This window comes from Andrographis paniculata, unplaced genomic scaffold (genome assembly GCF_009805555.1).
Source record: "Andrographis paniculata isolate CXL003 unplaced genomic scaffold, ASM980555v1 Contig12END, whole genome shotgun sequence".
Taxonomy (NCBI): domain Eukaryota; kingdom Viridiplantae; phylum Streptophyta; class Magnoliopsida; order Lamiales; family Acanthaceae; genus Andrographis; species Andrographis paniculata.
In genome coordinates this window covers 2,476,424-2,548,512 of record NW_026137402.1, presented here as the reverse complement: position 1 = coordinate 2,548,512, position 72,089 = coordinate 2,476,424, and the positions used below count along the sequence as shown (strand labels likewise).

The window sequence follows — 72,089 nt, the reverse complement described above, 5'->3', positions numbered from 1 at the left end:
TGTTGATATCTAGTTACAAATCTCTTGTTTTGAAAATTATTTAATTATATGTTGTGTTGCTACTTTGGGTTATTCTGATTTTGTACAAAAAATATGTTATAGGTTAAAATTAGAAATTGAAAAAAATTTGTTAGTTGAGCTGAATTCCAAGATCCAATCACACTTATATGGTTGTGTGATGTGGGATATTTGTGGAGAAAACTCTGAGACGAGGATTGTGTATGACAATCTAAGCATTAACATTTGAGTCACTTCTAGAAGAATAACATTAAACACTGCAGAAATGTAGTTGGTCCCATAAGTAACATATACTTGCATTATAATTTTCTGCGATTGATTCATGTATGTAAATGTATGGAATAAAAGAGTCATTGGAGTTGTGCCGATCTCACCATGCCTCACCTTGAAGTCTTCACTACTTCTAAATGGAAGTATTTATCCTTGCTAATATTATAATATGATACCATATTTTTTTCAAATAATGTATCTTATATTAATAAATCACTGCGGGACTAGATTATTGCAGGCGAATGTTTTATAGCCACTTAAAGACATTGAAACCATAAATGCCAACAAAATTGTACTACACCTCGGAGAATTGCTCTTATGAACGAATTGGATAAAATGCTCTGGCACAGTTGTTTATCTTATCAGTTTAGTTTTAAAATTTTTGTTGATATTCAATAATTGTTGCATTAATCCTTGGTGAAAGTTAATTGGAGGATGAGTTGATGAGCAATGAACAACTTTTTTTTTGGCTTTTCTCAGGCTCTTCGGAAGTTCCCAAAAGAAACTGGTGAGTGCTGAATGTAAATAATAGGGAAAAGACTTTCTATGTCCCCTATGATTCACTCTGATAAAGTACTCTCGACACTTTTGCTTTAAGCAAAAGAAAGTTAATAATGGAGTTTTGGCCTTTGATAATTCCAGAAAGAGACGAATCTTGATTAAACTACCTTAGATGCTTTACCATTATTTTCAAAGGTACATCAATGTAATATTTTTTGGTCTGTGTTGTATGTTTTCTTTGTATTCTTGAATTTCGGTTTAGATAACATTAATGTGATAGAAAGCGGCTGAAAATTTGCAATGCTTGATAAATTCATTTATTTGATATTCCTTGAACTATATATTGGCAACTAAGAGTAGACTATGCTAGCCCTAACAAATGACATGTGGCTTACTTTGGTTGATGTTGGAATTAGCTTTAGCTCTACTCATGTGCTGATTTTTTTTTCTCCCTGTTAAATAGCCTTATGGCTGATTTTTTTTTTTCTCTCTATTAATTGTAGCTTCTCCTCCGTGTCAACCGCAATTGTTCGAAGGCAAAAAAATATGCAAGTATGAGGATTTAGTAGATCAGCCCCTCCCCTCAGCCCCCTTCAAAATTCTGCACCACGAAAAATTCTGCAATCAGGGAAGTTTTTCTTGGCTTTGAATATTGATAATATATAAGTTTGCTTCTTGATTGTTTGTTTGTATATGTCTTGATTGTTGTAGGTTAGATTAGATTGGTTTAGGTTGTTTAATTTCTGTCTAGTTCCTTAACCTTGTTGTTGCAGTAGGATAATTTGTGTTGTTCTGTTTCTTGAATTTCCTTGGCTAAGATGAGCTGCTCCTTTAATTAACTTAGATTGGTATTGTTGTAAATCTAAGTTAGTTTTGTGTTTATTTAGTTGTTTAGGTTTAGAACTTGTTAATTAAGCTTGGATTCAATTTTAGTCGATGTTTAATATAATTGTTATTTACTAGTAGGTTTGCACTTCATTGTGAAGTTCTAATGAATCAGAGATTCTCATCAGCATTGAATAGAAGGTGGGAGTCCATGTCCACACTTATGGAAGCGTGTTTCGTGATTTTATCATTTTCAAATCATTATTCCTTTGGTCGGATAATTTATCCTTGGGAACAACCTGAAGATTATTTCTCTTGCTGATGATGAATTTCTGAGTAGCTTTTAGCTCTGAATGATGCTGAGAATCTAGAGGATCTGTTTGATGGTATTATATAACAATCGAGGTTCTCCATTTGTTTGACTATGTGTGAAGCAACATGAAAATATCAAATTGCACTGATGCTTTTTTAGATACAACATTGTTGTAGCAAGTGAAGCATTTTTGTATCATTTATTTTGATTAATGTGTTGCAGAGTAGCATATTCAAGGGTCAGCCTATTTTATTAGTGCTTTTCGAGTTTATTTGTTACTATACTTGTATTTAAGATAAGGTCCCTTGATTAAGCTAAAACGTAAGTTTTATTTTATTATATTCATCCATATTGTTTACAGAGGCAGACCTTTCTTGTAACTAGCGCTCGTTTAACCTATTTATATAGGTGATACCCTAGCCATTGTTAAGGTGTATGTTACAGCTGTAATAGTCCCGGAGACCGCACTTATCCTTCCAACTAATGCTAGAGCAAAAATTCTCGTTGATGTATCCTTCCAACTAATGCTAGAGCAAAAATTCTTGTTGATGTATTCGACGGAGATAATATCGAGTAGATTTATCAGGATGTACATATTTTTTTTATTTACTTTATTCCTTTGGAAATTAAATTACTTCAATTTTTATATTAAATGCTTATATATTATTAAAAACACATTGCAGTTGGTTCGCCGTCCGTGATTGCATACTCCATGATTCTGCACTCGACGAGCTGGGTCATTCATAGTTGTATTTATGAGTTGCCCTTAAGATCGTACTTACGTATGATATCAGATTTATCTATTTACGTATTACTTTTTGGTTTTGCGTATCGTTATTTAGTAGGTTGTTATGTTGGTGTACGGATTGGTGTTTTTTTGGGATGTTTTGTTAGCACCGTTGACGACTAATATTTTATTTTTGGCTGGACTATGAACATCGTTGTATTGATGACCATGTGTAGTATTACCATGGATTTGGAAAAAATTATGATAAGATTAGGTTTTAAATTATTTGTCTCACAGATTAATAATTGCTTTAGTCTCTGTTTGTGGTGACATAAATCTCTCCCTACAACTCATGAATTAAGAATTCTAATACAGACAAATGAAATTTATTTATGGCGATAAAACTACTATGCCACACAGGGGCGTCCTTGGTAGCGTATTTTTAGTTACGGACAGTGGCCGGTACAAATGGTAATGTATGGTTGCCTGACTTGTCATGACTTTTTGTTGCGGACTAATTTTGTAACAAACAACTTATTTGTTATGGGGCAGTCCTTTTGTAATGTATTGTTATTACGGACAAATTTTGTAACAAGAAGTTTTCTGACAAGATTAGACATTTGTAACGCATTTGTTGATTCGGACATATGTCGTAACAAATATTTCTCTGACATTATTCAACTTTTGTTCCGCATTATTTGTGTCGGATATTTGTCGATTCAAAAACATGATTGATGTTTTCGTTACATACCAAAAAAGTAACAAATATAATTTACACGTGCTTATTTTGAGAGTTGACCACCAAATATTTATTACGGATTTTGTTGCAACACGGACTTTTTGTACCGCGATTTTTCGTAGCGGTCAAAATCCGCAACAAAGTCGACACAAAAAGCTATTTTGCACGAAAAATGGGTTTAGTTACGAATATTTGACCGTTACAAAAAGACCTTTTTTTGGTAGCACCACCAGGCCATCCCTTACGGGACTACAAGTACGTTGTTTTTATATGTATAATATGTTGTTCAAAGAGTTCATATATGATGTAAAATAAATTCACCACTACGATACTTTCGCAATAAAGGAAAACAATAAAATAAAATTAGTGTGTTCACGATATTTTTGAATTTTATCTTCTTCCAAGTTCCAAGTTTACTAGTATATTTTATCGGTTCAATCGATATCGGCGGAGAGTTGACAATTTTCAATTTTCTTTTTCATTTTTTTGAGCCTGAAAAAAACAATCTAGCTTTTATTTATGATCACCATCATAATAAAGAAATGTTATAACTATATATGTCATTCTTAAATTATGCATAAATTTATGATTGTCTTAATTATTACATAATGTAAATTACATATCCAACATCGTAATAATCATGACCGTCCATCTTGCATTCCATCCCACAGCTATGATAGAATCATGATGGTCGAGATTATGTGGTTCAAGACCGTAGCAGAACCGTGTATATATATATATATTCATTTCATCTATCCAAATACAAAATATGAGAGATATATTTTTAGTTTTACTAAATAAGACATAAAATTTGACTACACTAAACTCATAATCTCACGGTGATGAATTCACCCCACACCACTAGACCATTCATTATATTTTCAATTCATAATTATATTTTTGCAAAATTTACAATATATTTCTCTATTTTTGCAGGCATACTACAATAATTCATCTTCAATTATACTTTTTTATTTTTAGAGGATCAAATAATATTTTATATATATTTTGTTTTATATATTGTTATATATAAATTTTAAGATTTACAAATAATATTAAGCATTTTATATATTTATTTCTTATATCTTTTATAATAAAACTTTTTATTAATAAATACTACGTCCGTTCAGCCACAAAGTACACAGTGACTTTTTTGTGTTGATATTTGAATATTAATTATTATATCAAAACGTAATATAAATAAAGAGAAAATGACAAAAATACATCTATTAGTCTCTTATAACACAAATATAATCATATTTTTGGAGTAAACTATACAAATATAATAATATTTTTAATATTAAATACAATTGTGCAAAAATATATGACTACTTCCTGGCTGGACCGAGGTAGTATTATACAAAATTAATAAATACTAACTAATATATACAAATTTATCATAATTATATATAATAAAAAAATATCAATAAAAAATCCTTGCATCAATAAATATATAATTTATTATAAATATCTATAAAATGCAAAAATAATTATTTTATAAATAATAAAATAAAAATATAATTTACCAATAGTTAAAATTATTTTATAATTAATTTTTTTAAAAAAAACAAATACAACAAAAAAATGCAGGGTGGCTGGGAGAGTTAAACTACAAAATTGTACGTTCAATTGGAGAACATATATAGAGATTAATAAGTTGAGTTAGAGATGGTATTAAAAGCAAGTACAATGATTAATTCCAAAAAAAAAAAAAAGACCTCTATATTTGATCTCTTCAAGCTCAAATAGAATTTCATCTTTTGGATTCTCAATTTATCCGCAATAGTTAAAAAAATCAAACTCATTTCTAACACTCACTCAGGCCCGTTCTTGATATTTATTAGGCCCGGGGTAAAATTAGAATATTGGGCCCTTAAAGGTGTGTTTGTTTGAGGGATTGAATTTTTTTTTCACTATTCATCCAATTTTTTTCCCCCAAAACCATCAAATCAAACACCTATTTTTCATTTTTATATTATACTAAAAATCAATTTTACATTCAAAATATCACATCAACACCTATTTATATCACATCATACAACTATTCAAATTCAAATTTTTTATGCAAATCCCAACTCAAAATCCAAACCTCCAAACAAACACACCCTAAATATATTTCTTATATAATAATAATAATAATAATATAATATATATTTTTTAATATAAATGTATTATTAAAATATTTTTTATATATTAAAAGATCAAAATATAAATATAAAATTACTGTGACATATTTAGTATAACATAAAAAATTAAAAAAATATATTTGATTAATATTTTTTAAAGAATATTTTTATAAACAATCAAAAGTCTTTAAAAGAAAATTTTCAAACAAAAATATTTACTAAGGGTTTGTTTCTTTTGATTGGTTTAGGGAAAATTTTGGTTTGAATTTAATATTAAGATAATGTTTGATGAAATGTTTGTGAGAGAGAAATTGCATAATCCTAATAGTAAAAATTAGAAAGTTTAGATTAAATAAACAAACTCAATGTTTATATAATACACAAATTTTTAAAACTACTACTAAAAAATATAATATAATATACAAATTTAAACATATAAATATAAAAATAAAAATAATAAGAATACAAAAATCTTACTCTATCATATCCTTTTAATTTTACATAATTCACAAAAAATATAAAATCATACCATTAAAATAAACATATTAAAACATACAAATAAATAATTTAAAAATTAATGTAAAAATCATTTATTTAAAAAATAATTATAAAATAAATTTTTTATTTAAATTTTATTTTATACATACTAAAAAATATATATATATTAATATATAGGAGTATATGTATATATATATTATTGAGCCCCTTATGGGCCCCTAGAGGGAATGGGCCCTGGCCAGGGCCGGGCCTGCACTGACGGACAAAAAACCCTTTACGGGTGATTGATCGGTTTCTAGGATAGCAAAAATTTTGAGTTTTCTCCCTACACTTTTTATTTCCAAACAAAATACATGACTTGACCAATATACTAAGAATTCTTTTTCTTCTTCAATTTGATTTTTATTATTTAGGTTCTCAAACTAGAGTAAGATGAACGAAAAATATTACAATAAAAAAAAATTAGAGAAAATGAAGGTGGTGCATCAATTGAGGAGAGAGCAAGCTATGGTTGTGATGAAAGAAAAATAACAACAGGAAAAAGTCGGGCGGTGAAAAAAAATTTAAATTGGGGAGGCGGTGTATGAAAGGAAAAGGAGGGAAGGATGAAGAAAGCTGAAAAAGGCCTCTACTTTTCAGCCCGGATAAATAAAGATTATTGTGTAATTATTTTTATTTTATTTTATTTATTTTTGGGATATGACAAAAAAAATATCTCTATGATCATCCAGAACATTGATAAGAGGTTAAGTGTATATCTTTTGAGGGATGAAAAAAAAAATATTTTGTATTCAATTTAAAATATGATATAAATTTTATGAAACTTAGATTCATAATTTGCATTAATTGATATTCACACATTCTTTTGTTTTGAAAGCATTGTTTGAGTCCATACAAAGATTTTTACAATTTGATGGAATATGATTCTTTTGGCTTTGATTTGAATGATACAGGTATGTTGAATCCTTCTGAGATTTTCATATAGACATTATTGTCTAAGAAGCCGCAAAGATAGGCAGTAACCACATCCATTAATCGCATATTAAGATTTTTGCGTACTGCTAGACTCACAAAATACCTTAATGTTATTCCATCCATGACGGGTGGATATGTTTCTTCAAAATCAATATCCAATCTTTGGGAAAAACCCTGGGCTACAAGTCTTGCGTTATATCTTGTGATATCTTTATTTTCATTTCTTTTTCTCAAAAACACCCATATGTAACCAATAGGTTTCACATTTTCAGGTGTTTGGACTATAGGGCCGAATACTTGCCGTTTTATTCAATGAGTCCAATTCACATTGAATTGTGTTTTTCCATTTTGCCCAATCATCTCTTTTTAGACATTCATCAACTGATTTTGGTTCATAATTCTCGTAATTTTTCATTATATCGAGTGTTACAAAATATACAAATGCATTATCAATATTTGTTTTCTTTATGTTCCAATATTTTCCACTGGTGGTATAGTTAACAAAAGTTTCAATAACTTCATCATCACTTTCATCAGAATTTTTAGTATCAACCTCTTCAGGGGTTGTACTGACCTTTTCAGGTATCTGATCATTGTTGATCTATTTACCAGTATTTACAATTTTCTTCTTTCGTGGATTCTTATCCTTGGAACCCAACTGTCTACCATGTTTTACGCGGACAGTATGTTCATTAGCACTCGACACCTTCTCTTCCGGGTTATTTATTTTAGCTAGTGCAATTGCTACTGCAATATATAATTTTGTAATTATGGTAGCATCATTAAAAGCATCATACAATTGATTTGCAATTTTCTGCAAATGCATAATTCTTTGAACTTCAAGTTCACTATGTTTCGTACGAGGATCAAATTCAAGTGGTATTTTCCACGAATTTTTTTCTTTTTTAGTTGATTATTGTCTCCCCCTAATGTCGGGAAATGAGATTCATCAAAGTGACAGTCTGCAAACCTTGTAGTAAATAAATCACCCGTTGTTGGTTCAAGATATTTTGCAATCGAAGGTGATTCATACCCGACATATATACCCAACCTTCTTTGAGGTCCCATTTTCGTGCGTTGAGGTGGCGTAATTGAGTAAAGGAATAATAGTGATAACTTGTCGTCTTTATTTTCACGAGGGTTGTTGCATGCAATATGGCATGTCCCCCCAACATGATACGGAAAATTTAGACATCATTAACAATGGTCTAGCAATTAATTGCAATCTTTTGATAAGGAATTCAGCGAGGCCATTTTGTGTATGTACTTGGGGAACATGATGTTCCATAGTAATCTCAATGGACATACAGTAACAATCAAATGTATGTGATGAATACTCTCCAACATTATCTAGACGTATTTTCTTTATCAGGTAATCTGGAAATTGTGCTCGCAATTTAATTATTTGTGCAAGTAGTCTAGCAAAAGCTAGATTGCAAGTGGATAATAAACATACGTCTGACCATCGCGTTGACGCGTCAATTAGTACCACAAATTACTTGAAGGGTCCACACGGTGGATCTATTGGTCTACAAATATCACCCTGAATTCTTTCCAGAAAAGCTAGGGTTTCAAATCCAATCTTTGTTGGAGATGGTCTGATTATTAACTTCTCTTGGGAACATATAGCACAAGAAAATTCATTCGGACTCAAAATATTCTTCTTTTTCAATGGGTGGCCATTTGAATTTTCAACAATTAGCCTCAACATACATTATTATGATACCCAAGTCGATCGTGCTAAGTTTTAAATTTTCTAGTAGTCATTTGGTCTTCTAGGTGATATGTTTCAATGATACTGACTTTTGAATAATACAAGCCGGAAGAAAATGATGACAATTTTTCTTTCACAATTCTTTTGCAATTCACAATCTAAGTTATTAGAAGATATTCATTTTCTGCCTCATTCAATGTTTCAATGTGATACCTATTTTTCGAATATCACTGAAGCTCAGTAAATTCCTTCGAGCTTTGCTCGAGAACAGGGCATTTTCAATTGCCATTTTTTGTCCCTTTAGGGAGAAATACTGTAGTTTTTTCCTGAGCCTTCAATTATTTTCGATGAACCACTGATAGTAACAATAGTGGTCTTTCCCATATTCAGACGGGAGAAATAACTTTTATTTTTCAGAATGTTTTGAGTCGTAGCATTGTCGATAAGGTAGATATTGTCATCAGCTTCAAAATATTTGGCATCCATATCTTTGCAAGAAGGTAGAAATAATAAAAGACATGTATTAGTAATATAATCAAAATGGACTTATATTATAGGGGGTAATACAAAAAGAAGGGAGGCATAAAACATCAAAATAACAAAAAAAATACAACATTTCATCATTTAACATCATCAGCTATGTCAAGCAAATCATCGACATCCAGGTGCGTGATATTTTCATTAATCACATCATCAAATGTGTCATCGTGGGCAGCGTGATTTGTTTCGGGGGCAATTCTTCCCTGCCTTTCTTTTGAGGCCCGATACAGTTCCGCTAAGTGATTGGTTGTGCGACAAACATGGGTCCAATGGCGTTTGATTCTGCACCGGGTGCATTCCTCGTCATTGTTTTTGTTTCTCATGGTGTTGAACCTTTGTTGAGGTCTGTACGGCTTTTTGTCATTATGACGCCGATTTGGCACATATCGGGGCATGTTTTGATAATTATTGTGACTGCATGTCTTTGCCCGACCTCGTCTGCAATTCTAATTCCAATTGTAATCAATTCGCTGATTTCTAACTTGCCCACAACCACGCACCGTATTTTCCGGTTGTATTGTATTTGTCTCGGGAAATGGATTTTCACCTGTCGGCAAAGATTCGTGATTTTTTAACAGCAATTCATTATTTTGTTTGACCAAAAAACTACAGGTGATCAGCTCCGAATATTTCTGAAAGTCTCTTTCGTGAAACTGCTGCAAGACCATGTTAGAGGCATGAAAAGTGGAGAAAGTTTTCTCCATCATATTAGATCCAGATATATTTTCGCCACAGTGGCGCAATTGTGATGTTATTGTAAACATGACAGAATTATATTCTTGGACTTTTTAAAGTCCTGAAGTAGTAGGCTTTGGCATTCGCTTCGTGCCCTTGACAACATAGTTAGCCTCATATGATCGTATCTTTCTTTCAATCTCTCCCACAATTCAAGTGAGAATTCCAACGTATATTAATATATGTAGATATATTTTGCACTTGTATGAGTATACAAAAGTTGTGTGTATATGATTTAAAGAGAGTGATGAGAGAGAGAGTGAGTACAATTAATGAATTAATGGATAAAAAGTATATTTTGTTGTGAAGTATACACAAATAGTACACATATATGTTGAGACAGAGGAAACGTGGACGCTTTTATACACAGTCAAATATTTACCTATATATGTATATAAATGGAGAGAAGGCTTGTAAATGGAATGTATATCATTCTGCACACAACACAATTCACATTCTCAATCTATGTCTGCCTCTTCATTCATATTCATTAATACTATCCTACTTAATAATATAATATAATATATATATAAACGTACACAATACATATATTTATCACTCGCCACACACATTTCTATATATATATATATATCTACTCTATTGACCTGTCGCGCGGTCAATCAAATATTTCACCTACTCCGTGATCACAGTTTAATGTAATATAGGGGAAGGGATCGTCTCCACAGGGATTGTGTGATTCACTCTTTCGTGTTCTAATGCAGTAAATAAAGGGAGATTTTTCTTTTATTATCTAATTAAAATAAAATAACAAAGCAATTAAATTAAAAGGGAACTGACTATCAAGGGGATGTCTGGCTCAAGGGATGATGCAGTTATGGCACTTGTGTTCTATCATTAATTCAATTAAATTAATTCTTATTAAAGTATCAATAAATTGGTTATAGTTATCAACAAGCTCTGACAACCAATTTTTCCTTACGGTGTAGGTAATTAAGGTACGACCGCTAACTACCCCTAATTAAGCAAATAAACCTAGGTGTGCCCATAAGAATATTGCCTAACCGCATTCCAATCTAGAAAAACCCAATTCAAAACAATTACTATCTAAGAGAAGCAATTAGATTTGATTGTCTAACCCCCGGGAAGGAACTATTCAACTCGGTTGTCACCTATTCAAGTGCGAATACAATTACGGATATCCTACTTGAATTGACTTTAGATTATCAGACTAATTTAAATATCGGTACCAAAATATTCAATCAATCTAACAATCACAAACGCTATTCTCAGAATTAGACGAATATTGATAATCAAAAAGAACTTTTATAAAGAAAATCAAGAATCTCCAAAACAAAAGAACCAAAACATTATCACCCCTCAAACCAGAAAAGTATCTACTCCATAATTAAATAACAAAGAACAAAAGAGAAAGATGAAGTCATAGTGGGAGGGGGAAATCTTCTCTGTCGATTTGCTCCTGCGCGATCTATGAATCTGTCAGTCTCCTGCTCCTGTGCGTTTCTGCCCTAGCCGTCCTCCCCACTTTTGAAACGTGTGATCCCTTCTTTTATTTAATATTTGCCCTAATTATTTTGTAGATGGGCTTTTGGGTCTTTAATTTATTTTATTTTATTTTTATTTTATTTTTGCCAATTATGCCAAATTTAATATTTGCCCTCTGCACACAGCAAATAAACAATTCGCATATAAATTAGGTAGAATCCAATCAAAATCACCCAATTATCGCATATGATATGTATATAAATGGAGAGAAGGCTTGTAAATGGAATGTATATCATTCTGCACACAACACAATTCACATTCTCAATCTCTGTCTGCCTCTTCATTCATATTCATTAATACTATCCTACTTAATAATATAATATAATATATATATAAACGTACACAATACATATATTTATCACTCGCCACACACATTTCTATATATATATATATCTACTCTATTGACCTGTCGCGCAGTCAATCAAATATTTCACCTACTCCGTGATCACAGTTTAATGTAATATAGGGGAAGGGATCGTCTCCACAGGGATTGTGTGATTCACTCTTTCGTGTTCTAATGCAGTAAATAAAGGGAGATTTTTCTTTTATTATCTAATTAAAATAAAATGACAAAGCAATTAAATTAAAAGGGAACTGACTATCAAGGGGATGTCTGGCTCAAGGGATGATGCAGTTATGGCACTTGTGTTCTATCATTAATTCAATTAAATTAATTCTTATTAAAGTATCAATAAATTGGTTATAGTTATCAACAAGCTCTGACAACCAATTTTTCCTTACGGTGTAGGTAATTAAGGTACGACCGCTAACTACCCCTAATTAAGCAAATAAACCTAGGTGTGCCCATAAGAATATTGCCTAACCGCATTCCAATCTAGAAAAACCCAATTCAAAACAATTACTATCTAAGAGAAGCAATTAGATTTGATTGTCTAACCCCCGGGAAGGAACTATTCAACTCGGTTGTCACCTATTCAAGTGCGAATACAATTACGGATATCCTACTTGAATTGACTTTAGATTATCAGACTAATTTAAATATCGGTACCAAAATATTCAATCAATCTAACAATCACAAACGCTATTCTCAGAATTAGACGAATATTGATAATCAAAAAGAACTTTTATAAAGAAAATCAAGAATCTCCAAAACAAAAGAACCAAAACATTATCACCCCTCAAACCAGAAAAGTATCTACTCCATAATTAAATAACAAAGAACAAAAGAGAAAGATGAAGTCATAGTGGGAGGGGGAAATCTTCTCTGTCGATTTGCTCCTGCGCGATCTATGAATCTGTCAGTCTCCTGCTCCTGTGCGTTTCTGCCCTAGCCGTCCTCCCCACTTTTGAAACGTGTGATCCCTCCTTTTATTTAATATTTGCCCTAATTATTTTGTAGATGGGCTTTTGGGTCTTTAATTTATTTTATTTTATTTTTATTTTATTTTTGCCAATTATGCCAAATTTAATATTTGCCCTCTGCACACAGCAAATAAACAATTCGCATATAAATTAGGTAGAATCCAATCAAAATCACCCAATTATCGCATATGATATGTATATAAATGGAGAGAAGGCTTGTAAATGGAATGTATATCATTCTGCACACAACACAATTCACATTCTCAATCTCTGTCTGCCTCTTCATTCATATTCATTAATACTATCCTACTTAATAATATAATATAATATATATATAAACGTACACAATACATATATTTATCACTCGCCACACACATTTCTATATATATATATATAGTTACTCTATATATCAGCGATAAAAGTAATTAATATTTCTATTGGTTAATCCTATAATAATATTAAAACACGTTTCAGCACGATTGTGCATTTAAGTTTTCGCAAGGTAATATTTTATATTTTATCTGTTTATTGTGTCTAACCTTGCCAAATAAGAATTTCTTCCTCTCCTCGTTATTTGCCAAAATTATATGGCCTGAGCTCGTGATGTTAAAATGCATCTAGCATTAATGGGCTTGGAAAATACCATTGTTCGGGATAAAAATTCCACGAGTCAAGATCGTGCAAAAGCCATAATTTTTTTGTGCCATCACATCGATGAGACACTGAAAATGCAGTATGTATATGTATATGTATATGTAATATATATTAATATATTATCACATATATTAATATATATCTATAGGAATGTCACGCCTTCTGCAACGACGGACAGAGCGCGCAAGGAAATTGAGAGAGAAAAGAGAAAAAAACAGGTAATTTTTGGCGGTTTTATTTCTTATCCCCTCCTTTCAAGTACAATGTGCTATTTATACTGCAATTACAGACTAAGAAGTGTAATTACATGACTCATGCTTTTATTAATATGACACCCTTCTTTCTCTTTCATGACAATACCTCCCCCTTAAACGCGACTTGTCCTCAAGTTGCAAAACCAGGGAATCGTGACCTGAAGTCTTCGAAAAATTCCCAAGTACCTTCTTCTTCAAGAAGATGTGCCATTGAACTAATAATTGGGTTTCCGGTGAGGATCCTCGCCTGACTAAACGGCGAGCCAAAATTTTGATTGGTTGCAACAAAATCCTCCCATCATCATCAAAAGTAGGCAAGGAAGCACTGACAGCAGACAGATGGCCCACATGTTTCTTCAGAAGGGAGATGGAAAACTGGATAAATACGGGCAGAGGCGGGCAACTCCAAGCGATAGGCAATAGAACCAACACGAGTCAAAATCTTGAATGGACCAGCATATTTGGGGCTCAACTTCCAAACCTCTCTGGAGTGAAGTGAAAGCTGGCGGTACGTCTTCAACTTAAGATAAACCAACTCTCCTTCCTTAAATTCTCATTCATTACGATAAGAATCTGCATAATATTTCATACGAGATTGTGCTGCCAATAGGGCTTGCTTGAGTAGATGCTGAGCTTGTTGACGATTGGCTACCAACTCATGAACCCCTTCCAAATTGGTAGAAGGTATAGGGACAAAGAGCCATGGTGTATGATGAAAACCATATAATGTCTTAAATGGAGTGATGCCCAATGAAGTGTGATAGGAAGTATTGTACCACAATTCCGCCATAGGAAGCCAATTGGACCAATGTTTAGGATTAGAACTACACATGCACCTGAGGTAGGACTCTAAGCACTGATTTACTCTCTTAGTCTGTCCATCAGTCTGTGGATGGTATGCAGTGCTTAGTCTCTGCTCAATCCCCAACACCTTAAATAATTGTTGCCAAAATTGACTAGTAAATACGTTTTCTCTATCAGAAATCACACTGTGGGGCAAATCATGCAGCTTATAGATGGACTGTATGAATACTTAGGCAAGACTTGAAGCTGTAAATGGGTTAGCAATGGCAACAAAGTGAGCATATTTTGTGAATCTGTCAACAATCACCCAGACAATGTCTTTGTTGGTTGATCTAAGTAATTGCTCGACAAAATCCATGGAAATATGAGTCCAAGCTTGTTCTGGAACTGGTAGGGGCTGTAGCAAACCGGGATTTCGTACATTTTCATGCTTACACATTTGGCATACTTGGCAAGAGGCAACAAACGTTTGTACATGCTGTCTTATCCCTGGCCACCAAAACACACTACATACCCTCTGAAATGTAGCATTAATCCCTGAATGACCACCTATACTGGAGTTGTGGAATTGGTGCAGAATCTGATTCCTTAGATTCCCATAACACCCTACTACCAACTTGCCTTTGTGCCTCAATAACCCATCATGATAGTTGTAGAGAGACATATTATAAGGCAAGGTGACCAAATCAGCTATTATGTCCTGGAGGAATAAATCAATACTATAACTACTGATAATCTCACCCATCCACATAGGCTTAAAGACAGTAATAGTTGAACACTCTCACTCCACCAATTCCTCTTCATTTGAAATATGAACTCTAGACAATGCATCAGCCACTTTATTTTCAATTCCCATTTTGTGCTCGATAGTGTAATCAAACCCCAGAAGTTTAGTCAAATACTTATGTTGTAGTGGTGTTGAGATTTTCTGTTCTATCAAGTATTTCAAGCTCTTCTGGTCTGTTCTAATAATGAATTGAGCATAAAGCAAATAAGACCTCCACTTCTCCACAGCCAATGTGATGGCCAAGAATTCCTTCTCATATATTGATAACCCCAAATTCTTAGGACCTAAGGCTTTTCTTAAGAAAGCCAAATGATGCTGGTCTTGCATAAGAACAACCCCCAAACCCTTGTAAGATGCATCGGTCTCCACAACAAAAGGTTTGGTGAAATCAGGTAAGGCTAAAACTGGAGCTGTAACCATTGTATTTTTAAGACGCTGGAAGGCAGCTTCAGCCTCTGAAGACCACACAAACTTGCCCTTTCTTGTTAGATCGGTTAAGGCCCTAGCAATCACTCCATAATGTTGAATAAACTTCTTGTAGTATCCAGTGAGGCCCAAGAATCCTCTTAATGCCTTAACATTAGATGAAGTTGGCCAATCTAACATTGCTTGGATCTTGGATTTATCCATCTGTACTCTCCCACCTCCTATTACGTGCCCCAAGTACTAAACCTCCACATTGCCAAAGCTGCACTTCAATTTTTTGGCAAACAAAGTTTGCTGGGACAGAATATTAAACACCTCTCTTAAGTGTTTCAAATGTTCAGCCATCTTTAAGCTGTAAATGAGTATGTCATCAAAGAAAATCAGGATGAAATCTCTCAAATAAGACTTAAAAATCTGATACATTACTGCTTGAAAGGTGGCTGGTGTATTTGTGAGGCCAAATGGCATCACAATGAACTTATACAGTCCCAAGGAAGTTACAAATGTTGTCTTAAGTATATCCTCCTCGTGCATTCTAATTTGATGATAGCCAGCCCTTAAATATACTTTTGAAAAGATAGTTGCTCCCCCTAGCTCATCCAACAAATCCTCCACCAAGGGGATAGGAAAGCTATCTTTTATTGTAGCTGCATTGAGCTTTCGGTAATCAATACAAAACCTCCATGAGCCATCCTTCTTTTTAACTAGTAGCACAAGTGAGGAATATGGGCTGCTACTAGGTCTAATAATCCTTGTTTGCAACATCTCATTCACCAATTTCTCAATTTCTCTTCTTTGAAGCATAGGATACCTATAAGCATGCTGCTTAATAGGTCCTATATTGGGCTTGGTGGGGATTCTATGATTCATGTTTCTCTTAGGGGGTAAACTAGTGGGAACTTCGAACAGGTGCTGAAACTCCTGAAGTAATGACTCAATTTCTGGATGACAAACAGATGTCTCCTCTTTTGTTTGTCAAGATATAATGCATAAGAAGCCCCCAGTGCCTTCCCTTTCCAACTCTTTACTAAATTGAGTCACAGTTAACATACTTAATGCAATCTCAGGCTGAATTCTTTAAAGTTTAATCATTTTCCCTTTAAAGCAAAATTGAATAGTGTGCTCCGAAAAATCCAAAGTCACCTTTCCAAATTGACTTAGCAAGTCTACCCCAATAACCATATCGCAACCCCCTAACTTCAACAATCTCACAGGGGCACTAAACTTCTTACCCCCCATTTCCCAAGCAAACATAGGGCATTTAGATTTGCATTCAACTTTATTCCCATCTGCAATGGTTATTAACCAAGGATCAGTAAAATCCACTGTACACCTCAACTTTAAAGTTGTTTTTTGGTCCAAAAAATTGTGAGTGCTGCCTGAGTCCAACAAGATGACTAACTCACAGTTATTAGACTTTCCTAACAACTTAATGGTATTGGAAGGAATTTGACCAGCCACAGCATTTAAAGAGATTTGGGGTTCCTCCAACCCTTGCTGGCCTTCTCTCAACTCAAAAGTCCCATTGTCAGCCTCTCCACTTTCTTCTCCTATGATCAAGTATACTCTTCCGCACTTGTGTCCTATATGGAACACCTCATCACAATTGAAGCACAAATTCTTCTCTCTTCTAGCTTTCATTTCTTCAGGAGACAACCTCCTAATAGGAGGTAACTTTGGCTTAGCAACATCATAACCATTCTTAGTTATTGGCACTATTGGTTAAGGGTTGCCGTTTCTGTTCAATCCTCTCTGCCCCTTAGTGAGGAGATTGACTATATTCTCACTTTGGATGGCCAACCGAATAGCATTTCTCAAAGTAATAGGTTTCTGCATAGTCACAAACTTCCAAATCTCTTCCTTCAATCCACCAATAAAACTTTCCATAATATATTTTTCTTTCAAAGCTTTATTATCCTCTTTTAGTAAGGCTCTCATTTCTTCAAACTCTTGAATATAATTCTGCACAGTGGTATTTTGCCTCAATTTATTAAACTGAGCAACTAAACTCCCTCCAGCCGGATTTAGAAACCTTTCCAATACTAATCCAGAGAATTCAGGCCATGACAAATCAATGTTTTCCTCAATATAGTCCACAAACCAACTATCAACTGCTCCTTCTAAATTCATAGCAACGAGGCTGTGTTTATCATAATCGGACACTGGATTATAAGCAAAATACCTAGGGCATTTTCTAAGCCAGAGCCTAGGATTATCTTCATTAAATTTTGGAAACTCCAATCGCAATTTATTATTGTGTAAAGCATGGTTCAACTCGTTCAACCTAGTCATAGGAATAGGAGACAATATTTCCCTTCCTTCTCTAGGCTTAGCACCAGAGTCAAAAGCTATATGTGCAGAAGAAGGATCCAAAGGTTCCTTACCTCTGGTTGAAGGTCCAGCTTGTTGTTCCTTCATGAAATTCACAAATTGAGTCTTCAGCATATCTCCTGGACTCTTCAGCTTCGCATTTATCTTAGATTCAAGCCTAACTTCTATTTGAATTTCGCCTTGGACTATAGCAGTTTGCCCGTCCATAACTTCTGTCACTTGCTGTTCCAACGTAACCAACCGATGTGATTGAGATCGTGTCATCATAGGAGCATCAAAAGAGCAGCGAAGAATACCTGCTTTGATACCAAATTGTCACGCCTTCTGCAACAACGGACAGAGCGCGCAAGGAAATTGAGAGAGAAAAGAAAAAAAGATAGATAATTTTTGGCGATTTTTTTCCTTATCCCCTCCTTTCAAGTACAATGTGCTATTTATACTGCAATTATAGACTAAGAAGTGTAATTACATTACTCACGCTTTAATAAGGAACACATATTATTATATATATATAGATATTGTATTATTATATTTATATTTTGTATATTACATAACAAAATGTTATTTATTTATTATTGTGTTCGAGAATTGTGCTGGTTGGAGATATTTATAAAAATATTGTAGTAGAGTAGTGCCACTTTGCAAGCCAATCAATTAGTGGGCCCACTTCATGCACCAAGTGTTTCATTTTGCTGGCCCAACTTTACAGCTACTTACTTTTGGGCGGGCCGGGCCGGGTCATTACTTTTCAATAATACTACGTATTTTAATTTTAATAATTCCTCCTTTGTTTTAAAATGGGTCTGTAATTTTATAGTAAAATAAAAAATAATAATATTTTATTAGTTAGAGAAAGTGTGTAAGAAGATTTGATATTTTTGCCATATAAAATATAAGTGTATGTGTAGTGGGTATATATGTAATTTTAATAAAAGTTAAATGTATGATTACTTTCATTAAAAAAATTAAATGAATACTTTAAAATGGGACGAACGAAAATGATAAAAAAAAATACTTTAAAATGAGACGGATAGAGTATTTTCTTTGTCTATTTAATAAGCTTATATTTATATTTTGCGTGATTATATTTAGTAGTACTAAAATATTATTATATTTGTATAGTTTTTATACAATATTATTTTATTTGTATTATAAAAATATTAATAACAGTATTTTTATTATTTTTTAATTTTTATTATATTTTAATATAATAATTAATATTAACGTAAAAAAAATATATAAACTTTGTAAATAGCCGGAGGCAATATTATAAATGAATTTACATCTTAAAGGTGATAGGTGTGTTTTTTTGTTAAAAGATTATATACTAATTTTTTTTAAAAAAATAATATATTGTACATATTTATTAATTTTATATTATCTATATAACGTTTTATATTTCATATTAAAAAATATTCATTAAAGTAATTTCACAAAATAAATACATTTTTTATTAGTTTTTTTATTTCAATATTATAAATGAACTTAGATTTCAAATGTTGTTTGTTTATTTAGTGTTTTAATTTAAGATATTTTTTTATGTGAAATATAAAAAAATATGTCAATAATATAAAATATAAAATTTTATGTTGAATATTTATATTTTGTAAAAAAATAGAAAATATACAATATATTAAAAATGGTATCAATACAAGAAATTTTTTAAATGAACAAAATTCTTAGTATGTGGGATATGCAATTGCTATTTTTTAAATGTCACATAAAATACTTTGTTATTATTGGTGATTGTATTTTCATAAACAATCATATTATGTATTTTTTAGATAGAAAAAAGAAAAAGAAAAAAGAAAGAAGTAAAGGTGTGTTTGGTTAATTGATTTGTATTTGCATTTAAATATTGATTTGATAATGATATGATATTTAGATAGAAAAAACAATATTTTCTTCGTCCACTGTTAAGATATTTTTATACTTCTTTAGTCTCATAAATATAATCTTAATTGAATTGGATATGGGATTTAAAAATATTGATATTACATTAGTAGTTGGTAAAAAATATGGATAAAAAACTTTTTTGTCCTTGTGAGTGTATTAGTGTAAAAAGTAATGGCAATTGTGTAATAAAAATGAAAAAGTAGTGGCAATTGTATTATTATTTTGAAACGGACAAAAATGGTAAACAAAGACTATTGTATTATAACGGAAATTGTATTTTTTACGGATCACATAGAACAAAATATGTATACCTAAAAAAAAAAATAGTGACTGCGAATTTTCATATCATAAAAAAAAATAAATAAATAAATAAAAAAAATGCTAATTTTATTACAAAGAAAGAACATATAAAAGGTGCTTTTAATTAGTTGTTAAACGTCACTGACAAAGACAAAACCACACACACACACGTACACTTACATAGGAATATAATAGTATTACATATAAAGGAGAAATTAAAATGAAAAAGTAATTAATTAGATGATTAATTAATGGTGATTTAATAATAATAATAATTATTATTATTATTTATTAACCCTATCCTTAATAACGTCGAAGCCCATCTCAGTAGGGTCAGTTGCCTGAACCTCGTAATGGATTCCATCCAAAGCTCTTCTCAGCCCATCCTTTGACGTTGCGTACAACATTTTTGCCCTCACTCTTGATGCACTCGGCGCCCTATATATAAATATATATATATATACATATAATTATTATATATTACAATTGATCTCGTCATAAAATATACTCCCTCGATCCAATTTTTATTTTCTTAAAATATATATGTACGATTTTTTAGGTAATTATCTTTTTGTTATGAATTTACAAATTTGCTCTTAATTGTACGGTAGAAATTAAAAGTAATAAATGAATGAAGGGTAAAAATATAAAATTTGTGTTTAAAAAAAAGAAATAGGACAATAGTTGTTGTACGTCCCAAATAGGAAAGTAGGACATTAGTTTGTGGACGGAGGGAATATATTAATTATTATACTCTTTCCGTCTCATAACTATATATCCATTTGCTTTGCACTAAATTTTAAAAATATTAGTATTATTTTGGGATACAGTAAGAATAAAGTAGAAATGACTAAAATGACCTTATTAGCATTGTGTGATATAAAGATAATGATATTTGTGTAATATATTATAAGTTGTAAGGGTATTTGTAATATTAGGTAGATAGTACATTATTAAGAAATGAAATAAATACTTTGTTATGGGATATACCAAAATGGAAAAATAGATATTTTGTTATGAGACGGAATGAGTATTATAATATTACGCTCGGCTCTAAGGATTTTATTTACTTTTATTGACTTTTATTATCATATAAGTATTTTATATATTTTAGTAATATTTTTAAAAAATAATATACAACAAAACTCTGATAAATACATTCGTGATGTATTATCAACACTATTTTTTTATTGCGATTTTCAAAAATAATAATAAAAAGTACAAAAATATTTTATATAAAAATTAAAAAGTTAAAATATTCATTATAAAAAGTCAAAATATCATGTATTGAATTTCAAATAAATATATTTTATATTTTTAACACAATTCTTCATATCACACACCACTAATCATTTCATCCGATTATGTTGTCTGAACGAAACTATTATTCTTATTTTTTTTCTATTGAGAGCATTAGGTTTTTTTTTTTTTAAGTATGAATTTGCTTTTGCATTGTTCGTAGTATATATATATATATTTTTTTTTTTTTTTTCATCCAAAATAATTAAATTAATTTTTTATTCAAAATATAATATCAAATAAATACTTACATGTGGGAAATCCTACTTCAAGTTAAATTTTTATTATTATTGAACCAAAAATTAAATCTAAAAGGAATACATGATTAATTTTCTTTTGTATTTATTTGTGGTTTTAGTTTGGAAATTTTTTTTTTTAATTAGAATAGATATATGATTATAAATAAATATTAATCTAATATTTTAATATAAAATTAATTTTTTTATATTATAATAAATAAAAAATATATTTAATTTAATATTTTTAAAATAATTTCTTTTCATAAATAATAAAAACGAGTCCTCGAAACAAAACATAAATGTGTTATGAAATAGCAAAAAGAAAATTAAATTAAATACAATCTAAATACATATTACATAAATATTTATAATAAAGTTTGTTTTTATATAACATTTTTAGATAGAAATTAACTATTTCCATCATCCAATTGTATGATTATTTGACCACTGAGTTTTAACAAAAATAGGTAAAAATAAAAAAAATTAATTTTTTGATAAAAAAATAAAAAAATAATATTTTCTTATTAAATAAAATAAATTTAGATAACAAAAAAAATTAATACTGAGAATAAATTTGGACGAGAAGAGAGTAATATATTAAAGAATAAAAATGAAACTACAGTGAATAATAAACAACACTTTTAGGGTGTCTTTGTTCGGGGTTTGGATTTTGAGTTAAAATTTGAATAGTAAAAATTTTGAATTTGAATAGTTGTATGATGTGATATAAATAGGTGTTGATATGATATTTTAAATGTAAAATTGATTTTTAATATAATTAAAAAATAAAAAATAGTATTTAATTTGATATTTTTGAAAAAAAAAAAAAAGATGAATAGTAAATTTAAAATCTATTACCAGACAAACACACCCTAAAAATACAAAAATGAAAAAATAAAAATAAAAAGATTGAATGAACGAATGTAACAGTAAAAAGATACGAACCAGGCGATGAAGAAGATTTTACTCTTCTTACAATTGTCGACCGTTACGAAATCGAAATCGAAGAGCGCGTAGCGACAGTCGTCCTCCGGCAGCGCGGCGGCGAGGTCGTGGTAGCTCGCGGCGGCGCCGCCGACCTTGTCGACGGTGAGCTTCCTCGTCGCCTCGTCGATTTTGAAAACGATATACCTGTGGACCTTCTTCCACTTCATCTCCATGAACGAGTTCTTACACTCCTCCGTCACCCACATTCCCGTCACCGCCTGTCACGTTGTAAGAACACCATCACTACCATATTCCTCAATTCATTTCATATCTATCTACAAACAATTAATTGAACCAAGATTTTTGTAATAACATCCATCACCTACCATCTTGAAAGCCATCGCCATTGTTGAGAGCTTCGATTCGATTCGAGAACTGATTTGATTTGAGATTGAAATTTGATTTTTGTTTGCCCAAACTTATATAGGATTTGGTTCGTGAAATTGCCACTGGATTTGTAATGTTATTACAGCTGTTGCCACGCTTGGGTATTGATTAAATTGTATGCATCCAGACCGTCAATTTTAAAGCTGCTTTGATCGTACGGTCGTTATTTAGCAGTGGTGTAATTAGGCTGTATTTACTTTGTTTGCCTATACTCTTTTGGAATTTTTTTATACTATTTTATAGCACTAATATTTCTTTTCTATATATATATATATATCAAATTAATTTTATTTTTAAAAAATTAAATCAAATATTATATTTTATATTATTAGAAAAAAATCATTTTAATAATTTGTTTGATTCTAATTTGAAATTGATTCAAAATACTCCCATAATTTCAAATCAAATGAGTCTTTTGAAATTTGGTAGTAAATTAAAAAATAATATTATTTTATTAGTTAGTGGAAGTGTGTAAAAAAATTTGACATTTTTTTCATTTAAATTTATTTATAAAGTAATTGTATGTATAATAGTATGTTTATAATTAAGTAAAAGTTAATGGTATTTTAGTATTAATACTCCATTCGTCCCAATACAATAGTCTTATTTACCATTTTTGTCCGTCTCAAAACAATAGTCTCATTTTCATAAAGAACAATATCACCGTAAAATTATCCTTATTTTTTCATTATTACTACACAATTGTTACTACTTTTTACAATAATATACTCACATGGGCAAAAAAGTAATTTACTCTTACTTTTTACCAATTACCAATATAATATCAATATTCCTTAAATCTCGTGCCCAACTCAACTAAACTATATTTTTGGGACGGAGGGAGTATATTATTACTTTTTTGAAAATAAAAAGATATATATTTTTTGAAACGGGATGGACAAAAAGATAAAAAATATACTTTAAATTGAGACGAAATGAGTAAAATATTATTTGAATTTTTATTTAAATATATTTTAATTTTATATTTTAAAAAATAATAATATATATTTATTAAAAATGATGTGAAATGAATATTATTAATTGTAATTTGAAATAATAAAATAAATAGCGTATATAAAACACAACATTATTTATTGAAAGATGGGTGAGGATATATAAAAAATGAATAAAAAATATAGAAGGGTGTTGGATTTTAAAGACTACAGTATTAAAATATATTTAATATAAATATTATTTTAAAAAAATTATATTTTCTCTATATGTTAATAAGATATTTGTTCGTCTTGTGCGTCATCGTATTTAACATTAAAAATATCATTATATTTGTATAATATTTTATACAAATATTATTGCATTTGTACTATAGAATATTAATAAAAGTATTTTTATTTTTTTCTTTTAATTTTTATGAATATAATATTAATATTTAAAGTTCAACATCTAAGAAAAAAATGGATACATAGTTACCAGAAGGAATAATCAGTCTTTTCACTCAATATTTTTAGATAATTGATCTTTTGTGTGTGGTATGAACAACTGTATTAGTAATATAAAAAATAATTTTTTGTATTGAATTATTGACTTTTTATAAGTGAATAATGTATATATTATATTAATATGTGTATATTTTTATTTTTTTTAATAATATATATAAAAAATTATTCCAATACTTATTGAATAGATTGAATATAAATAAATAATAGGTATTTATACATAATTATTATAAATAACTTTTATAGAATTTTGTTATGTATTGTCCATTAATTTTATGTTTGATTTCTTATTTGCCCACAAAAATATATATATATATATTTCATTTATTGTATATCTTTCTTACACGCTTTTTAATTTATACTTTCTCCCTCGATACTATATATAATGTTACATATAGTAGACACAATCATTTAAAATAGATGTGATAGTAAATAATTAAAAAGGTAAATGTTTATTTTTTTATATTGGATTGTAGTAAAATAAATAAAATATCCTTATTAGTATTATGTAATATAAAAGTAATGATATTTGTGTAATATAGTGTAAGTTGGAAGAGTATTTATTATGTTAAATAGATAGTACACTTATTAAATTATGAAACAGTAGTATTATTTTGAGACGGACGAAAATAGAAAATAATAATATTTCAATGGAGACGGATGAAGTATATTAATAAAAATATAATAAAAGTAATTATAAATTAATATTAAGTTAACTAACTAGTATACTTAAAATTTAAAAATATATAACTTCGAAAATGTAAAATTTGATTAAACTACGTAATCATTTTCCAAGAAAATGAAAGTGACATAAACATAGGACGGATAAAAATAAAAATTGCAATGTGATATATGAAACTAACGGAATATCATTTAACAATATACTTATTTACAAAAATACCATAACTATCTACATATTAATTTATCAAATATTTTCTCACTTTATTAACAAATCAGTCATATATTCTCTAAAATATTTATATTTTATGTCACAACAATTAATATAATACTATATTTATTAAAATACATGTCCAATTCAATCGAACTAGTATGAAGTAATATGTATTAATTTTTTTTTAAAAAAAATATAAATATAAAAAATTATAAGTATCTCTATCATTTTAATTTTTTTAAAAAATATCATATCAAACTTTTATTTTTAAGCATCTCTGAGCCGAAAAACCGTCAATCCTCAAGCCATTGCTTCTGCTCTTAGGGAAGATTTTAACATGAGCTTCAATATTTTTTTGATAAAATAATATTGAAAAGATGATAACAATTTATTGGAAAATAAAATTACAAAAATGGTCCTTTTAAATGGTTGAATAATGTGGAAAGCAAGTTCTTATAAATATATAGCCGATAGAATATAAATAAAAATAAAAAGTTAGAACCATATATTATAAAATATATAGTTTTTAATGAGAGTGGATTTGCGACTGTAAGATCATAATTTGTAATGTGACTTGTTTTGTCAATATATTGCAATGTGATTAGGTTCGACTAAATGTTTACCCAGAACACATTCGAAAAGTAATGATTGTAAATTCCAACGTCATAAAAAAAATAAAATAAAAATGTTGAACTAAATATTATAAAATTTATTATAAGATAAAAAATGTTACTAAATAAAATTTACAATGAAAATTTGTTGAATATACACAAATTGATTCAGGTTTGTTTGGTCGTGGTTTGAAATTATTTTGAAATAAAATATTCATTTAAATTTTTGTTTAAATCTGATTTTGATATAATATTTTATAAAAATTATCTATGATAGACCAATAATAATAACAATAATATTCCGTAAAAAATTGATTAAATTGTGTGAAAATTGACTCATGAGTTCGTACCCTTTATTTGGATTTTGTTCTTTACCTTGTATTTATATAAATAGATATTGATATGATATTTTGAATTTTGATAGTGATGTGATATTTTGAATTTTGATGTTTTTAGGAAAAAAGAATATGAATAATGTATTTAAAATTCAATCCTCCAAACAAACACAGGGTGTGTTTGTTTGGGGGTTTGGATTTTGAGTTGGGATTTGAATAGTAAAAATTTTGAATTTGAATAGTTGTATGATGTGATATAAATAGGTGTTGATGTGATGTTTTGAATGTAAAATTGATTTTTAGTATAATATAAAAAATGAAAAATAGGTGTTTGATTTGATGTTTTTGGGGGAAAAAAATTGGATGAATAGTAGAAATCTTATTAAATCCTCCAAACAAACACACCCTAAATATATTTCTCAAAAAAATTACTATATTATATACATTTATTATTTTTATATTTATACAATTTTTTATACTTCACATAAAATAAAAAAAAAAAAAATTCTCTTCAAATCAAAACCCAAAACAAACCCTTAATAGTTGAATCTTATGGCGTGTTTGATAGTAGTTTTTTTTTTTAAAAAAAAAAATGTACCTATTTACTAATTCCAAATAAATCAAATAAAAGACTTTTTTTTTTTTTTTTTTTATATTTTTATATTATTTTAAAAATTAATTTTATATTTAAAACAACACATTTTATATTACATCTAAAACCCATTCAAATTAAAAACTTTACTCTTGGAAACCAAAACCCAAACCCCAAACTCCCAACAAACACTGCATAAAATGCATCAAAGAAGGATACAATGGTCCCAAATCTTGGATCCAACACCTCAATATTTCCCAAATCAAATCACATAGAATTTCACATTCTTCAATTTGAAGCAAAGGAATAACAAAAAAGAGTCTCAATGCATTATTATTATTATTATTGTTAAACTTTGATGTCCAAATCCCAAATCTCCCGAATTCCCATGAAACTGTCTCCCCAACAAAGAATGTAGATATATATTAACACAATAACAATGTATGTTAATATAACACAAATACCGACAAAAGTATATGTTATATAACAAATGCTGACAACATATGATGATAATATGTACAACATAGTTCATGACATATGTTAGCATAACATAAGCTTATAATATGGACCGACAACATATAGTAATAATCCATACAACACATTTTAACTCCAGCCATATTTAACATATATTACCATATATTGAGTAAGGCTAATCGGGACATCCTAGTCAACACCCTAACCGCCTTCTCTTTTATATAAAGTATATATATATATATATATAGATATAGATATATATTATCATCATAGAATCAAGAAATATTACAAACACTAAACTTTAACAACATCCATTAGTCGAGGAGGGGACACACACCGTGTGCCGGTGTCCCTCCACATCAAGCCCACAAATGACCTGTTCTCGCCAGGTGAATCACGACTTTTGCATTGAAAGGAAAGAAAAAGAATTCGAGGCCATAATAACAATAAAGCAGCAAACGAGCGAGCCCGCATAGAAAAAGGAAAAACCTCATAAAGATGCACAAATAATTGAAAAAAAGCGCCGTGCCTATCCAAAGCTTCTCTTTTCTAAATCTACGGCAACACAAATACGCATAGCAATCACATAAAAACCTAATACTTTGACACAAACCGACAAAAAGATTAATCCCACCACAAAGTAGACTAATAATGTCACAACATATGACTTGTTCCTAGTGTCTCAATCTGCTGTGTGGTGTGTGTGTGCTGTTTTTACCTGCTTTTTTCGGGGATATCCATCCGGCTGCTTATTCCGAGCTTCTTTCTGGTGGAAGTACTTCAAATTGAGGCTGTACCACAACCCCCTTTATGTTAGTGAGCAAACAAACAAACAAACAAACAAACTAAGGATTTTAACATTACCTTAATGGAAGTTTGCGGACAATCTCTCACTCCTCGCCTGAGAATTGTCCCTAAAGAAGTATGATTCACACAATTTTCGCTAAATCATGTCCATGAAAACAGAGGAAGCAATGGCTTCCACATATCAGGGTGAGTATCTCAATTTCAGCACGACTAATCATACGATCAAATTACTTGTCGAGGTCCACGATGATTACGATGTCTCAGTAATGACTAAGACTACATCCAATGTTGCAAGAGTCAAGGTTTTGTGCGTGCTTAGGGTTCTAGAAATTATCCTAAGCAAGTTAGAGCAATCCGAAGCGTGTGTAATAACACCAATACAGGAAGCAATAATTCTACAAATGCACAAGTAAATTGGGCGTTAAACATATATGATTCTACACAAACAGTAATGTTTACAATGCAATTCCTTACAAGTTAGAAACCTCTAAATTATATCCGGATTAAAAAGTTGCATGTGAAAGGCATAGGGAGACATGACATTGGGCACTCGGATCAACATGCTTAGAGAGCTACAAATGTTTCCCCACTTCACAACAGTTACTGCAAAAACAAATAACCTTTTTATCGAATCTGTTGTTAAAATCTTATTTGAGAAGCACAGTCAGACAGGATACTTTCAAGACTTCGAAACTTTCCTAATGGATGAGGACATTCTTCATGAAAATCAATTTCTAAGGCAGAATGTAGAAAGACAAATCTCAAACGAATCAGATTACGCCATTTTATCATGAAGTAGCTCAATTATAAACAAATCAGAGAAACCAAAATCCGGCTATTCATTAATTTACTCAACCCTTCTTTTCTACAATAACAAATATAAATCAGTTTCCGAAAAAGTAATCAAAAGAACATACATTAAAGTGTTCCCAAGAAGCAAAAGCTGAGCTATATATATATATATATCGTTTATCAACTGTATAGAATTTTTGGCACAGAGACATACAACAGATTATACCAAAGAGTAAGTTGAACTTTTCGGTACTTTTTTTTGAATCTTTTCTTATCGTTGTGTGACTGGAAGTCGGCTGTCCTCGTCCCACTTGCTTTTGGGTATTTCCCCAGAATCAGAGACAATCACCTTCTTCCTAGGCTTCCCACTGTAGGTTCCTGCACTGCCCTCGATTGCATACACCGTGTCCATTCCATCAATCACTTTGCCAAAAACAACATGCTCACCATCCAACCTGTCGAGATTCAAAGATTTGAAGGCTTCATATAATAAGATATCATGGTGTGTTTCTTTTAAGGTTCTATTCAATTTTTTACTATTTGAACTTAAATGTTTCTTGGGGAAAAAAAAATAAAAATAGTTGTTTGTTTGAAGGTTTTTTGAGGCTTTCTACTATTCAACAAATTATTTCCCTCTAAAATATAACTTTTTATCATACTAAAAAAAATTATTTTTACATGCACAACATCGCACATCAAATAGCTATTTCAATTCAAAATTTTACATACAGAACACAAATTCAAAACTCAAACCTCCAAACAAACACACTATTTTTTCCTCTCTTAAAACATCACATCAAATATTATTTAAATAAAAAACCTGAACCTACAAATCCAATCCAGGCTGAAAAGAAACACACTAACATATTATCCAATTCCAAAGTGCAACTCATTAACTACGGTTTTACTATTATTTTTGTTTATTTTTAAGAATGTAGAAAAACAAAACGCCGCCCCGCATGTTTAAAGATAAAACTGCTTGAACAAGCTGCTACGTACTTTCTGAAATAGTTCCATGAATTTCAAGCATTTATATACAGTGAAGCTTACCAGTACGCCTTCACTGTTGTGATAAAAAACTGGGAACCATTGGAATCGGGGCCTGAATTAACCATAGACACTGTCCCTGCAAGAATCAGATCAACAAAAGTAAGCAGTCTGTGGTGAAATGCAATCTCTTCAGGTGCTTGTGTATGTGAGCCTGTGGTGGAGAGAACGAAAATGCTAAAGTATAATTGCAGACCAGCATGTGTATGCTTCAACTTGAAATTCTCATCACGGAAGGTACCGCTGTATATAGATTGATTTCCTTTCCCATTTCCAGAAACGATATCTCCTCCTTGTATCATGAATCCAGGTATAATACGATGAAATGGAGTTCCTTTATAGTGAAGAACTACTCCATTAGCAGCTTTACCCATCTCACCTGATCCCAGAAAATTAATGAATATCAGCGAGTATTAAGAGAAAAAGAAACTGATCAGCCTCATACCGATAAGAATATAAAAATGATGAATTAACAAACTTGGATACATATAGTCTTCACATTACCTGTGCACAAAGCCCTAAAATTCTCTGCAAAACAAAAGGAGGTCAAATCAGTAAGAAAATTTGTCATGCTCAACAATAGAATATCGATCAGCTTAACATGTGGAAATTTAATTGCAATCGAAGAGATTACCAACAGTCTTCGGCACCACTTGACCATATAATCCAATTGTGATTCTCCCTGAGAACATTTAGGATTAAAATTACTATTTTGAATGAAAGGCATGAGAGCCAAAATGACAAAAGAAAAGAAAGATTTTGCTCTTTTGACATAGATTCAAAAGTGACTTATGTACATTTGTCATAGAAATTAAATTGACAAGAAAATCGTCATTGATTTTAAGATGGATAAAATTTATAAACGTGAAATCTATACTTAAGACATGTGAAAGATACATCAACACCAAAATAAAACCTTTATAACTTTTTCTGCCATTGATGGAAATTACAAAAAAAAATTATCATGATTTTGTCTATCAAGAGGTGATGCAACATTAATAAACATTCAAAGAAAATTCAAATAATCTAACAATCAAAGAAGAGAAACACTAATACCTACCTAATCGTTGTTTATCTAAGTCAACATCCAAAAATACTCTATGGGTGATTTCATGAACTTCTTCTGCATTCTCTACCTCCTGGAAATGAAACGTTCGAGTGAGACTATGAGAGTGGAAACAAGGAAGAAATCCAAAACCATCACAACTCAAGAAGAACACAATCGACCATGACAGCATCATAATAATTAAGATAAAAAAAAGAGTGCTTATACAGGAAAAAAAAAAAAAAAAAAGCTTTATTTTCACACATCAACGAGCAATTCTACAACACAATTTATATGCATAGCCTCGACTTGCAAAAGCTTCCAGATACTTCTTCAATGCTATGTTTATTATTGCTAAAAAAATTAAAATTTTGCCAATCGTGCAATTTGATTTATATGCTACCCGACAAGTATCGAAGGCCGAGTTTGCATAAAAGGGCCAATCAAAAAACATATTCACAATAAAGAATTTCTTTAAACTGAGTTGGACAGTTTACATTAGAACAAATAAATTCTCAATTCAACACATGTTGTGAACTTATATTTCAATTTTGTTTTTGAACTACTCATACAAATTTCTCTTTCTAAAAAAATCACATCCGACACCTAATTTTCATTTAAAATATGAAATCAAAATCCGACATCATGATCAAACATCAATTATTCATTAAATTCTATCATTCAAAGAACAATAAAAATATATATATATATATATATACACACTCATTATCTATACTAAAATTAATTGGTGGGATTAGTTTCGTGCTCGACAGCATTCGTGGGCAGACAGTGTGTTCGTTTAGCGTTTAGGTATTTTTATTGCAAGGCATAAGTAATTGTGGAAGTATTATAGAGATGATACTGACTTTTATTGCAATTGTTATGTGTATATACTGCAAATTATATATGGTGTTTTTATGGGTAATATTTTTGGAATCGATAATAAAAGTTGAACAACACACTTGGAACACTTTTCAAACTAATGAAATTCGATCAATTATCAACAAGAATAGTTAAACAAAGGGACAGAAATTCATACGATCAAAAAAGAAAACCTCAACCAAGAGCAGAAATCGGCAACAGGAGCAGATCCAAACATACATTTCATAACAAATGCCGTAAAAATCCAACAATATAAGAACACATCAAATAAGCAGAAGCACTGAAAAATTTATTAAAAATTGACCTGTCGAGAGAATGAAGAAGCGAAAAATATCAGAGCTAAAACCGCGACGAAAATCAGCAGACTCCTGGGTTGAATCAACACAGAGATCCCGCGCCCCATCGCTCAATCAATCAATCACTCTTAACTCATCTCTCGACTAACGCTTTTTTAGAATTGATAATCACTGGAATCAGACGTACCAATCGCCAATTTCACTTCTTGAAGTGAAATTAAACGAACGAGGAGGAGCATTAACAGTGCTGCAGAATGGAATTAATGGCGAGGGAAATTGAACGCACAAGAAGCAATGGCGAGGGAACTCTCTGGTCGAGGCGGACGAATTGCAGATCGAATTATTGCTGCCAAATCTAGTCTTGCAAAAGCGAAAATTGATTAATGGTAATAATAATCGGTCGCTCGGATTTCGAGACAATCAGCAGGTACGAGAGATGTATCGATTCATTTGGGACTTGGATTTGGGTCGGAATCGGAGAAGCCCACGTTTGCTGATTCAATTCTTGAAGCCCAACAATGGTTGAATTTAGGCCTGAGTTCTGTTTTTGGGTAGCGAAATTTTTGAAAAAAAAATATATTTTTATACAAAGTATATAAAATTATATAAATAATATTAAAATAATAAATATATGTAATTTATTAGAGAAAAAAATCATTTTTATTCCAATATAATAAAAATTTATTAATTTTGGTCCCAATATAAAATTTTTATCAATTTTGGTCCAATATAATCAAAAAGCATTATTTTTTGTTCTAATATACCAAAACTTATCATTTTTGGTCTCAATATAACCAAAACTCATCATGTTTTATCTCAATATAAAAATTTTATCAATTTTAGTCCCAATATAACCAAAACTCATCATTTTTAGTCCAAATATAATCAAATCTTATCTTTTTTGGTCTCACCGTCAACAAACTGACGGAAAATACTGAAAGATTGTGCAATTTCTTCAAATATAAATATAAGATTTGATTTCTTTTCACGTCAGCATTTTCCGTTGGTTTGTTGATGGTGTGAGACAAAAAAAAAAAGATTTGATTATATTGGAACAAAAAAAAGATTTGATTATATTAAGACAAAAAATAATGAGTTTTGGTTATTTATATTGGGACTAAAATTGATAAAAAAAAAAAACTAAAATTGATACAAAAATTTATATTGGGACAAAAAATAATGAGTTTTAGTTATATTATGACCAAAATTGATAAGTTTTTATATTGGGACTAAAATTGATGAATTTTGGTTATGTTAAGACCAAAAATAATTTTTTTCCAATATATTAAATTTTTTTTAAAAATTTATATATATATTTTTCTTGACGAAAAATAAATTTTTCCCAATATATTAATTTTTTTTAAAAAAATATATATTTTTTTCTTGAGAATTACGGAAGAACACTATTTATGTATAAATTAAATAAACAAAGGATAAATTATATATATATTTTTTTTAAAAAAAAAAAACTATATAGCAGTGGCTGCGCCCAGGTGGGTTACCTAGGTACCCAAACGGGATCAAGTCATACGTAGTTCTAGATACAAGCTATACAGTCTCAGTAAAGCAAACAAACAAGACCAGCTAATAGTAAGTATCTACCTAAAGCAGGACTAAGGCATAAATCAAATACTAAGTGATCAAGTCTAAGTAACAACAATCAAGTCTAGAATCAAAGAGCAGGGAGAGGCTAGTACCTGAAACGGAAGGACGGAAGGCTATCGGCGTCCGCTCGAAGGAGGCCTCGAAGCGACGAAGGAATATCTTATGGGAGAAGCGTTCATCTGCATTCATTATATTTCTCAATCTACTTTGTAAAGGTTGTTTGGTTCAAAAATTTCATAGGAATTCATAGGATTTGAATTTCAAAATCCCATAAAATTCATGTTTTACTAAAAAAAATAAATAATGAAATTTAAATATTGGAATTTATAAAAAAGGGGTATATTTTTTTAGTAATGAGTATCCCTATTACTTTTAAATCATATTCCATGAAATTTTAAATTTTACTTTTATATCATCTTATATAAAAAATAATATTATATATTATAAATATATTTATATAAAATAAAAACTAAATAATTTTAAAATTAATTATTATTTGAATTATAAATTAAATTAAATTTATATTATTTTTTTATGATACAATACTTTTTAAATAAATTAATAAACTTATTGTTTTAAATTATTATTCATTTTAAATTTTATTTGAATTATAAAATTATCATGATGACAATGAGTTGGGTTTAACTGGAATTGAGATCTGTCCGAATACATATTGTTAGACCCGAGACTCAAATTGGATCCAATTATACCGGACCCGATGGATCCAACAAATCTAATTTTTTTTACAATTGTTAAATTTTAATTTAAAATTGCACATGTACGTGACCCGATATATATTAAAACTTATATATGTCATTATAATAAAATAATGAATAAATTAAACTTCACAAATATTTTTAATATAATTATATTGTTACAAATTATTTTTTTATTTGTATAGTTGATATATTATAAATCGAATCCGGGTGCGAGTAGGGTCCGCCTCTAGACCCTAGACTCGATTCAGACCCGATTAAAATACCCCGAACATGACCCGGACCCAATATACAAATAATTAGACTCAACTTCAAACAAATAGGTTAGGTCTGGATCGGGTCTCGAGTTTACGCAAATCTATTGTCATTCTTATAAAATTATTGATACATTTTCAATTTATATTAATTATAAGTTAGAAGTTTAATTTATCAAAATAAATAAAATCAATTATGTTATTTAGAATATAAAAAATCTAAACCCTTCTACTCATATAAGAAATAAGCAATATATGAGAAATATAAATCTAGATAATTTTATCAATCAAAACGTATGATAGGATTTCAAATCCTAAATATAATAAATCTCATCGCATATAAATTCTACTCTAAAATCTCAATCCCACGTAAAAAATTCATGATACATTATTTTTATTATTTATTAGTTTTTAATAATTATAAATGCATTACCACTTAATTTATTCGTGTAGAATATTATTTTCATCCAAAAATAAAAACAATTGCCTCTTGTGTAGATGGTCATCTTCGAACTTGAATAGATGCTTTAATTTTTTAAATAATATTTAATTCGTCCCGCTTTTTATGTTCAATTCTTTTATAAAATATAATTTAGGTATAATATAATTAAAAATTATTTTAGTTAAAGTAATTATAGATTAAAATTTTAAAATTAATTAATTAATTAAATTAAAATTAAAATATTATTGATTATAAATTTTAAAATATAATTAAAATATATAATTATTTTTTATAAAATAAAAATGACGAATAAGGTAGAACAAATATAAACAAAAATAATGAGCAAATAAGATAGCAGGAAGGGAGTAATACATTAGCATCATCTATTTAATTTTTTTTAATCAATAGTTATTCTATGTGTTTATTTTAGACATGTAAATCATTTGCATTTGGCTTTAAAGTAAATAAGTTTGATTTGTTATGCATTGAAAAATAATGATATTATATGTTGTATAAATTTATTCGCACTGATTTGTTCAGTAAGCATATATAAAATAACTAAATAATACTTCCTGTGTGCCTATAAAATTTTTATTTTTTTTTATTTTCGTTCATTTTATATAATTTATTTATTTATTTATTTTTTTATAAAATGATTAAACACTTTAATTACATTTGAAATTTTATAATTTATAATTTTTTTAATTTTAGTTGAACTATTTAGTTATCTTAATTTATAATTATTTATATTATATAATAATTATTTGTACTAATACACTTATTAATTATTAACTAATTATATTTCTTCTAGAATCCCGTGTCATAATGTCGACAATTTTCATGAGACAGAGGGAGTACTACATAGTTTTAATTAATAGTATATTATATGTTATTGTTGAAACGTGATTTGAATTTAGCTATCTACCTAATCCGAAACCAAAACGAAAGGGCTGTTTCAATTGGCAGGGTTCCTTTTGGGCTTATCCTAATTAATAACAAATAGACTTAAAGTTTTGGGTGTTTTGAGTGCTTATAAATAGATAGATATAGTTTTTAGTCGTATGACATGATTGTAACTCTCTAAATCAGTATAATAAAATATCTCTCGTTCCTGCCCGTGGACGTAGGTTGACACACTGTCACCGAACCACGTAAAACCTGTGTTCTTTATTTGCTTTCTTTTTCGTTTTAGCATAACAAGTAGTATCAAAGCCATATCTGATTGATTGAAGATGTCATCGTATAAGTTTGATTTGGAAAATTTAATGGGTCGAATAACTTCACGCTCTGGAAGGTCAAGATGAGGGCACTTCTGATTCAACAAGAATGTGTAGCTGTGTTGGAGGGAGAAGACATGTTTCCTAAAGACACGAAAGTGAATAAGGAGATTTTAGCAAGGGCTCATTCCGCAATATTGTTGTCAGTTACTGATGAGGAGTTACGGGAGGTTGTAGATCAGACAATAGCTTTTGGGCTATGGAATAAACTGTGTGAGAAGTACCAAAGCAACACTCTTACGAACAAGCTATATCAGAAGCAACGTCTTTACACCCTCCGGATGTCCGAAAGTACTCAGGTAAAGGATTATCTTGATACCTTTAACCGTATCATTCTTGATCTTCAAGGGGTTGAGGTTAAAGTAGATGATGAAGATCAAACCCTAATTTTACTGTGTTCACTATCTGGTTCATATGAGAATTTTGTAAATACTATGCTATATGGTAGAACTACAATTTCTGTTAATGATGTGAAAAATGCCCTTATGTCCAAAGAATTAAAAAGAAAGGTTTCTCTGGAAGAGGGTTCTGGTTCAGGTCTGTTTGCAGGTAGGGGAAGACCACATGAGAGAGGTAATGGGAATAGGAGGTCGCGTTCAAAATCAAAATCCTCTAGCAAAGTTAAGTGTTATCTTTGTAATGAGAAGGGGCACGTCAAAAAGAATTGTCCACAGAAGAAGGGAAATACGAAAGTTGATTCTAGTAACAGTGGCAGCAGTGCTGCTGTGGTACAAGACAATTCTGATGATAGGGACTTTGGTGAAGTTCTGACAGCGTGTAGTACTAGTACTGCTAATTCCTGGATTATGGATACCAGTGATTCTCACTATATGACCTTTCTCGTGATCTACTCACTTCTTTTAAGGAGTGGAATAGAACGGTGAAGTTAGGTGATGATAGGGTTCTAGCCATAAAGAGGAGCGGGATAGGGCAGATAAAATTGCATGATGGTACTGTCAGGAAATTTGACTGTTGGTATGTTCCTAAACTCAAAAAGAATTTTATTTCTCTTGGCACCTTAGCCAAGAATGGTTTAAAATATCATGGTGAAGGTGAGTGGGTGAAAGTCCTGAAAGGTGCTCTGGTGATGATAAAGGGTAAACTGCAGCATAAAATTTATTTTCTACAGGGCAGTTCAGTGATGGGAACGGCGGCGGTATCCCAGTTCTTGGATAAACATGATGACATGACAAATTTGTGGCACCGTCGATTAGGTCACATGAGTGAGTAGGGGTTGTCTGTGTTGAGCAAACAGGGTTTATTTGATGGGGATGTGACAGGTAAAATTCAATTATGTGAGGCTTAGTAAAAGGGAAGCAACGCAGAGTGAGGTTTAGTATGTTCATTCAGATTTATGGGGTCCCTTTCTGGTGAAATCGCAGGGCGGTTGTTCTTACTTTGTCATTTTTATTGATGATTATTCAGAAAAGTCTGGTTGTACTTTCTGAAGACTAAAGGTTAGGTGTTTGGGAAGTTCAAGGAGTGGAAGACCAATGTTGAAAAATGGACGGGTAAGCAGGTCAAAACTCTAAGAACTGATAATGGGTTGGAGTTTCGCAATGCTCCATTTGATGATTTCTGCAAGAAAGAAGGTATAATGAGGCACCACACTCTACGACACACACCACAGCAAAATAGAGTTGCAGAGCAAATGAACCAAACCCTAATGGCGTGTGCTAGATGTATGCGCATATTTGTTGGCTTATCTAAGCAATTCTGGGCTGAAGTAGTTAACACTGTTAGCTATCTGGTTAATAGATCTTCATCAACTGAAATTGACTTAAAGACTCCTAAAGAGGTATGGTCCGGTAAACCCTCTGATTACTCTAATCTAAGAATATTTGGATGCCCTGCATACGATCATGTAAATGATGGTAAGCTGGAGCCGAGGGCGGTAAAATGCATATTTCTAGGGTATGTAACAGGAGTCAAAGGTTATCGACTGTAGTGTACATAAGGTAAAAATCCTGGTAAATTTCTTATTAGCAGAGATGTAACCTTTGATGAATCTGCTATGCTTGATCAGAGTAGAGGTATTGAAAGTATTGCAGGTACAAAAGATTGTGGTGCTCCAGAGGGTGGAGTTTGAGACTCCTGACAGAGTTGTGTTAAAGGAAGATCAACAGGATAATACTATTGATCAATCCGATCAACCAGATCAGTCAAAACCTCAAGGGAAACCAGTTGAGGGGGAAATTGATGATGCTGGTACTGGGGTTGAAGATTCCATAGCAGCAAGAAAGGGAAAGAGAAATATTCAGAAACCAGCTAGGTTTGCAGGATGTGTCAATACATGTGACATGAATTCCGTGGCTTATGCACTTACGGTTGGTGATGATCTTGGCTCTGATGAGCCAAAGACATATAAAGAAGCTGCGAGTAAAGATGCAGAAACCTAGATTATGACAAATGAAGAGATGCAGTCTCGTGAAAAGAACAAGACTTGGGATCTTGTTGCACTACCAAAATGGGTGAAGCCAGTGGGATGCAAGTGAGTCTTTAAAAGAAATGAGGGAATTCCTGGTGTTGAACCAGTAAGGTTCAAGGCGAGACTGGTGGCAAAAGGGTTCTCACAGAAGGAAAGAATCGATTACCATGAAGTCTTTTCTCCTGTGGTGAAACACAAAATCATTCGGGTTCTTTTGGTAATGGTGGGTGCTTTTGATCTGAAGTTGGAATAGCTTGATGTAAAAATAGCATTCCTTCATGGTAATCTAGAAGAACAGATTTACATGTTTCAACCGGAGGGGTTCTACAGTTCTAAAGGGGACCAAGTATGCTTGTTAAAAAAATCTCTGTATGGCTTGAAGCAGTCTCCGAGGCAATGGTACAAGAGATTTGACTCTTTCATGGTGTCTAATGGTTATACTCGTAATCAGTTTGACAACTGTGTTTACTTGAAGAAAGTTTCTACTGATTCTTTTGTGTATCTGCTGTTGTATGTAGATGATATGTTAATTGCAACTAAAAACATGGTTGTAATTAATGACTTGAAGGTTTTACTAAAGGGTGAGTTTGAGATGAAGGATTTGGGTGCGACAAAAAAAATATTGGGTATGAAGATCTGGCGTGATAGAGAAGCAGGACGGCTATGAGTTTCTCAAGAAAAGTATATTGAGAAAGTTCTATAGGCATTCTCTGTTGATCAGTCCAAACCGGTAAGTACCCCTTTAGCGACACACTTTAAACTTGATCGAAGCATTATACCGGCTACAGATGAAGATATTAGCTACATGAAGACAGTTCCATATTCAAGTGCAGTTGAAAGTCTTATGTATGGGATGGTATGTACGAGACCGGGTCTCGCTTATGCGGTTAGTGTGGTGAGCAGGTTTATGGCTAATCCGGGTAAAGCTCATTGGGGAGCTGTAAAGTGGATCTTGCGATATTTGAAATGAGCGTTTGATATTTGTCTGGTATATGATGATAAAGGCCATGGTGATGGTCTGGTTGGCTATACAGACTCTAATTACGGGGGTGACTTGGTGAAACGAAGATCACTGACTTGCTTTATCTTCACTCTGTTTGAATGTGCAGTCAGTTGGAAGTCTACTTTACAACCTACGGTTGCATTGTCGATGACTGAGGCGGAATACATGTCAATGAATGAAGGTATTAAGGAGGGTGTCTGGTTACATGGTCTGGTGCAGAGTTTGGGTCTGAAGGTGGAGAAACTGGTGTTATTCTGTGATAGTCAGAGTGCTTTGAGTTTGGCTAAAAATTCAGTGTATCATGAGAGAACCAAGAATATTGATGTAAGGTTGAATTTTATCCGTGATGTTCTGGAGGAAGACAAGTTTTCTATTCAGAAATAGCTACATAACACAATCCAGCTGATATGTTGACAAAGGCGCTACCGACAGAAAAGTTCGAGCACTGCTTGAACTTGGTGAATATTCACATAAGGTAAAGTCCTCTCGGGGCATCTGACATGAATGAGACGATTGAGAGATACTGATGAACCTTTTGCGGTTGGAGAAACTCCAAGTCAAGGTGGAGATTGTTGAAACGTGACTTAAATTTAGCTATCTGCCCAACCCGAAACCAAAGCGAAAGAGCTATTTCAATTGGCAGGGTTCCTTTTGGGCTTATCCTAATTAATAGCAAATAGGTTTAGGATTTTGGGTGCTTATAAATAGATAGTTATGGTTCTTAGTCGTATGACATGATTGTAACTCTCTGATTTAGTATAATAAAATCTCTCTGGTTCCTGCCCGTGGACGTAGGTTGACACACCATCACCAAACCATGTAAAACTTGTGTTCTTTATTTGCTTTCTTTCTCGTTTTTACATAACAATTATATTACACAAAAATATATAAGTGGTCCCGTAAAGGATGACCTGGTGACGTGGGGAGTGAATTTGTGACCGTAAGATCACGGGTTCAAACCCCGGCGTCTCCGGGTCACTTACCACACATGGTTCACCTAGTGTGACTTGCCTCGTCGGGTAACGGCTGCGAGTCCTCACGTTATCAAAAAATACATATTAGTGTATTGTATTAATATATTTTTGTGTTAAAATATAATATAATTAATGTGTTATTTTTTTATTGAAATATAATTAATGTGTTTATGTTTATTATTTTTATCAGAAAAAATCAAAGATTTTTTACAAAGGTATAAATAAATAGTGATATTTACATAATACGTTGGGCATATCTGAGAAATAAAAAATGATCAAAGGTGACAGACCACCTAGATCGGTTGATTAAAGAGCTAACAAGAAAGTCAAAAACATGGGAGAGAACCCAAATTAAATGTTCAAGTATGAAACTAACAATACCTAAAATAAAATTAAAGACTTTAATTACAATATTCAAAAAGTGAATGCCCAACAGGGCCTTAGTGTTGTTCTTGGAGCCCCGATCCACATCCAAAGAGGATTTCAAAGATCTGATCCAAATGAGATTTGTGTCCATCTTCAATTGAAACCCCTCCCAGCCAAGGCAGCTCGAGTAGCACAACATGAAGAAATAGAAATTAAGAAAATCCTTCCAATGTCACAAGGCTAACAATACATGTTTTAACAAAAGAATTCTAAAACAACAAGTTTTAATTTTTAAAACTGAAATAGAGGGATCTGGCGCAAAGTTTTCCAACACTCATTTGTTATGAGCTGTCCAAATGTAGTAAACAGTTGCCGCAAAGCTGGCAAGTCTTATCCGCAACAGGCCGGGATCTTTATCTTTTAAAAATTTGAGCCAGTCGTTCCCTTGTTAGATGGTGTTGAGGTGCCTTGAGGCATGAATACAGATGCAAATTTCCTAACATACCTTATAAGAGAAGGGACATGGGAAGAATAGGTGTTGGATGGCTTCCACATTCTTCATACAAAGGACATACAAGGTATCGATGTCGAGGAAGGGTCCTTCATCTTCAGCTTTCCGAGAGCAGCCAACCATATAATAAATGTGTGCTTAGGAAGAGTTGAGGAAATCCAAATGATAAAATAAGGTTGCCATATAGTCTCTGGAGTCCATAAAGATTTGTAAAGCATTGAGGTGCCCTTGCCAAGGCTGAACCAATGTCCCATAGCTACCTCAGACTTTCCCTCATAGATAACAAGGATTTTAAGAGGCTGGAATCTGCTTTGTCAGGCTGCCGTGTTAAAAAATCATGTAAGCGAAAGTATCAATTATGAATCCATTTAACCCATAATGATTCCTTATTGGTAACGAGCCTCCAATTATGTTTGGAGAAGAGGGCTAAGTTCCACTCGGGATATATCGAAGCCCAAGTTCACCTTCATCCTTAGAAGAAGAAATAACTTTCCAACCGCCGCGGATTTGCGTTGCCAAATGAATGATTGTAAAAGCTTAATAATATGAAGAATAACTGTGAGGGGATGGAAAAGATCGAAATAAAAAATCAGCACGTGCCTTGATAACCGTCCGGATTAGCTCCAACCACCCTGCATAAGAAAGATTACATCCACTCCATTTTTGGATGTAGTTTGAAATCCAAGAGATCAAGCCATCAAAGTGGGTGACTTTTGGATTCCCCAGGCCGATCCTCACACCAAGATATTTAAAGGGGATGACCCCTTAGTGAAGCTGGTGACTTCAACCAACGAGTCACTTCAATTCAAGGCAACACCCGCCACAAAAATATTAGATTTAGTAACATTCAATTTTAAGCTGGAGACATCCCCAAAAAGGGATATGCAATCATGAGAATCCCAACCGAGTGGTAATCACCACGGGAAAATAGGATATTGTCATCTGCAAAAGCGAGATAAATAATTTTGAGTTCCGACCAGCCCGGGTGATAATTGAGCTCACACTTTTGACTTTGTAATTAAGGAGACGATAATACTCCATACTAAGGACAAAGAGGTAAAGGGAGAGAGAGTCCCTTTGTCTTAAGCCTTTCTAGCCACGGAAAAAACCATAGAAGCTACCATTAATCCCCGTGGAGAATGCGATCGATAAGACACATTCCATAATGAGATGCACAAAGCTGCCCAAGAAATTAAATTCAAGAATGAGCTTCCGAATGAAATTCTAAGAAAGAGAATTGAAAGCCTTACGGATGTCAAGTTTAATCATGCAATGGGGGGAGCTCCTCTTCCTCGAATAGTATTTGCGGAGCTCTAGGAGTAAAAGAATATTTTCCGTCATAAGTCTCCCATGCACGAAGGCTCGCTGGGCCAAATCAATAATGTCCAGGAGAACCAGCTTAATCCTATTAGCGAGGATTTTTTATATCACTTTGTAGATCACCTTGCCTCAAGCAATCGGCCAGAAATCGCTCGCCCCCGGGGCTGTCGCAGATTTGGGAATAAAGACAAGGTTAGTGTGATTAAGCTCTTTAAGCAATTTTCCGCTGTTAAAGAAGTCCCGAACAGCGCTGAACACATCAGGCCCAACCAAAATTCATATGTCGTCTTTTTTTTTTTTTTTTTTTTTCGTATTTTGTATGTGCTTTATATATATATATATATAGCAAAGGCTGTATATTGTATGTGCTTATGTTGTGTACTATCAGTTTTGTGTAGAATTTGGTGTCTAATCAGTCATCACATTAACATGTCACATATTATATACATTCCATCCTAGCCCGATGTATCTTTTTATTTTTTAGTAAATTTTAAAAAATAGTATTTTATTATTTAATGAAAATATGTAAGATGATTTTGACTTTTTTCCATTATAAGTACAAAGAAAATACATATTTTTGTAAAATTTATACTCCTTCCGTCCTGCGTAAAATATGCATTTACTTTTTTGTACGGAGTTTAAGAAATAAAAAATTATATTGATTAGTTAAAAATAGTGTAAAAATAATTTTATTATTACTTTTTAATATAAAATAACAATATAATAGTAAATAAATAATAAAGTATGAATACTTGTATTGAACAGTGAAACTCATACTTACTATAGTTAACGTGTAGTTACTATTAGTGATGCAAGGATGAAAAAAAACAAAGACCCCAAAGATGAATGTGAAGAAGATAAAAAAAATATTAGTGGCATAAGAAACTCTTTTATTAAGACATAATTTGTAAAATTTAAAAGTGGAGCAAATACACAAGGTGTAAAAGAAAATATGGTATAGAAGGAAATGTAGTGAACTGCATAAGTAAATATTTCATAACATTCCAAAATGTATGATCTAAATTTCATGTCATAACAAAGTATGAAATAAATAATAAGAACAAATAATAGAAAATAGAACTGGGAAGATAAGTTTGAATAAAAAACATAAAAATTATGATTAAGTTTGGCATGACTTACTAATATATAAGGTTTAAAATAAAACTAGGAATATAAAGCACATTCTATAATGTGATTGAGGAGTTTAGTGCGACTGATCTAGAATGAGTGGGAAATTAAGTGGTTCCATCAGAAAAATGAATATTGAAAGATGAAATGATAGACTTAGGATTAACAAGTAAAGAAAGAGAAGAACAAAGATGGTTGGAAGCTCCTGTATTAAGGATCCACAAATTGTAAGATTTGTCATTAAATAAAGAATTACTAGCAACAAAAAGCTCTGCTGCATAATCAATATAGAGAAAGAGAGGAAGAAGAAGTTGATGTTTGCATTAGCTTTTAAGTATATCTTAATATTTGGTTTCTTTTCCAGAAAATATATTAATAGCTACTGCAATAATATTTTTCTCTTTCTTGTTATCAATGAAGTTTTTATACCATTCAAGCTGATTGTGGAGTTTGAAATAGGTTTTCCTTGTGTGTCTAGGCCTTTTGCAGTAGGCACAAATAATGTTAGTAAATTTTTTCTTAAAGAGTTTTTGAAAGGTGGGTTGAGTTGGAACAACAAAAACAGACAACAAGATATAGAGGAACAAAGTTGGACATATGAGCACCAGACTATTATTTAACATTACGCAACATTTTGTATGCCACACTTACTGATGGTAGATGGTTAATCATAAGTATTTGGTTGCATACATGCTCATAAGAAAAGTTTAAGCCCATAAATAACTTAACCAACAACATTCATTCATCTTCAATCCTTAGTAGTTGTACGACAGAGTTATCACAAAACGAAAAAAGTTGCAAAGCAGGAAAGTCACTCCAAAGAGATTTCAACAAGCCAAAATAATATGTAATAGTATTGTTACCTTGGGAGAGATGAACAATTTTCCTCTTGAGCATAAGAATTTGAGGTCAACTTACTCGAAAAAACGATCTTCAAGTTAAGCTACAAATCACATGCTGAAGAGGTATGACCAGAGGATTTGGAAATTTCAGGTGCAATTGAGTTCTTAGGCCACATGAGAACGAGGTTATCAGCTCTGCACTATTAACAAAATTCTAGATCAATCATCAAATGAGAAGTAATAGAATTATGGATAAATTCTTCCTTAAATTTGCAATTTAGAGCAACATGCATTGCAACTTTTCAAAAAAATCCAATTAAAATAATTCAACTGAATGGTAACTAGAGCCAAACTTGGGTGGCCACCGGTAAAAATTAGAAATTCTTCATGGAGAAAGCTAGCAACCGGCCGGACAGCCGAATTAGTTCCCATGGTTGATGGGTTGGAAGATTCAAGCCCGTAAGTTGACTTTGTTAGGTTGGAGAGACTCTGATATCATATAGAGGTTTTCAACAAACAAGAGAGAAAACATAATAGAATATAGATGCAAACCATTCAAAACAAAAATCTAAAATTATTTATTCATCATATTGGGAAGAAGACAAAGAATGTTTATATGTATAACTACAATGAAGAGAAAAAATAATAATACTTTTACATATAAATAATAAAAATAACAATTTCAAAGTGAATGAACCAATAGTATGTTAAACATGAACATAAATCATCAAATGCCTTCAGTTTCAATATGTTTTGTGTTAGTCATGCTCTTTATATATTGAGGTTCATATTTACTAAAAAAGAAAATATATACATTATTACATAACGGACGAAAATGAAAAATACATAATTTTACATGGGACAAAGAGAGTAATATTTTAGTATTCATATGAACTATTTTTTTATAATAAAAAATAAATACTTTTAAATGAGGCAAGACAAAAATGATAAATTGAGTTGAAATAGAATAAGTATAATTTTTGTATTTATAATATGTTAACATATATCATGTCTTATATGTCTCTCCCTCCATCCCACCTAGCATATCCGGGTTACCGTAGACACGAAAATTTAGGATAAATATAATTAGTAAATAATTAAAAATATATTAGTAAAATAATTATGCCATATTATAAATAATTATTGATTAAAATTAAAATAATTAATTATTTTAATTAAATTTAAAAACATATATATTATAAAATTTAAAATGACATTAAGGTGTCTAATTATTTTTAAAAAATGAGATTGTCATGAGATATGAAAAGATGTAAACGACAATGTGAACACAATAATTATGACAAAATAAATATTAAATTATGTTATCTATGAGAGTGGATTAGATGCTAAATTAATTATTTCAACACCTGTGTTATAGGTAAAATTAATTATCTGTGATGTAAAGAGTATGACTAGTACAAAACATATTGAAAATAAAGACATTGGATGACTTATGTTTCATTCCCTTGTAATTGCTGTTTTATTATTTATTTCTGAAAGCTCTATCACGCTTTATCCTTTCTGTAGGTGTATATATTAGTCTTCTTTGTTTCTTCCTCAAGATAATAACAGATTGAGTTTATGTTTCATACTCCATCTATGTTACTTTAATTCTCTCTAGTTCGTTGAGAATATTCACATGGTATCAGAGCGAATTCCAACCTAACCTTTTCAACCTATGACGCCTGAATCCTCCAACCACTCAATCATGGGAACTGATTCGGCCGTCCCACCGATTACCAGCTCTCTCCGTGAAAAGTTTCTCATTTTTTCCGATGACCACCCAGGTTTGGGTCTAGTCACAGTTCAACTGAATACTTCTAATTGAATCTATTGGAAAGTTGCAGTCCAGACTGCCTTAAACTGCAAATTTAAGGAAGGGTTTATCGATGGCACTATAACTCCTCCTCTGGTGACTGATCCAGAATTCCGCTACTGGCGCAGGGTAGATAACCTTGTTCTTATGTGGCTTAAGAACTCTATTGTACCAAAAGTTGTCAGATGTTTCGTTCATACCTCTTCAACTCGTGATTTGTGGCTCAAACTTGAAGATCGTTTTGGTCGAGTAAGTGGACCTCAGATTCTTATGCTCAAGAGGAAAATTTTTAATCTCTCCCAAGGTAACAACACTATTACAGATTACTTTGGCTCATTGAAATCTCTTTGGAGTGACTTTCGTGCTTTGCAACCATTTCCTGCTTGTGATAACTCTGTAGCACAACTGTTAAGAATTGAGGATGAACGAATGTTGTTGGTTCAGTTGTTGATGGGGTAAACACTTCTTATAAGCATGTTTGCAATCAAATACTTATGATTGATCCTTTACCCTCAATAAGTGTGGCGTACAGAATGTTGTGTAATCTTGAATCACAACGTGGTGCTCTTATGTCTAACTCTGGTTCTCCAGATCTTGCTCTGTCTGCTTCCGTTGTTCCAACTCCATCATATATAAGAAATTCTTTAAGAATTCTTTAAGAAGTAATCTACTAATAGTATTTGTGTCTATTGCAAAAGGCCTGGACACACCAAGGAAACCTGTTTCAAACTCCATGGTGAGCCTAAATAGTATAAAGAATTTATTGATTAGAAGAAAGGAAAAAATGTTGTTGCAGTTGTTGCTAACACATCTCCTAGAAAAGAAACCAAACATCAGGAGTCTTCATCTTTTGTCACTAAAGCTGAACTTGAGGATATGATTAAAAGGCTAATGCAGACATCGATCACTTCTCCAGTTGATTATGCAGCAGGAGCCTTTGGTTGCTCAGGTAACTCTTTGTTTAATGATGAATCTCATAGTTTGTGAATCCTTGACACAGGAGCTTCCAACTATCTTTTTTCCTCTCTTTCTTTGCTTGTTAATCCTAAGCCTATAATCTCATCTTCTAATATCTATCTTCCTGATGGAACCACTAAAACTCCTGGTCATTTTGGATTAGTCATTCTAAATTCCTCCATCACATTACATAATGTGTTTTATATTCCTGGTTTTGTTTTAAACCTCATATCAATAAGTAAGTTAACTGCTGATTTAGGCTGCCTAGCTAAATTTGATGCCTTTTGCTGTGACTTGCAGGACCTGAGGACTAACTCGACCCTCTTACATGCCAAGCTTCATCATAATCACTATATTTTTCAGTCAAGCTTATCTTCTCAGGTTCTATGTTCTACTGTTTGTTCTGATCCTTTATCTTATACTTTGCTATGACATGAAAAATTAGGTCATCCATCTTGAAATGTTATGAAACACTTACCTATCCAGTTCACTTTATTTCCTTCTACACCCTGTGATGTTTGTTCCACTTCCAAATTTCAAAAATTATCTTTCAATAAAAGTGTTTCTTATGCCACTACTGTCTTTTTTTTTTTTTTTTTTTTTATCTTCTTCATGTTGATCTTTGGGGTCCTTTTTTGTATCCTTGCACCACTAATAGTAATTATATGTTAATTATTATTGATGATTGTTGTGGGGCCACTTGGTTATATCTATTACAACATAAAAGTGAAGTGGTGGGTTTATTGTCCTAATTTCTAGTTTTAGTGAATACTTAATTCTCAACTTTAGTGAAAGTGATTAGGAGTGATAATGGGTCTGAGTTTTGCAATACTGCATGTGAAGAATTATTTTCTAAATCTGGGGTAGTGCATCAAAAAAGTTGTGTTTATACTCCATAGCAAAATGGGGGGTTGAGAGAAAATACAAACACATTACTCAAGTTGCTAGATGTCTGCTCATCCACTCTAGTTTATCTAAGTTCTATTGGAATGAGGCTGTTCTCACTGTTGTATACTTGATCAATAGACTTCCAACTCCTCTCATTGATTGGAAAACTCCCTATGAGATTGTTTACAATATAAAACCTGATTTTGGGAGACTTCATGTATTTGGGTGTCTATGCTTTATTAAAGTTCCTAGTTCTCAACAGGGTAAACTAAACCCTAGGGTGTTGAAGGGTATATTTATGGGGTATAGTGGGACACATAAAGGTTACAAAGTTTTTGATTGTCTTACTAATAAGATACATATTACTAGAGACGTGGTGTTCTATGACTCCATTCTACCTTTCTCATCAAATATGTCCCATCGTAATACTTTATCTCCTACTCTCAACTCAACTCCATTACCTTTCGTTAATATTACTGATCCCATTCCTACTCCAACGATTATGCCCGAATCTAAGTCAACATCTGACTTAGATTCTGATCTCTCTCTGCATTCCAATCCCCAAGCTCCTCTTTTTCACACCGATTCTTCTCCAGTTTCTCATTCATCTTTAGCTTCTTCTTCCTCTATTTCCAATCCTTCTCCTGTGTCACTGACTACCATACCTCAAAGATTCAGACGAATGCCTCATAAGTATCAAGATTTTATCTGCACTATTCCAGAAGTGCAGCTGCCTGCTTAATTTGCAGACATTAGCCTGTCAGAGGCTTGGACCAAAGCCATGGCTGAGGAGCTCGATGCTATGGCTAAGAATGATACATGGGATTTAGTTCCCTTACCTCATTCTAAGAAGCCCATTGGATGCAAATGGGTGTTGTATATTAAATATAATCCGGATGGCTCTATTCTCAAGCATAAAGCTCGTCTTGTCATTAAAGGTTATCACCAAAATTTTGGGGAAGATTACCGTGAGTCCTTCGCTCCTATTGCAAAGCAGACTACTGCTCGCCTTATTATTGCCTTGGCAGCATCCCTACGATGGAATTTACACCAATTGGATGTAAACAATGCTTTTCTTCATGGTGATATTAATGAAGACATTTACATGGCCTACCCACCTGGCTTGTCTACCTCCTCTAATCACGTTTGTAGACTTAAAAAGTCTATATATGGTCTCAAGTAGGCCCCACGGCAATGGAATGCCACTCTCACTGCCTTTCTTCTATCTTTGGGAATATAACAGATCCCTTTCGATCATTGTCTTTTTGTGGAGTTTACTGAGCTTGGTCCAGTCATTTTGGTTGTCTATGTTGATGATATTCTGCTTGCAAGAAGTAATGAACACAAGATCACTTCTCTAAAGCGAGCCTTGCACAAGCACTTCACCATTAAAGATCTTGGTGTTGCTTCTTATTATTTGGGACTTGAGTTAATACAAGGTACTGATGGCATTCATGTCTCTCAGTCAAAGTTTACTCATGACCTTCTTGAAGAATTTTAGGTGCCTTCAAACAGTCGTGCTCACACTCCACTTGGCACTGCCAAGTCGTTGTAACTTAATGGAGTTCTTTTTGCTCAACTGCATCTCTTCCGAAAACTTGTTGGAAAACTTCTTTATCTTGGTTTTTCTTATCCAGATCTGAGTTTTGCGGTGCAACAGCTCAGCCAATTCATGCATGCTCCAACAGAGGAGCATTGGTTTCCTGCTACTCATGTGCTTCAATACTTGCATAACACCTCCACCCGTGGTCTCTTATTTCCAGTCTCCGGTCTTCGAGAACTTACAGGTTTTTGTGACTCTGATTGGGGCAACTGTCCAGACACTCGTCGCTCATTGAGTGGATATTGTGTCTTTCCATGTGGTGCTCTAATTGCTTGGAAGACTAAGAAGCAACAGATTGTCTCGAAATCTTCTACCGAAGCCGAATATCGAAGTCTTGCAGCAGCAACCTCAGAACTTCTTTGGATCCATTATGTTCTTGAGGCTCTTCATGTCTCAGTTCTTCATCTCGTTCCCTTATATTACGACAATGAATCAGCCATCAAACTGGTGTGCAATCTGGTTCATCATGAACGAACGAAGCACATTGACATCTCTTGCCATTTTATTCGTGAACATTACCAGTCTGGGTTCTTGATCCCTAATTTCATCCGCACTTCTGTGCAAGTTGCTGATCTCTTCACAAAAAATCTGCACTCTCATCTCTTTCTCAAGCACTATGGCAAGCTCAACATGGTTGGACCTCCAGGTTTTGCTTGTGGGGGATGTAAAGAGTATGACTAGTACATAACATATTGAAAATAAAGGCATTGGATAACTTATGTTTCATTCCCTTGTAACTGTTGTTGTATTATTTATTTTTGAAAGCGTTATCATGTTTTATCTTTTTCCGTAGACGTATATATTAGTCTTCTTTGTCTTCTTCCTCAAGATAATAACAAATTGGGTTTCTGTTTCGTATTCCATCTCTGCTGCTTTAATTCTCTCTGGTTTGTTGAGAATATTCACAAAAATTAACTATCATAATTTATATCATTAAATAATACAGATACAATTATCATAATGTATTATTAACTATCAGCATTAAATTAATTATAATAATTTCTTTCATTAAATAATACAATTAGTATAATTATCATAATTATTTTTAACTATCAGCATTCGTTGAACTTGTTGGTTATCAATAGGATTGATAATAGTTTGGGACCCTTATAGTCCTGACTGACTTAAACTATAATACTGTTTTGTTTTGTCCCAAATTAACACATTCTCAAATAACATAGAATGTCAATTTATAGTTAATTAGTTATTGAATATGCCGTACACTAACAGCCGCCAATTAAATTGATGATGCGTGTACTTACAGCAAAGGATTTCAATTCAATTCTTGAAATTAAATTAATTAAAATAAAACCTAAAAGCTTAAAAGAGTTGAAACCAAGAATCTAATCACCCCTTACAATTACATGCATGCATATCCACAATTGAAGGCCAAAAAAGAAAATCCCAGATTCATTTCTGCAACCAACCAACACTTCCCTAACTACCATTTAAAAAAAAAAAGAAAAAAACATTAAATTAAATTAAATAGTTATATATAGAATACAGCAGAAGCTGCTCCTGCAACAATAAAGACGACGACCAGCGACTGCAACAATGGCGGACACTCAAATCTCGACGACTCTCCCATGGCCAACCCTGCAAGCCAGCTTCCATCAGCCAGCATTGCTTCTGACCCGGACCCGGACCCGTATTCTGATTCCGGTTCGGATCCTCCTGCCTCCCCGGACCCACCCATGTTACTTTCTGACCCTGACAGTGACGAAGAAGACGACGAAGACGACGACCCCTCTGTGTTTATTGCCCCCCCCGGTGACGTCATCGTCGGAGCTGGATCTTTCGATGATTTCTGACTGCAAATTATATATATAATCAGTTTGATTTATTTTTATAATAATAAAAATTATGAAATTAGAGCTTAAATAATGACCTGGGCATGGAGGGGCAAAACGTCACCGTATAATCGGCGCCGGAGCAGGTGAAGGTGCTGGTGGGGTCGTCGTAGGCGTAGCTGTATGATCTAGGGCACGCCGATTTGAAGATTTGAGAGTAGAACGACGGCCGGCACGCCGCCGGCGAGTTGTACGGCCCGCTGCAGCAGTACTCCGGCTTCCCAAACGCCTCGCACGCGCTGTTGCACGCGCTTCCGCCGGCGGCGCGTAGATCCGACGGGCAGGCCCGGTTCAGATCCGTCACGCAACCCGTCGACGCGCACATTCCCGACCCGCCGGTGGCCTCGACTATCATCGGCAAGTTGTAGCCGTCGACGAGGCTGACGTCGTAGAAGTCCAGCCCGCCGACGCCGAGAGTGATCTCCGCCAGCGTGGCCGGCGGCGCCGCACCCGACCCATTGCATTCCGATTGACCCGACCCGCAGTCACCGGTCTGGCACGACCCAGTTCCCGCCGCGAATGTGCAGCCGGTTCTGCCCCAGAACCGGCCGGACCAGCCGGAAGGGGCGACGAACGCCCTAGATGAGTCGCTGGGGAGCTCGAAGCCGGTGCTGTCCAGCGGCGGGCTGCCGGCGTTCGCCAGAATTCCCGGCCACACTGTGTACTCACATTTGTTCACAAATGTGAACGTCGCCGCAAATGCAGCTGCAACACCGCCGGAAAAAAAAAAAAAACATAAAAAAGGGGAAAGATTAAAAATCACAGAAACCCTAAATCCCCAAATCGATTTCCATACGTCAAAGCACAAAACCCTAAATCCATATCCAAAAACATAGAATTCATCTACAATTTACATCTGGAAAACAGAAACAGAGCAATGTGGAACCTCAGGAACACGGAGAAACAGAAACCCATGAAAAGGTTAAAATCCAGCGAAACCCTAATTCCCAAATCGAATTTACCTCTGGAGAACAGAAACAGAGCAATGTGGAAGCGCAGAAGCATCGAGAAACAGAGATCCATGAGCAAGAAGCCAACAAATTTCTCCCCCTTTCAAAAAATAAAATAAATAGCAGTATATATTTGTAGGGTTTTGATATTACAGAAACATTATTAGAGGAAGTGACAAATTACAGCACTGAGTGAGACAAGGAGAGGGTTTTGGGGACCAAACGGAAGAATGATAATTAATGATACCATTAATTAAAACAGCAGAAAATGGCTGTAATTTAGGACTGGGTGGAGAATCTTTTTCAAGAATCCCATTTCCATGGATCAATTATATACTTTAACATGATAACAAATATAGTACACAAAATATAAATAATTTATATATTGATTATAACAATAATAATAATAATAATAATCCTATAAATAAATAAATAAATAAATAGCGATAATGTAGAGACAGTGGTTACTGTGGGAATGCAAAAAAGCTTTGGATTCCTTTATGCTCGTCTTTTGATGCTCGTTAATTTAATTTAATTTAATTTAATTGCAGTAAAATTTGACCAAAGGGTCAAGTAAAATCATTGCCATTGGCTCAGCCTGTCTACTACAGGCTCTACTGTGAAAATAAAAATAAATAAATAAAATAAAAAGATTTGAGATTAGATTAGACAATAATGGAGGGCCATCTTCACACGACTGGATCGACTATTTTTGGCAACTCTTAAGAATTAATTACTCGCTCGCACCCGTCTGTTTCACTGTAGACACGATATTTTAGAAAGAGTATAATTAGTAGATAATTAAAAATATATTAGTGAAAATAATTATTCTATAATATAAATAATTATAAATTAAAATTAAAATAACTAATTAATTTAATTTAATTAAAATAAAATAAAAATAAAAATTTAAAATGAAATTAAAATGTGTTATTATTGGAGGGAGTAATTATAATTGGCTGAAGAGAAGCAAATGAAAGAAAGAGATGTCATCATTTTGGTAGGAAATGTTTATTCAAAAGCTGACTTGTTTTTGGACTTTTTTTCAGACATACATTCCACGCCCCATTACCCTTTTGGAGTTTCAACTTTCAATTCTGAAATTAGGGCTAATTAAGTACATGATTAATTTTAATAAATAAAGGGATAATTATTCCCAATGGATGATTTGAATTACATTGATATATGATCCAATGCCTTGTCTGGATTGTTCCTCTGGGCTTGCATTTTATATCATACGTCAAATCTGAGTTATTAGAAGATATTTTTTAGTTTCTATCGGATATTTGTTTTGTGTCATTTGTTATATAAATTATTAATTTATACAACTTAAAATAGTTAAAGACAAAATTTTGTGACGAAATAGTCAAAAGACACGGAATAGAAATATCTCCGACATTTTCGTTACTTTAAATAGTTACGAAAAATTGTTTGTAACTTCTTTTGCAAATATTACTTACGATACAATCAAAGCAAAATATTGTAACATAAATTTGTCATGAAATTATTTTCCATTATCGCGAATTAAAATTTGCGACAAATTTTCGCAATTATCAACTTTTTTTTTCTAGCAGTGAGTCTAACCTCCTACCTTCAAGTTTCCATAGACAATATTATTGTGTGTAACAATAATTCTTTTATATCTTGTGCATGAAATAAATCATCCATGCTAGTAAGAAAAATCATCATAAAATGATGATCTTAAGCCAAAAAAATATTGATAAGATTCACATTAGTTTAATTCAAACCACTCTAGCCACTCATCTTTCATTATTGGGATTGTATATGTAAGAAGATATATAGAGACTCATTTGATACAAATGCCATTATTGGATTATTGTTTGGCTCACATAAATCCTTGTAATAATACTACCAAACCCCCTACCTTGTGGATACATTCATGACTTTCCATGCAGTCAAAATTTCACTAGTCATAGATGTTAAAAAGAGATTTAGTACAAAAAAAAAAAAAAAAAAAAAAACTTTTTCAAATTATTAATTTGGTCTGTGGTTGCTAAATTTTCAAAGTATTAATCAATACTTTCCTTTTTAAGAAATATTACATAAAAAAATTCTATTAAGAAATTACTTACCAGATCTTTTTATATCTTCTATACGGTATATCATACCGAAACGGTCATACCGTATATCGTATCGAATGATTCGGTATGCCAAAAAATATATTGATACCGTACTAAAGTTTTTGGTATATCGATATTTACCAGTACGACATCGGTATATACCAGTTGTGCCGAAATTTATCATAAAAAAATTTGAATTTTTATCATAAACAATCTTAAAGTATAATTAATCAGTACAATCAAATACCTGGAAAATATATATACATATCTTACAAACATCATAAATCAATCTCATCACCACAATCTCATTGAGTAATTCCAAACATATTCCACAATCTCATTCTAAACACTACAAATCAATCTCATTCGGCCATTCCATATAAATTCCACATGCGACCATAATCAAATATCTGGAAAAAATATATATATATATCTTCAAAACTTGCAGAAATTTCAGCCTCATTCAAGTATTCAATCATAATCTCTTTCAATCGCTTCAAAATTCTCGGCAAACTTGAACTCCAAAAAAATAAAATAAAATATCCAAATAAAAAATTCAACTAAAAATAAAACTTGAGTATCCAACTCAAATCTAAAAATATAACTTCAATATCTGATCATCCAATGCTAAATCTGCATAATATGTTTCTTCACAAGTCAACTTCAATGCTAAATATAGCATTTAAATAAATAAGAAATAGCAGCTAAAAGAATTAAAATAATTTAAAAATAACAACTCAATCGAACTTTATAATAACGGAATGAATTAAAAATAAAATTACTTATTTTGCAAATAGGGGAATCACTTACCTTGAAAAAAGAACACTTGAATACTTCAACTTCCTATCATGGTTATCGCCAACACCTAATAACAATACATGCAATTTTTTCATCACGATATATTAAAATATTTTAATAAACTTAATAAATAAAAATTACAAAATTTACAAATTTATTAGAGAGACAAACTTTCTTGGGCCGGAATCAATATAGTTAACAGAAGTTTCAATAACTTCATCATCACTTTCATCAGAATTTTTAGTATCAACCTCTTCAGGGGTTGTACTGACCTTTTCAGATATCTGATCATTGTTGATATCTTCACTAGTATTTACAATTTTCCTCTTTCGTGGATTCTTATCCTTGAAACCCAACGGTCTGCCACGTTTTACGCGGGCAGTATGCTCATTAGCACTTGGCACCTTCATTTATGGGATATTTATTTTAGCTGGTGCATTTGCTGCTGCAATATATGATTTCGTAACTCTTGTAGCATCATTAAAAACATCAGGCAATTGATTTGCAATTTTCTGCAAATGCACAATTCTTTGAACTTCAAGTTCACTATATTTCGTACGATAATCAAATTCAAGTGGTATTTTCCACAAAATTTCTTTTTTCAGTTGATTACTGTCTTCCCCTAATATCAGGAAATGTGATTCGTCAAAGTGACAGTCTGCAAATCTTGCAGTAGATAAATCACCCGTTATTGGTTCAAGATATCTTGCGATCGAGGGTAATTCATACCTGACATATATACCCAACCTTCTTTGAGGTCCCATTTTCATGCGTTGAGGTGGCGCAATTGGCACATACACAACACATCCAAAAATTGGCATGTGAGATATATTTAATACTTTTCCAGAAACCAATTGGGTAGGAGAATAACAGTGATAACTTGTCGGTCTTATTTTCACGAGGGCTGCTATATGCAATATAGCATATCCCCAACATGATACAGAAAGTTTATACCTCATTAACAATGGTCTAGCAATTAATTGCAATATTTTGATAAGAGATTCAGCGAGGCCATTTTGTGTATGTACATGGGGAACAAGATATTCCACAGTAATCCAAATTGACATGCAGTAATCATCAAATGTATATGATGAATACTCTCCAGCATTATCTAGACGTATTTTCTTTATCGGGTGATATGAAAATTGTGCTTGCAATTTAATTATTTGTGCGAGTAGTCTAGCAAAAGATAGATTGCGAGTAGATAACAAACATACGTGTGACCATCGCGTTGACGCGTCAATTAGTACCATAAAGTACTTGAAGGGTCCACACGGTGGATCTATTGGTCCACAAATATCACCCTGAATTCTTTCCAGAAAAGCTAGGGATTCAAATCCAACATTTGTTGGAAATGGCCAGATTATTAACTTCCCTTAGGAACAGGCAGCACAAGCAAATTCATTCAGATTCAAAATATTTTTCTTTTTCAATGAGTGGCCATTGGAATTTTCAACAATTCGCCTCAGCATTACATTGCCAGGATGCCCAAGTCGATCGTGTCAAGTTTTAAATTCGCTAGTAGCCATTTGGTATACTAGGTGATATGTTTCAACGACACTGATTTTTTAATAATATAAGGCGGAAGAAAATGATGGCAATTTTTCTTGCACAATTCTTTTGCCATTCACAATCTGAGTTATCAAGAGATACTCATTTTCTGCCTCATTCAATGTTTCAATGTGATACCAATTTTTCCGAATATCACTGAAGCTCAGTAAATTCCTTCGAGCTTTGCTCGAGAACAAGATATTTTCAATTGTCATTTTTGTCCCTTTTGGCAGATATACAGTAGCTTTTCCTAAGCCTTCAATCATTTTCGATGCACCACTAATAGTAACAATTGTTGTCTTTCCCATATTCAGATGAGACAAATAACTTTTGTTTTTCAGAATGCTGTGAGTCGTAGCACTGTCGATAAGGCAGATATTGTCATCGGCTCCAAAATATTTGGCATCCATATCTTTGCAAAAAGGTAAAAATAATAAAAGATATGTATTAGTAACATAATCAAAATAGACTTATATTATAAGGGGTAATACAAAAAGGGGGCAGAAAATATCAAAATAACAAAAGAGATACAACAATATTTTATCATTTAACATCATCAGCTATGTCAAGCAGATCATCGGCATCCAAGTGCGTGATATTTTCATTCATCACATCGTCAAATGTGTCATCGTGGGCAGCGTGATTTGTTTCGGGGTAATTCTTCCCTGTCTTTCTTTTGAGGCCCAATACAGTTCAACCAAGTGACTGGCTCTGCGACAAACATGGGCCAAATGGCCTTTGATTCCACACCGAGTTCATTCCTCGTCATTGTTTCTATTTCTCCCGGTGTTAAACCTCTGTTGAGGTCTGTACGCCCTTCTGTCATTATAGTGTCGATTTGGCACATATCGGGGCCTGTTTTGATAATTATTGTGACTGTATGCGTTTTCCTTGCCCCATCCGCGATTCTAATTTCGATTGCGATCAATTCTTTGATTTCTGACCTGCCCACGGCCACGTACCGGATTTGCCGGTTGTATTGCATTTGCCTCTGGAAATAGATTTGCACCTGTCGGCCGAGATTCGTGATTTTTCAACAACAATTCATTATTTTGTTCGGCCAACAAAAGACAGGTGATCAACTCAGAATATTTCTGGAAGCTTTTTTCGCGATACTGCTGCTGCAAAACCATGTTAGAGGCATGAAAAGTGGAGAAAGTTTTCTCCATCATATCAGATTCAAATATATTTTCGCCACAGTGGCGCAGCTGTGATGTTACTTTAAACATGGCAGAATTATATTCTTGGACTGTTTTAAAGTCCTGAAACCTTAGGCTTTGCCATTCGCTTCGTGCCCTTGGCAACAATGTCAGCCTCAAATGATCATATCTTCCTTTCAATTTCTCCCACAATTCAAGTGGAGATTCCAGCATGACATACTGCATTTTCAGTACCTCATCGATGTGATGACACAAAAAGATCATGGCATTTGCACGATCTTGGCTCGGGGAATTTTTATCATGGGCAATAGTATTTTCCAAGCACATTGATGTCAAATATATTTTAACATCGCGAGCCCATGCCATATAATTTTGGCCAGAAACGAGAAGAGAGAGAAATTCCTGTTTGGCAAGGTTAGACATAATAAACAGATAAAAAATAAAATATTACCTTGCGGAAAAATAAAATATATAATCGTGCTGACAACATGTTGTGATATTATTATAAGATTAGCCAATAGAAATATTATTTACTTTTGCCGCTAACAACTATTTTATATTTTGTATTATATTATATACTATATATAATATATAAGTAAATATATATATGAATTGCGCTGAAAGAACCAAGTACGAAAGAATTTAATGCAGCAGACAGACAGGATGAAATTAAATGTGAATGAATGAAATTGAAATGTAATGTGATTGTAGTTCGTTTCATTCGGTATATATTTATATATACATGAAACCTCCACATGAAGGAAATAAAAAGCAGTCTCAGTACCACGTAATTGCTATGTGTGCATTTCCTAACAATCACACAATATTACAAATAATGTAACTAAAAAATAAAAATTTTAAAGGAAAAATTATTTATTTTATCTTTCTATTGTAATATTACTTATAAAATATTAATATACTAAAATTTACTTATAAAAAATAAATCAATACATATGATTTAGACGGATAAAGTATTATATATAATAAAATAAATTTTAATACTATTAATAATTAGTGTCATGCATTTCAAATATATATAAAAACAAAGCGTGAGTATTCAGATATATTTTTCAGTCGGACCTGATTTATAGGATATTAGATTTAGCTCGGAGTTTACCCAGTGCGCACTTTCGGATAGCGGCTACGGATTCCCTAGTCATATAAAAAAAATAATAAAAAAAAAAATTGTAGAAAGGAATAAAAAAAACATTGAAACCATATCCCGTCAGAATTTAAGCACAAGTGGAATCACGCAAAGAATCAAACTTGTGGAGTATAGAGTAGTGCCATGCGTTTCGATGCTGCTCTTTTTTTTAATTTGTTGTGTTGTGTGTATGCTAAATACGACGAGGACCTGATGGGATTTAAAGTAGGAAATATTAAAATTTTGATTTATTAATAATTATTTAATACGATATAAATAAATATGATATTTTAAATATTAAATTAATTTTTAATATTATATAAAAATAAAATTTTAAATACTTATCTGATATTTTTAGAAAAATTTGTGAATAGTTGGAATCTAATAGACAAATGAGTTGTTTGGTTGAAGTATGAAATTGATTCGAAATGAAGCGTCGATTTCAGTTTATGTAAATAGTATTTTGATTTGATATTTTATGAGAAAAAATAGTACTATATATTTATTAAAATTGTGTTGAGTGAATAATGTTTGTTTAAATTTGAAATAGAAAAAAATACAGATTCTATATAATTCATTTAGATAGAAGTTTTGAACATTTTAGAAATAATAAAAATTATATATTTGATATAATAGTTTGTAAATAGAAAAGATATTTGATGGGCACTGATCTTATGCTAATTCGGTCAAGAACATATATTAAACATATCCATAATATTATACATATGTTAATTACCTTTATAATATATATTGATCCAGTAAAAGATCTTGAGATTTCGCCCATATTTGATGTATGAGTTTTAAAAAAATGACTATGAATAAATAAATCAAAAATTTTAAAAATATCTATCAAACAGAATCTTAATGTGAATTTTTGTTGGTTTTCAATTATCCACACTTTTTTTAATTGAAAATTATCAAATTAAATACTTTTTTTTTTTTTTTTATATTGATTCGACACTTCAGAAAATTTTAATACTATTCTTTTATAGTAATCATTTTTCAAAAACATCTAATCAAATATTTACTCTATTTCACAAAATATTATACTAAATATTAATTTTTTTATTTTAAAATTTTATTCAAATTTTAAAAAATTTTAAAATAAAATTTTATTATTCTCAAACTATATTACTCACAATCTCACGTCCAAGCATATATATATATATAGCTTGCTAGATTCCCCCTTCAATATATATATCATCAATTATTGAATATAGAGACAAAGTGCAACGCTCAAAGCAATTGGACATGATTCCTTTCTAAAGCTATCCTTTTAAATCCAACATTGATCATCATCATCTTCTTCCCCAATTAGATTCTCACAACTTCGAACACATGAACGAACAAACCCCGAAAATCGTCGTCGTCTCCCACGACGGGCTCGAATTTTGGCAATTCATGATCGCCGGATCGATCGCCGGTTCCGTGGAGCACATGGCCATGTTCCCGGTGGACACTCTCAAAACTCGGATGCAAGCCATCGCTAGTTCGTCGTACAAAAACAAAACCCCTTCCTCATCGCCACAATTAACTCTTAGGCAATCCATCGGCGGGCTATACCGCGGCATTGCGGCCATGGGATTGGGCGCGGGTCCCGCGCACGCCGTGTACTTCGCAGTGTACGAAACTTGCAAGAAGTTTTTGTCATCGGAAAATTCGAACAACCCGTTGGCCCATGCGGCTTCGGGGGTGTTTGCAACTGTCACCAGCGACGCAGTCTTGACACCGATGGATGTCGTGAAGCAAAGATTGCAGTTGAAAGACAGTCCGTATAAAGGGGTCGGGGATTGCGTGAGAAGGGTGATCGTCGAAGAAGGGTTTGGGGCATTGTATGCGAGTTATAGGACAACCGTCGTGATGAATGCCCCTTTTACGGCGGTTCACTTTGCCACCTATGAGGCCGCAAAACGGGGAATGATCGGAGAAGAGGAAGAAGAGGAGACGCTGTTGCTTCATGCAACGGCCGGGGCGGCTGCCGGGGCCTTGGCTGCCGCGATAACCACTCCACTTGATGTTGTGAAGACACAACTGCAATGTCAGGTACTTAGCAAATAGTCCGTTCCCTCGTTATCGTATATTTATTGTTTGCATGTTAATTAGAAAATAAAAGTATTTTAGAATAAACGAACATTTCAGTCTCATACGACATTTATTCTCATTTTAGTCATTTAAATAAAAAATATATAAGTTTTATTTTTAATCAGTAGTCGCTGAAAAGATTCTCTAGTATTAAAATATGACACGTGTATTGACAACACTTTTGCAACTGACTTGAACTAATTAGTTAGTGATTTTTAATATGACATATATATATAATTTTGTATATTTATTTTAAAATTAACGTAAGTAAAAATTTGATGATACAAATTGTTATATGAATAGTTCACATTAGTTCTAAAAGTATTATGTAATTATATGTAGCAATATTCCAGTACTGAAAGATCAAGAATTGTAGCAATATTTGAGTGCTAAAATATTTTTTCAATGACTACGAATTAAATATAAGATTAATTCTATACAAAATTTAGTTAAATGATAAAAATCATTATGAATAAATATTACTCCCTCCGTCCACAAACTAACGTATTATTTTTCTATTTGGAATGTCCAACAATTATTATTCTTTTTCTATTTTTATACACAAAATTTACTCTTTTACTCTTACTTTATTTACTCTTTCATTTTCTATACAAGGGCAAATTTGTCATTTTATAACAAAACCCTAATTGTCTAAAAATACGTGTAAATATCAAATAAGATATTAGAAAATGGACGGAGGGAGTATTATTTTGTCTCGTAAGGGATGAGCTGATGGTGTAGGGGTTGAACTTGTGACCGTTGAACCCCAACACCTCAGGTCACCTGCCACATGTGGTTCGCCTAGTGCGATTTTTCCGTCGGACCTGGTTTGCAGGATATTAGGTTCGGTCGGGGATTTACCCGGTGCGCACTTTCGGGCAGCGGCTGCGGATTCCACGTTACCGAGAAAAAAAAAAAAAAAAAAAAAAAAAACATTTATCTCATGAATAATTAATGTATATAGATAGATACATGGGTTGTGTGGTGTGGTGCAGGGAGTGTGCGGGTGTGATCGATTATCGAGCAGTTCAATCCGAAGTGTAATTCAAACAATAAAGAACAAAGAGGGGTACGGAGGGCTTATGCGGGGGTGGGTCCCACGAATGCTATTCCATGCCCCCGCAGCCGCCATCTGTTGGTCCACCTACGAGGCCGGCAAGACATTTTTCCAACGCCTCAATGGAACTACCCACAATTCACAAGAATAATTTATATGTATATATATATGTCACTCTTAATTTTTTATGGAGTTATTATAACAATAAAACAAATGAATGTATAATTATATATATTTTTAAATTAAAAAATAAGGGTAATTATATTTGTAATGTTGTATGCAGCACTTATAATTATTTTCTTCATTTAAATAAAATTTGAACGTATTCTGTTTCGATGTTAATACTAAAATATAATAAAAATAAGTACAAATACTTTTCGTTGTGAAAATCATAAAATATTTTTATCAATATAAAAAATTAGTTTAAAATATACAATTATAGAAGGTCATATATATTTGATAATAATATATCCCTCCCGATGATGGATCAAGTTGACAAAGGTCAAAAATTCAATTTTGCATGGAAGAATGTAATAACATCAGCAATAGTTGGGTAAGAAATTAAATATATAATGCATGAAATAAATTACCAATAATAAGCGTTAGCCCAACAATAACTACAACTATCCAAAATTCACGATTATGCCAAGCAACGGCTAAATCCAGCCAAATCTACGGCTTCCACAATTATTAATTAATTTGTCAATCAATGATTAAATCTAGCTAAATTCACGGTTATTACAATTTTTCAATTGACATGTCAATCAACGGATAAGTTTAGCCAAATCCACAACTTACATAATGCACCAATCCACTTGGCAATCAATAGCAAAGTCTAGCCAAATTCAAAGGTTACACAATTTATCAATTAACTTTCCAATTGAAGGTGAACTCTAGCCAAATTCAAAACTTACACGATTTATCAATCGACTTGTCAATCAACGGCTAAGTCTAGTCAAATTCACAGCATATACAATTTATAAATAGACTTTCCAATCAACCTCTAACTTTAGTCAAATCAACTACTAATACAATTTATCAATTGACTCGTCACTCAACGACTAAATCTAGTCAAATCCACAACTTACACTATTCAATCAAATAAATTTTTTCGTATAGACAATGTATTCACACATAAGCTATTAATAATTATTTGCCCACTAACGACATCAATAACTCAATAAACGATTTATTATATACATTATATATATCATATCACAAGAAGTTCACCACATATCCTGAAAATATAATCATAACAGTTTATTCATTTCAAGCGTACATATTTAACCTCTTACTTTAACCGTAGATTTATCTCACCTAATGAAAATATGGCATAACCCCAAGCCGACCGGGACATCCGGATAATCATAAAAATTTAATTGAAATGGAATAAAGTGATTCCTTAAGCTGTCATGAACCCTATCAACTGTTGGAGGATGAAAATGGGGAAGAAATGAAGGTTCGAGGGGTTTCTAATTGACCTCTTGTTTGCGACAGCGGATAGCTAACACAAAATGCTACTGACCTATAAAATGTCATGTTACTTGAATCTTTATAAGATTTATGGTGAATTTTTTAATTTAACACTTGTGACATGAACTTTTAACAAACAGTTTCCTACTTAAATGAATATATTGTTTTTGTCAGACATTCAATCGACCATTTGTCAGTGAAATTGGAAAGATAATTCGAAGGTCTATCCAATGAGACTAAGTGCACCCATAACAAATAAAAACTCAAAAATTTGTATCTAATCAAAGTCAACATATCAACAATGGGTAACAATCGACTTCATTAAACATTTAATGAGTTGATTCCGTTAGGGTTGAATATTACACAAACAAACCTTGAAAAGTTGTGTGTTTGATTGTGATTTCAAATAGAAATCAATATTATTCATCATGTACAACTTTAAATAAAAATATATTCTTTCTCTCACAAAATATTATATCAAAATATTATTTAAATAAAAACTCAAATAAACACTTCATTTCAAATTAATTTCAAACTACAACTAAACCAACATAGTTTAATAATATATTCATAGATTATTCGTTCAATTTTATATTATTAACCAAAAAAAAAAAACAAAATACACACACATATTTTATTAATAAATAAACTATTTTTTTTTAAAAAAAACATATTTACAAATATATAAAAATTATTATATTAAAACATCACAATTTTCAAGAACACCACAAAGTCTCGTCAAGTTGTTGCGGATTTTCACAATGTTAAAAAAAAAAGTCAATTTATCGTAAAGTTGACTTCTAACCATGAAATTACGAGTACAAAATTGCGCGACTCCTTTTTGCCTTACTTGCTATATAATGCTTACCTAACCTGACTTAAATCGAGTATATTTTTAAATTTTTTAATTTAAATTTTTATTTAATTATTTAATTTTGTACTCCTACTTTTCAATCAAGGTATTTGATTAGTGATATGATATTTAAGATGGTTAAATTTAGTGAATTAATGATAGTAACCTATGATATTTTTAATTCCCTTTTTATGTGAATAATGTTTTAATACTTTTAAAATAAAAGTTAGTATATATGATTAAAAGAGATTAAAATATATGTTTAAATATTTTTAAAATTATATCTCAATAAAATATAAGTATGTAATATGAATATTATTTTCTAAAAAATAAAATTTTATATAATACAAGAAAATCAAAACATATATATTTATTTATGATTAACATAAATTAATTTTATAAATAATTAAAATTTAAATGTATATAAAAATATTTTTTTATTGAAAAAATATATAAAAATATAGGAATTTTAAGTGGCCAAAATTCTTCTATTTCCTTAATAAACATAATGTATAATTTTATATGTTATGTTATGACTTGTTACATAATGTATTATATTATGTTATTAAGTAAATTAAGCTAATTATATATCTATTAAATATATTTAAAATAAGTATAATTTACTTAAAAATTGAAATATGTCAAATAATATATGATAGTTTAAAGTAAAAATATGCCAACTAATTTGGAACAAAATGAATATTTTATAAGATACAATATATTTTATTGCAAATTATTACATAGTAAAAAACCAAATTTAAATACAAAGCAAATAAACTCAATTTTCTCTTTTATTTTGAAGTACATTTACATTCATTTTTTTTTTTATTTTACAAAATAAGACATATATTTTTTTCAAATAATTTATTTATTTATTATCAATTATATATAAAATAAAGATTAAATTCAAAATAAATATATTGTGCAGTGCAGAAGCGTTTATTTTTAAGTTAAATTTCTCATTGAACATTGGATAAATTATTGATTTTATGGTAATAATTTCATTTTCTACATTAATACGACTATCTTTATATAGTTATATATTTTCAAAAGAATGGTTGAAAATCAAAATATTTTTATTTAAAAATTTTCTTTTCTTGCCTTTGTTTGCGGCGAGTTGAATTTGCAATTTTGTGATAAAAAATAAAATAAAATAAAATAAAATAAAACATATATATTTTTTTATGAATGTATTTTTTATGTTAGATGTTGAGAATATTATATATAGTATGTTAATGTGTGTATTGTAATTTTTAAATAATATTTATGAAAATTATGCTCCTGAAAAATATTAAGTGAACAAATCTAATATTTTAAAAAAAAGAAAAAACCAATCAAATATATTTCCTTTCATAAAATATCAGCAAGTATTATTTTTTTTTAATTATTAAATATTTTATTAAATTTTCCAAAAGTTAAAAAATCTCTATTTAACCATATAACAAATTTCTTAAGTATAAGGAACACCAATTTTTGAGTACCTTTAATTCATCTACTTTAAAAGCAGTATGAACTTATCAAAACCTAACTTGCAAAATTAGTAAAGCTTCGACACTGACTTAAATCATCTTTGGTCCATAAAGTCCAATTTATGCTTTTATACATTTCAATAATACTTTTTGTCATAAAATTTATTCTTTTAGCATGAATTATATATTTTTTTAATAAAAATACAAAAATTATAGTTGTGATTTTTTAAAAATAAATATAATTATGAAAATCGAAAAAAAAATAGAATGATAAAATGATATATATATATATATATTAATAATTAGAATAACTTGTAGTATTAAAATGATAATAAATAAGAAAAATAGATGTTGGGTGTGATGACAGCATAGTTAGACCGATGCTGGACCAATTTTTGTGTACAGATAAATCAGTGTAGATTACACAAAATTGAGTGGAAATTAATTGATTTAAATAGACTACTTGTGTGAGCCACCCGAAAGAACTTTAAAATTAAACATAATTGCTAGAATAGTTTCAAGATGAATGAGTTGAAAATATTCATTTAGCCATAACTCAACTTACCAGTGTGTTTGTTTGGGGTTTGGATTTTGAGTTGGGATTTGAATAGTAAAAATTTTGAATTTGAATAGTTGTATGATGCGATATAAATAGGTGTCGATATGATGTTTTGAACGTAAAATTGATTTTTAGTATAATATAAAAAATAAAAAATAAGTGTTTGATTTGATATTTTTTTAAAAAAAAATTGAATGAATAATTATTTAAAATCCAATCACCCAAACAAAAACACCCTAGAAGGATTTCCGCATTCCAACTTCTAATAGCAACCCAAATGGATCCAAAAAGCATCATGTGTATTTGGTTTTAGTCTCAATTTTAATTGACATTATGCTCTAATTTATTATTATTATTTATATAGGACTTACTTATATGTTTTATTTATATATATATATATTAATAAATAAATATAATAATATATTTAAATTAAACAAATATATTTATATATGTTTATATCTCTTGATTTTTTAAATTAATTTATATTAATTATAAAAAAATTATAATTTTTATTTGTTTTTATTATATATTAAAATTTTATTTTCTTTAAAATAATACTATATTATATATTTTTATTAAAATATTAATTTTAAAATATTTACATTTTTTTGTCATATTTGAAAGTATTTTTTTACAATTTGTATCGGTCTTACTTAAAAGTACATATTTTTACATATTAATACTAAAAAAATTTTAATTTTTATATAAATTATAAAATAAAATTATATATACATAAATTACAAAGAAAACAAAAATGTCTAAACAATCTTAAATACTTCTACTAACTAATATATAATACTATTATTTTTTAAGTTTACTATAAAAATTCAAATATAGTCCGATACTAAGAGGTAATATATTTTAATTTTTGTAGCCATATACTCGTTCGGTCTAGCCAGAAAGTATCTAGTTTGTGTCATTATTTTATCATTAGAAATATTCTTATATTTATATAATTTACTTCATAATTATATATATATATTAATTCTTTTTAATGATATGTACTTCTTTCATCCATCCCAAAAGTGTCATTTATAATTTTAGAATAAATAAAAAAAATAATATTGTTCATAATTTCTCTATAATATAAAAATTAAATTTGCTTTTTTATATTTTAAAAAGTATTAAATAATTTTTTTTTATCACATAAAAATATAATTTTTTATTTATATTAAATATAAAAATATTTAGGTTGAATTATTTTTAATCTTAACTTCCAACTTAAAATACAATAAATAAGACAGTGACGAAGAGATTCGAAAACCCCACGTCAAGCACACAGCAGTGACGGCGTTCCGCCACCGTCTCCGCCGACCGCCACCACCTCTTCACTTCCCTCTTTTTCACTTTGTCCTTTTGTTCCTTCAAATTGTTCTTCGCCACGTATTCAACTCAGAATTGAAAAAGCAAAGGGAAGAGGGGCAGCAATTCGGATCGGAAATGGGTCAAGCTGGAGCTGGAACACAGAAATCAAAGCCCGAAGATGTTTCGTGAAGAATCTTCCGCCTCAGTTTTCTGCTGATGGATAGTCTCTTCTTCTCAGCCTGCCTTCTCTCTCTCCTCCTCTTCAATTTCTCTCTCTTCCCAGGTTTGGGGATTTCTTCATCATCACTTTGATTTTGCGATTTTGCGATTTTTTATTTTTGATTTTTTAATTGTCGATTTTTGCTGTTGCTGAAATTCATCAGGGGCGGAATCGACGACGTTCAAGTTAGTGAACAAGTGCCGCCGCACGATTTGGCCGGGAATTCTTACCGGCGCTAACCGGCCGCCGCTAAACCCCACCGGATTCGTTCTGAGGAGCGGAAAATCGAGGACGCTCCGGGTGCCCCATTCGTGGTCGGGTCGGGTTTGGGCTCGGACCCACTGCTCCACGGATCCTTCCACCGGAAAATTTTCCTGCGCCACCGCCGATTGCGGCTCGGGGAGAGTTGAATGCGCCGGGGCCGGCGCGATTCCCCCCGCCACTCTGGCGGAGTTCACCCTGAACGGCGATCAAGGTCTGGATTTCTACGACGTAAGCTTGGTGGATGGGTACAACCTCCCAATGCTTATAATCGCCAGGGGAGGTACAAGCGGGGGATGCAGCTCCACAGGGTGCCTTGTCGACCTGAACGGCGCCTGCCCGAGGGAGCTGACGGTGGCGCGTGGAAACGGTAGCCGTGAGAGCGTCGCGTGCAAGAGCGCGTGCGAGGCTTTCGGCGATCCGGTCTACTGCTGCAGCGAAGGGTACAACACACCGGAGACGTGTCACCCGTCGCCATACTCGATCTTCTTCAAGCATGCTTGCCCGCGCGCCTACAGCTACGCTTACGATGACCATACCAGCACCTTCACCTGCGCCGGCGCCGACTACCTAATCATCTTCTGCCCGCTGCCGTACACCAGGTTCATTTCGAATCACTGATTTTGCATTCACATTCCTTTCGTAGAATTGTTCGTTTGGAAATTTGTTCAACAGATTGAGAAAATTGGGGAAGCAAATTCTGTTGAAAGACGAATCAAATGCCTAAAAATCTAATCACTGAAAGCTTGGAAATCTTCCATGGCTACAATTGTGAAAATAATCATTGCTGTTCATAAATCAAATTCTTTGGTAGAATAGATGTTCAAGCAATGCTTCTTCCTAACCAAATTAACTGTGAATCAAATAACTTGTTGATTAGTCTGAACATTCCCAAGAACCCTTCTTGTTGAAGGTAATGTTTGTTTCTCATATTTTGGTTCACTACTACTAGGAATTTCTGCTATAGTGCAAATGTTTCTCCATTGATACTTAATCGAGAAATCAAAGTATTAACCGAATGTTCAAACTTGGTGTCAGTATCCGAATCTGGAGAGAACACAAATGAATTATGTTTGGAAATCAAGTTAAGTGTGATATTTCTTCTCTACTTGATTGGCCTAATTTTTCCAGTTTAATCTTCCGATCACATGCTCTACCAAGATTTTGATAACGAAACCATTGTTGATCATTTGATTGCATATTCTACAATAGTGTCTTTATTGTATTTTATAACTCACTTGTGTTTAGAAAGTATTCACCACTCTTCCCTATAATTTAGAAAGTACACCAGACTTTTTTGTCGTTAGATGATTTTGTGTAATATTTTAAAACGCACAAAGGATGTGTTTACTTGTAAGGTTTTCGGGGTGGTTCTACTATTCCCAATTTTTTTTTTTCATTTATTATGTCGCATTAAAATTTATTTTTACATTCAAAATATCACATCAAAATAATAGTTTCAATTCAAATTTTACTATTCAAAATCAAAATTCAAAATTAAAACTTTACTAATAAACACACCAAAAGGAATCTTATGTAGTTTCTAAATCGTGAAAGAGTATAGTGTAGACTTTCCAAACTATTGGTGGACTATAAACAATTTTACCATATAATTTTACAGAGTTCCAAGGCTAATTTACTTAATTTTTCAGCCTGCATTTAGATAGTTTTCGCAGTCACTGGTTGTCGACAAAAATGTAGAAATTTGTTGATACTAACCTTGCGATTTCATACTCTGGCATATATTGGATTTCTTCCTCTATGTGTGATTGATTTCAAGACATGATCTGCTTCCAATTTTCCAGCCTGAAGCTGCTTGGAGCGCGCAAGGAAGTAGCCGATTTACCACTTGTTAACAAATCTATGATGTACATTGGAAGACATCACACAAGCTTGTCGTCTCCAGGTTTGACTCAGCACCCATCATATGTATTGCTCTGACATTTTTGCAGGTTTAGTTGCATTTATAATCAAATATTAACAATCTCGGGTGAATTCTTACAGGCTGAAGAGTGAGTCGTTTTATAGCAATCCCAAAATGTCGTGTCATTACTCCCTAATGAGTCGGATCACATTGTCGAAATTCATGGTGGCGTATGGTGCAACACGAACACCCTTTGTATGCAGGTTACGATTAACATTTTTTGTGCCTTTGTAATGTTTTTTGTTAAGTTCACGGCAAATATTCTGCATTCTGTCCTTTCTCTGCGACGAACATATGTGACACTGATCAAGATAGATAGAATTTTAAGGTTTAGTTTTCTTCCATGTGGTGCATATGCTGTTAAAGCTTTCCTTTATTCTGTGCCTGCTCGACGTAGGAAGGCAAAAAATTATGCTCGAATCCGAGACGGGACGGACAAAATTTGTTGGCTTTTATGAGATGCTGTTTATCTTAGCTTTCTTTATTTGTTCTGATCCTGTAATGACCACCCTCCCCCTCCCCTCCCCCTGGCCCCGTCTCCTTTTAGGGTTTTGGACACGGAAATCCACTTGCTGGATGTTTGTTATTGCAGATTCAAATGTGTGCAGATTGAAAAGTTTTGGTGTTAAGTGTGTTGTTGATTTGAGGGTTCAGACATGAAATTGGTCTGAAAATACCATGGATAGTGAGCGGGAGTGTATAGTTTGAATAGCAGCATATATGGAGGGAGGGTGGTTTGTGGCCTGTGGGTTCTGTTTAGATATGACTTTTAAAGTTACTAGAGTTTTGAAAATATTTGGCCA

The 72,089-nt window shown here is 31.9% G+C and overlaps 6 protein-coding genes and 1 long non-coding RNA gene across 10 annotated transcripts in view; 3 read left to right on the top strand and 4 right to left on the bottom strand.

The window, feature by feature from the left end:
- The window catches only part of LOC127254553 (uncharacterized), a 3,300-nt gene extending 355 nt beyond the window's left edge, over positions 1–2,945 (top strand). The window contains exons 2-5 of one of the 3 annotated variants that reach the window (XR_007839460.1): positions 769–796; positions 931–984; positions 1,293–2,516; positions 2,611–2,945. This is a non-coding gene — a long non-coding RNA (uncharacterized LOC127254553). Of the gene's footprint in view, positions 1–768; positions 797–930; positions 985–1,292 lie in introns of all 3 variants that reach the window. The other 2 variants (XR_007839459.1, XR_007839458.1) reach the window with 2 other exon arrangements.
- A 17,592-nt stretch (positions 2,946–20,537) lies between these two features.
- On the bottom strand, positions 20,538–23,192 carry LOC127254800 (actin-depolymerizing factor 5-like). The gene is made up of 3 exons (XM_051280085.1): positions 23,132–23,192; positions 22,764–23,023; positions 20,538–20,718 (listed from the first exon to the last, which is right to left on the bottom strand). The coding sequence occupies exons 1-3, from the start codon at positions 23,150–23,152 to the stop codon at positions 20,565–20,567; spliced, it is 435 nt and encodes a 144-aa protein (XP_051136042.1). The 5' UTR covers positions 23,153–23,192; the 3' UTR covers positions 20,538–20,564.
- A 5,985-nt stretch (positions 23,193–29,177) lies between these two features.
- Positions 29,178–32,811, bottom strand: LOC127256347 (peptidyl-prolyl cis-trans isomerase CYP21-1). Its single transcript, XM_051282325.1, has 7 exons — positions 32,428–32,811; positions 31,257–31,335; positions 30,831–30,878; positions 30,701–30,724; positions 30,393–30,575; positions 30,200–30,275; positions 29,178–29,604 (listed from the first exon to the last, which is right to left on the bottom strand). Exons 1-7 carry the CDS (start codon positions 32,524–32,526, stop codon positions 29,421–29,423), a joined length of 693 nt encoding a protein of 230 aa, XP_051138282.1. The 5' UTR covers positions 32,527–32,811; the 3' UTR covers positions 29,178–29,420.
- A 19,020-nt stretch (positions 32,812–51,831) lies between these two features.
- On the bottom strand, positions 51,832–53,659 carry LOC127251703 (thaumatin-like protein 1). Its single transcript, XM_051275530.1, has 3 exons — positions 53,362–53,659; positions 52,438–53,104; positions 51,832–52,360 (listed from the first exon to the last, which is right to left on the bottom strand). The coding sequence occupies exons 1-3, from the start codon at positions 53,420–53,422 to the stop codon at positions 52,039–52,041; spliced, it is 1,050 nt and encodes a 349-aa protein (XP_051131487.1). The 5' UTR covers positions 53,423–53,659; the 3' UTR covers positions 51,832–52,038.
- Positions 53,660–56,265: 2,606 nt separating this feature from the next.
- Positions 56,266–59,266, bottom strand: LOC127252798 (uncharacterized). Its single transcript, XM_051277119.1, has 3 exons — positions 58,742–59,266; positions 56,501–56,632; positions 56,266–56,295 (listed from the first exon to the last, which is right to left on the bottom strand). The coding sequence occupies exons 1-3, from the start codon at positions 59,264–59,266 to the stop codon at positions 56,266–56,268; spliced, it is 687 nt and encodes a 228-aa protein (XP_051133076.1).
- Positions 59,267–61,293: 2,027 nt separating this feature from the next.
- LOC127251975 (uncharacterized) lies at positions 61,294–63,537 on the top strand. Of its 2 annotated transcripts, none has more exons than XM_051275959.1 (2): positions 61,294–62,126; positions 63,134–63,537. In XM_051275959.1, the coding sequence occupies exons 1-2, from the start codon at positions 61,422–61,424 to the stop codon at positions 63,371–63,373; spliced, it is 945 nt and encodes a 314-aa protein (XP_051131916.1). In that variant the 5' UTR covers positions 61,294–61,421; the 3' UTR covers positions 63,374–63,537. The 2 variants fall into 2 exon arrangements, with proteins under 2 accessions (XP_051131916.1, XP_051131924.1); XM_051275967.1 differs by having other exon boundaries at positions 63,161–63,534.
- A 5,284-nt stretch (positions 63,538–68,821) lies between these two features.
- On the top strand, positions 68,822–71,770 carry LOC127256194 (thaumatin-like protein 1b). Its single transcript, XM_051282061.1, has 4 exons — positions 68,822–69,164; positions 69,265–69,964; positions 71,168–71,268; positions 71,367–71,770. Exons 1-4 carry the CDS (start codon positions 69,098–69,100, stop codon positions 71,369–71,371), a joined length of 873 nt encoding a protein of 290 aa, XP_051138018.1. The 5' UTR covers positions 68,822–69,097; the 3' UTR covers positions 71,372–71,770.
- The last annotated feature ends 319 nt before the right edge of the window (positions 71,771–72,089 follow it).

Bases quoted from the DNA above. Each gene is read 5' to 3' on its own strand.
- LOC127254800 (XM_051280085.1), bottom strand. From the start codon at position 23,152: ATGGCGATGGCTTTCAAGATG. The intron at 23,024-23,131 runs GTAGGTGATGGA...ACAACGTGACAG, and splicing joins TGGCGATGGCTTTCAAGATG to GCGGTGACGGGAATGTGGGT. The intron at 20,719-22,763 runs GTTCGTATCTTT...ATTTATATATAG, and splicing joins AAAATCTTCTTCATCGCCTG to GGCGCCGAGTGCATCAAGAG.
- LOC127256347 (XM_051282325.1), bottom strand. From the start codon at position 32,526: ATGGGGCGCGGGATCTCTGTGTTGATTCAACCCAGGAGTCTGCTGATT. The intron at 30,879-31,256 runs GTAGGTATTAGT...AAATGTTCTCAG, and splicing joins CTTAGATAAACAACGATTAG to GGAGAATCACAATTGGATTA. The intron at 30,576-30,700 runs GTAATGTGAAGA...TTCTGGGATCAG, and splicing joins TTTTAGGGCTTTGTGCACAG to GTGAGATGGGTAAAGCTGCT.
- LOC127251703 (XM_051275530.1), bottom strand. From the start codon at position 53,422: ATGGATCTCTGTTTCTCGATGCTTCTGCGCTTCCACATTGCTCTGTTT. The intron at 53,105-53,361 runs GTAAATTCGATT...GCGGTGTTGCAG, and splicing joins TCTGTTTCTGTTCTCCAGAG to CTGCATTTGCGGCGACGTTC. The intron at 52,361-52,437 runs GTCATTATTTAA...TATAATTTGCAG, and splicing joins TTTTGCCCCTCCATGCCCAG to TCAGAAATCATCGAAAGATC.
- LOC127252798 (XM_051277119.1), bottom strand. From the start codon at position 59,266: ATGTGCTTGGAAAATACTATTGCCCATGATAAAAATTCCCCGAGCCAA. The intron at 56,633-58,741 runs GTACGTGGCCGT...CCATAAATGAAG, and splicing joins CAATACAACCGGCAAATCCG to GTGCCAAGTGCTAATGAGCA. The intron at 56,296-56,500 runs GTCAGTACAACC...TATTGTTATTAG, and splicing joins ATGATCAGATATCTGAAAAG to GTGTTGGCGATAACCATGAT.
- LOC127251975 (XM_051275959.1), top strand. From the start codon at position 61,422: ATGAACGAACAAACCCCGAAAATCGTCGTCGTCTCCCACGACGGGCTC. The intron at 62,127-63,133 runs GTACTTAGCAAA...GTATATAGATAG, and splicing joins AGACACAACTGCAATGTCAG to ATACATGGGTTGTGTGGTGT.
- LOC127256194 (XM_051282061.1), top strand. From the start codon at position 69,098: ATGGATAGTCTCTTCTTCTCAGCCTGCCTTCTCTCTCTCCTCCTCTTC. The intron at 69,165-69,264 runs GTTTGGGGATTT...GAAATTCATCAG, and splicing joins CAATTTCTCTCTCTTCCCAG to GGGCGGAATCGACGACGTTC. The intron at 69,965-71,167 runs GTTCATTTCGAA...CCAATTTTCCAG, and splicing joins TGCCCGCTGCCGTACACCAG to CCTGAAGCTGCTTGGAGCGC.